At 37.7% G+C, this 72,089-nt stretch overlaps 1 protein-coding gene across 1 annotated transcript; it reads left to right on the forward strand.

Moving 5' to 3' along the window:
* Window positions 1–44,704: 44,704 nt before the first annotated feature.
* LOC145131879 (uncharacterized) lies at window positions 44,705–48,643 on the forward strand. The gene is made up of 2 exons (XM_079066521.1): window positions 44,705–45,951; window positions 46,125–48,643. Exons 1-2 carry the CDS (start codon window positions 45,867–45,869, stop codon window positions 48,530–48,532), a joined length of 2,493 nt encoding a protein of 830 aa, XP_078922647.1. The 5' UTR covers window positions 44,705–45,866; the 3' UTR covers window positions 48,533–48,643.
* Window positions 48,644–72,089: the final 23,446 nt, after the last annotated feature.

Here is a 72,089-nt window from a genome sequence, read left to right on the forward strand (position 1 = left end):
TTCTCACCTGCAGACCCCTCCCTCTCTTCAGTACCCCTTTTCAGTACCTCCTCCCTCTCTGGTACCTCCTCACAATTCAGCCCTTTCCTCTTCTTTCCTCCTCCTCCTTCCTCCTCCCCTCTCATAGCAGCCACCGCCCCTTTACTTCACCCGTTTTGTCTTATTTTTTTTAACACCAATGTTTTTTAAACCAATTTTTTTCAGCCAATTTTTTTTATTAGCCAATTTTTTAACACCATTTTTTTATTAAAACCAATTTTTTTATTAATACCAAAAAAAAATTTAAAAGCAATTTTTTTAATACCAATTTTTGCCACAACCCAACCTTTGATAGTCACATTGGTTTCCTTCATACTGATTATATTCGAAGAATTTTATTCTTTCCATGAGGATTACACCATACCGCAGCTGGACAACATATTTTTTCTTCGCGAGAATTGTACCGCAGTTGCGTCTGATCAACAAAATTGTTTCGCAACCTTCACTTTACGGGATTTTTATGACTTGTCGCTCTTGATCTTCGGTTTACGAACTATATATCTTGAGCATGTGGACTTTATTTATTGAAGACCACTTCAGGAGTTTCGGCATTGCAGTTTGGGTATATCAGTATTATTTTTCAGCACAACAGAGATTCTTTTATGCAGAGTTATTATTGTTACTTTGGTATTTGATCAAGCAGTTTTCAGCAACTGAATCAGCCAACTACATATGACCGCAGAGTATTTATTTTACTCTCATTCTCGTGTTTTATCGAGACCCTTTATACATCTAGGGAGAGCTTGCAATACTCTTGGTATCAGACACTCTCCATCCCAATGATTTGTTGATTTTAGATATCCGGTCATTGGTTATCAAAAATAAGGAGAGAATATTATGTTATCATCCGGATATGTTTTATGATTGTTTGAGTTTTGATTTTTGAAGACTTTTAAAAACGATGATTTATTTAGTGATGCGATGTGGCACTGATTTTTGGTCATCTTGATCAAATTTTTGGCTTCACTAGATGTTTCCCGGATCCAGATTATTTATTATTCAGACTCTACCATAGGATGATTCATTTGTGTTTGCATCCAGTTCAGATCTATGATTTCTCGAGTTTGGATTTTTGATAGTTTGAAGACGAAGATTATTTTGGCGATGTGACGTGACACTTATTTTTGATCTCCCGATCAAATTTTTTGCATTGCTAGAACATATCTTCGTATTCATATTATTTATTATTCAGACTTCACTTTTGGATGCTTCATGATTTTAGCAGGTTATTCTTTTAAAATTTTTTGGGTGTATTATGATTTGAGAACTAGAGATGTTTCAGACTTTTTGAAGCCGAAGTGTGACTTGATTACGGGACATATAGTTCAATAGTTATTGGTACACTTTTTGAAGTTGATCAGCTTGGTTCACTGATTTCATCTGTGGATTGGAATCTCACTCTTCAACGCCGGAGAAGCTTATGCATGGGTACTTAGAAGACTTTGATGACAGAGACTTCATTGCCCAGTTTCAAACATCACAGACGCTTCATAGTTTCAGAGACATTTCAGCTTTTGGTTCTCATCATGAATCATTTTATTACCACACTTGCTAGTCGGTTACTGTGTATTTTAGCCTTTTATCACTTATTTGTATCCCTCATCATTTGCGAGCATTTAGGGAGAGAATGTTGGAGCATGTGAATGGTCTACAAATTATGAGTGATAAGTTAGGTTATTTATTCCCTTTATTGTATTGTTTGGTTTCTTTCTCCTTATATATTGAGAGAGTTGGTCATGTAAAAAACAAGAGTGCACTAAAAATGTAGTTCCTAGAGAGAGAAAGTGTTGTGGGATTTCTCCCACCAAGACCAACAAATGATGATCTTGACAAAATGGAGAAAGATGCCATAGCCTTTTATGAAATATCATGCGGTGTAGCTCCATATATTTTCGACATCATCATCAACTGCAAGTCTGCCAAGGAGATCTGGGATGTGTTCAGGAATCCTTAGCAGGGGTCAGAACAAGCTCAAGACAAAAAACTCACCACTGCTCTCAATGATTTTAACAAATTTAAAGCTCTTCCCGGTGAAAGTCTTGACGATTCGTTCAAACGGTTCAATCTCATCATCACAAAGCTATCAAATGTTGGTACAGTTCGAAGTAAACATGAAACAAATCTGCAATTCCTGAATGGTTTGGGAAGACATTGGTCTATTGCAAAGATGATAGTGCAAGGGGATAGAAAGATTCATACACTATCTGTTTTCAAGCTATATGGGGAACTTCAAGAACAAGAATCAACCGTGCTAAAAGATTGTGCAGACCTGGGTGGACCACTTGCCCTGAGAGCTCAAACCCCACAGTTCAAAACTCCTTAGTACCCATATCCCACAGAATCATCATACCAACACTCATATGACAGCTCACCGTAGTTGTATGAATCTGATGTTGAACTTGATGACGAAGAAGAGGTTCAGAATGGTATTTCCCTGGTCATTCAATAGTTTAAAAGTCTCCCACCACCATCCTTTCATAAAAACCAATAGTTTACCAAACCAGCCTTTAACCTCAACTTCAACCCACAAAGTAACCACTCAAGGTATCCCAGAAACGCTCACCTTCTATCTCAGCCTCAGAATGCACATCACATTAAAGAGACACCACAAACAACAAACCTTTAGACTCTGGTACCACTACTGAAGACAAAGATGGAGTCATTGTCTATCATAAGTGTCATATGGAAAACCACTTTGCCAAAGACTGCAAAGAAAACGTGGTAAAGGACAAGGCATTCTACCTTAGAATGGCCCAGGAAATGGAGGAAAAGGAAAAGGCAAGAGCTTATGTTGCTCAAGTGAGGAGGGATCATCAAGTATGGTCCTCGGGAGATGAAGATGAAGAGATTGACAACAACAAGAAGAAAGGGAAATTTTGCATGGTGGCAACCATTGAAGAGGACGGATCGATGAATTTGCAGAGGAATTACTATTTCATCGCTAAAGATGGCACCCTCAGCATTGTTGAACAGGTAAAAATTATGATTCAGTCTAATAATTACAGCATGCATGATTATGAGCTGTACTTAGAAAGACTTAATGACACTTGTCATGCCGTCCTTTCAGAATACAACAAAGCCCATGACAAAAAGAACATAGTGTCCCAAGAGATGTACCATGTGAGAGGAAGACTAGAAGATAAAAGACCTAAGGTCGACATGTTAGAGAAGGACGTATTGTTAGAAAAGGATGCTAGGATGTTAAGTGAAAATCAATTATATATTGCTTTGAATCAACAGGATCTTGCCTGAAAAGTGATTGTACGTTTAAATCCTTTAATTGAAAAACTCTTTAATGAAAGTGAAGGAATTGAGAATCTTTTTAACAATGGGACCGTAGACAACACTTTTAATTGGGGGCGGTCCAATGGGTTTTCAACCAATGAGATCTCTTCTCCCCGATTCAATATTGATCGTCCATATGTCCCACCGGATAGACCTTTTCAATATCCAGTCAACAACAAGACATATCACGAAGACATCCAGTGTAACTGTGGTAGACTTCGTGAACTTAGCAACAACTGTGTTATAGGGGAAATTCTTCCTGAATCCTCGGGAAATTCAGATGAATCCTTACCCATTATTGGCACAATTAGTCATGGCTCTCAATCAAGTTCAGTTGTGGAAGAAGAAATTGTCTTGGAAGGACCTGAATTAGTTATAGACTGTCCATCCTTGTCTTCCAAGATATGTCCCATTGAAAAGTAATCTCTGAATTACTTTGCGGTACTCCAGTCTTCTCTACCCCAGACTCAAGTCAAGTCCACAACCACTCTCCAACCTGTTTTGCATGAATTACCAATTAATAATTTTGAATTTGGCAAATGTTCACAAAATCATGATTTTTCTAGTTCTGATGACTCAAGTCCTCGACCTTTATCTCGAACAAAGAATTTCAAAAAACCACAGTTAAATGTTTCGGATGTGGTATCACCAAAAACTCAAACAAAATTGGCTTTAAAAGGGGAAATCAGACCCCGAAGTGAAAAGCGGGAAACTAATTTCAAGACCAAAAATCTCAAAAATCAAGTCAAAATGCCAAACAAAAGGAATTTCGAAAAACCCATTACCGTGAAAAAATTTCAAAAACACACTGCAGTCAATGGATCTTACAAAAAAGAATGTACAATGACAAAATCTTTTCAAAATGCTTCTGCAAAACATCAAAAAGAGGTCAAGTCATTTTCACACAATACCTTAACAAATCTAAATTTCAAGGGTATTTTGCCAATTCCAAATCTTTCAAAATCACATCAGTCCGTCACAAAGTCAAAACCTAAGTCTAGGTCACATGACACCTATTTTTCAAATCCCAAGGATACTCCAGCAAAACACCATTCAAGCACTGGACGTAAGAAACAAGCGACACCCTCCAGACCTTTGATCAAATATGGTTTCTGGATAAATGAAAGAACCTTGCTTTTGGCTTCTATCCATTGGAAGAGTCATGTCCAATCCCAATATGCGACGTTCCAAAAGTAATAAAACGTCTTGGACTTGGACTGAAATAAGAAAAGAAACTTACTCATAAGTCCCATGAGCATGCATTTGTTAATAGAGTGTCACACGTTACCCAGGGCTCCAAACTTGTTTAGGTGCCTAAACTAACCCTCTGGTTTTATAGGCAATTTGCAAGGAGGAACAGGAAGAAGAATGGTTAATCGATAATGCCTGCTCCTTGCACATGACTGGAAAGTTGGAATACCTTCGCGATTTCAGGCCAATCTGTAATGGTGGACAGGTCACATTTGGAAACAACGCAAATGGAATCATCAGGTGTTATGGAGTATTGACTAAGAGAAGCTTCTCAATTCAAAGATTTGCTTATGTAGAGGGTTTTGAGCATAACTTGATCAGTGTGGGTCAATTATGCAAAGATGTTCATCGTGTGGAATTTGATAGTGAATACTGATACATAATGACAATTAACAGGAACACTTGCCTGATCAAACTTAAAGATGAAGGGACAATGTATCCATTGGATGTCTCTTTGATCATTGGCAAACCGCAGTTGTGTTTTCTGTCTAAGGTAGTGTCTGAAGTTAGTTGGTTATGGCACCGAAACCTTGCTCACCTCAACTTCGGATACTTCAACAACCTGGTAACAGAAGAGTTAGTCTGTGGACTACCAATCTTGAAGTACAACAATGATACGCTATGCCCAGCCTGTAAGTGTGGAGAACAATCAAAGGGTAGTCATTCGTTCATTGTTGACTCTTTAAACGTCGACCCTTTAGAGCTACTTCACATTGATCTCTACGTTCCATCTACCATATCCAGTCTTCACCACAAGAAATATATTTTGGTTATAGTTGATGACTTTACTCGCTTATCTTGGGTCTTCTTTTTGAGACTCAAATTAGACACACCGTAGATCATGATCAACTTCGTAAAGGAAATAGAGCTCCAAATCAAGCTACCAGTCAGAAGGATAAGAAATGATAAAGGGACTGAATTCACTAATCAGCTCTTAAATAGCTTTTTAGTCTCCAAGGGAATCATTCACAACTTCTCGAAACCCTACACACCACAACAAAATGGAGTAGTAGAGCGATGAAATAGAACTCTATTTGAAGCAGCTAGATCGATGTTGAATTTTCCTAATCGCCTTAACAAGACTCCCTATGAAGGTCTCAACAACCGCAAACCCAATGTCCGATTCTTTCATATTTTTGGATGCAGGTGTTTTGTGATCAACGACAAGGATCATCTTGACAAGTTTGCACCGAAGTCAGATGAAATCATTTTTCTGGGACAATCAACCAACAAAGTGGCTTACAGGGTTCTCATATGGCGTACAAGACTAATAGTCTAAAGCTTTGATGTCAAATTTGATGACTACTATGTCCGTAGCACTGCTCCTTCAACTGAAACAAAATTTATCCTGAAAAGTGATATCCCAGCCTCTACGGGTCTGTAGAACATAGTTAAAGTCAACTATGATGATCTCTTTGATCCCGCAGAGATAGCTCATATCTCAGAAATTTTGGTGTCTTCGGTAGCACAACAACAACATGCAGTAGTATCTGGACCTATCTTGTCTGAAGGAACATCATTCAATACTTCCACCTTGTCGGTTGAGGGGGAAAGACCAGTTCCTATGGAAACAACAACCGTAGATGTTCCAGTACTTGAAGATAATGCTCCAATGCCGACCCGCAGACTAACCAATCAATCAACCATTCCTAAAGATTCTGATGAAGAAGTTGAGAACATTGATACTAGAAGTGATCCAAGGATTGTTCATCACTCATCAGCCCAGGGGGAACCAACACCATCAGTTCAGGGGGAACCTTCATCTGTTCAGGAGGAACTTCCATTACCTACCACAGACCCCATTCCAACAAACCAAGACTCATTTGCCGGTTGTTCTCAAATCAAGTGGGAACTAACTTCTCCAACCGCAGAGTCCTCAGACTTAGAAGATATTCCATTAACTGCAGCCACAGACCATCAACGGTCACGACTACACATTTGGACAAGAGACCAACCACTAGGTCAAATCATCAGCAACCCATCCTCAGATATTAAAACTCGTTCCTCTATTGATTTAAATAACCATTGTCATTATGCAGCATTCATGTCATCCATCCAGCCCTGAACAATCAAAGAAGCCCTTATAGAACCTGATTGGATTATTGCAATACAAGAGGAACTTGCTGATTTGAATGAAACAAAGTTTGCAAATTGGTACCGAAGCCAGAAGGCCACAAAATTGTCGTTACAAGATGGGTGTTCAAGAACAAGCTAGATGAATCAGGTGCAGTGGTAAGAAACAAAGCTCGATTAGTTTCCAAGGGGTATAGTCAACTCGAGGGAGTTGACTACGATGAAACATATGCCCCTGTAGACAGAATGGAAGACATACGTATCTTTTTAGCGTATGCTACTCACAAAAACATGAAGGTTCATCAAATCGATGTAAAAAGTACTTTTCTGAACGGAGAACTGAAAGTGGAAGTATACTTGCAACAACCTCTAGGTTTAGAGAGCTTAGAATTCCAAAATTACTGTTACAAGCTGGAGAAAGCAGTATACGGTCTAAAGCAGGCACCTAGAGCGTGGTATGAGACTCTCTCTAAGTTTCGTGTCATCTCAAGATACAAAAGAGGTGTGATTGATCCCATTTTATTTAGATGAGCAAAAGACAATCACTTAATGCTTGTTCAAATATATGTGGATGATATCATATTTGGATCAACGGATCAGGGTATGGTGGATGAATTTGCAAGACTCATGATAAGCAAGTTTCAAATGACTATGAATAGAGAGATCAATTTCTTTCTAGGACTTCAGGTTAAACAAGTCCCTCAAGGGATATTCATTCATCAAGAAAAGTATACCACTGAGCTGTTGAAGAAATTCTCGATGGACAATTGCTCCTCAGCTAAGGTCCCGATCGCCTTTGGGTATAAAATCTCAGCTGACCCTACTGGAGAGTCAGTTGATCACAAAACATACCGAGGAATGATTGGATCATTGATGTACCTCACTGCTAGCCGAACGGATATTATATTTGCAACGAGTTTATGTCCTCGGTACCAAGCTGACCCTAAAGTTTCTCACTTGACCACAGTCAAGCAAATCCTCAGATATCTAAAGGTAAGTAAAGCAATGGGCCTCTGTTACCCTGCGGGTAATGATTTCAGGCTTCAAGCTTTCACAGATGCAGATCATTCCGGGTCCAGACTCAATTGTAAGAGCACCACAGGTGGATGTCAGTTCTTAGGAGGAAGAATGGTTAGCTGGTCTTCAAGGAAACAAAACTGTGTTTCTTTGTCTCCCGCAGAGGCAGAATATGTGGCCGCAACCCGCTGTTGTCCCAAGTCCTTTGGATGAAGTCTCAACTTATGGACTACGGTTATAGGATGTTGTGGGTGCCCATCTACTATGATTCTGAGAGTGCAATAGCGATTTCCCGTAATCCTATTCATCACTCGAAGACGAAACACATAGAACTTCGGTAGCATTTCATCAAAGACCACAGCCTCAAAGGTAATGTCAAACGTTTTTTCGTCCCTACTCACAAAGAAATAGCTGACATTTTACTAAAACACTCGACTCCACAAAGTTAAATGGTTTTTTGGAAATGCCAGGAATGATGAATCCAGACCCACAATTCTTCCTGAAATGATAAGTACCGCCGATCATTTTTGGTCTCCGGGGGTGGATAAACTGCTTCTTTTCTTTTCAAAACAAAAACTCTTGAAGCAATTTACTCACTACAGTTCATTTCTAGAACAACTGATTAGTTTATCTTCATATCTGCTTTTCAGTACACCGTGTATACTGGAAAACACATATGAGTTATATACTCTTCGGTTCCAAATTATTTCTTTTATTTCTAACCTTCATGATCAATGTTGTTCTCAGCTTTCGCTACCGCAGACGCATTCACTAAACCCGCAGACATTAAATTTCAAGTGACTGAAATAATATTGTGTGCTACTTAATGGACTTTAACAAAAACATTCTTGAAAACGTTCGTTTTGTCGCACATGATATTTAATTCCTTTTCAAATGACTTTCATCAGTCAGGTCCATTTTTGGATAAGAAACCAAATAAATCAATTTTCCATAAATGCGAAATTATGAAGAAATATTTTTTCTCATCCAGTCATGTCACAAGGCCGTTTGGGATCTAATCTGTTCCACTTCTCCATTTTTACAACGGTTAAAACCACGTCACACCCACGTTTAACCGGCGGGTCATGATGGACCAGCAATGCATTAAATACCCCTACTTTTCCGAAAAAAACTTCTCTTTTTGATTTATTTAAATGTAGCTGATAAGGGTAAAAACCCAAGGGTTTTTAACTTTAACAGTTGTAATTAAAGTAATTACAACTCTTTTTAAAATCCGGAGGTATAAAAACCCCTAATTCTTCTCAAGTAGCTTTTATGCTATCTGAACTCTTTCGACGAACTCTCTCATCTTCTTCACCTTCATGCTAAAAAGCTTTCTGCAAGTTCTTCAAACCTTTTTCTCTGCAATAATGGTGACGTCAGGAATTTCCAAGAAGCAATCAAATGCTTCATGCTCTACTCGTCCAACAAGATCTGAATCCACAATCAAAGACATCTCTCCTTTTATTGTTCCCAGCAACTACAAATGAATATTTGAATATCATCCTTCATACAACGAAGCCATTGAACTGATGGTCAAGTTCGTTCCCACTCATCTCTTGTTTGGCGCATTCGATTCCTTTACCGAAGCGGTTCCAATGGCGGTTCTTTTCAAATGTGCCTTCTCAGCATTGCGACCTAGCAACAAACTTCAACAAGTTCATCTGAACCTCATTGATGATTCTTTGGTGGTTCTCACTAAGGAAAAATTCCTTTCTGCAATCAATCTCAGGATGCTGTCTTCAATGAAATTTTACTCTCCAAGCACAATCGATGTGTTTTCTGGTGTCTATCAAATGGGGTACCAGACGAAATGAAAAGGTGTAGGAAAATTCAAGAAAAAACAAGTTACCAGCTATTTGGCAATTTGTTTGCCACTTCGTGATCAGATGTCTCCCAGGCAGAACAGGAGGTACAAAGAACATGGGGATCAAGCTACTGGAAATCATTTGGAGCATCTTCACTGGAAATGCAGTCAATTATGTTCAAATCATCTGGGATGATTACTTTCAATACATCTCCAAGGACGTACCAAAAGAAGGAATTACAGACCTTACATTTGCAAGGTTCTGGTCATTGTGCATATATGATCTACACAAGGATACTCAACTCAGCATGGGCAATGACACCAATCTATTCTCAGCCCGCGATCTCAAAAGGTATACTGCTTCCAAGGATCAAACTATATTTGGTCCCATTCGTAGACTGACCATGTAAATCTTAGAATTCGTTGGACTCACTAATGTAGAGGTGGCTGACCATATAATGGATACGAGTGATATTGCCCCATATCACTCTTCCCCGCCGAGACACAATTAGCTCACCGCAGTACATGACCCACAAACTATCGCATACCAAGATCCTCAGCTAAAACCCAAAAGAGTCAAATCTCTTGTTGTCAAAAGTAAAACTCCCAAGAACATAGTGAAAAAGGGAGTTGTTCCTTCACAGAATAGAAAATCTAAGACCGCAGAGTCTAGTCATGTAGCTCAACCTTCAATTTCTAAGGCTCATGATTCACCTGTCAATGCGGTCCATGAAGACCAGAATGAGCCTTCAGAATCCCTAGATGTTTTTAGAAGGAAGAAGTTAAAGTCCACCCCAAGTCACAGCCATATGCGATCCAAGGCAGATACTGGAGTCTCTTAAAAGACTCCTGTAGCCGTTCGAGTCACCGCAGACTCACCCTCAAAAATATAAACTCACTACTCAGATAAAGAAAGTGTATATGTTTCATCACATGATGGAGACAGACCCCCAATTGGAACCCAAGTGGATTCAATTGTTACGTGTCGCCCTAATGTCTCCAAGGCATCACGGTTGCACGTATTTAAACCCGAGGAGTTGCGCTCCATTTTCCTTCAAGCCACACATACACTTGATACACAAGTTTCACCGCAGGGTACTTCTTTCTTAGCCCTTTCCAGAACAGAGCAGAGGCAACACTTGATTCTAGATCAAGGAGACCAAGGAAGGTCTGGGAATCCTATACCACCATCATTACTTACAAGTGGTTTAGGCATGGGGAACACAAATATGCTAGGAACCATCAGCCCGAGGGACACCTCGGTGAACAAAGGATTTGACGGCTATGCATCTGATGACTCTTGGAGTCAATACCGTCCAACTTCAGAGTCTGGGATATGAAAATTTGAAGTATTCAAGAGGGAAGTGCAAGAAAGAAAGACACAACAGGTGCAACAACAACAACAGAAGGACGAATCCATTCAAACTGTGGCAAAATATTGGGTTTTTATGATCAATAATGCCAAAACTGTTCACGACATCATGGAAATTCAACAATGGATGACCACAATGGAAGATAATGTTCAGCAAGCTCAAAACATGGAGGATTATGTTGGTCCTTCAAAGCCCCCTCCAACTGAAGAAGCTCATGATTTAAACGAAGATGGTACCGCAATCGAAATAAGCTCATCTCCTATGTTTGGTCTTGATAATGAAAACATTGAAGATATTCAATAGCCCTTCCCTCAGACGATTTCATAATGGTGATTGATGATGAAAAAGCGAGTGGATCTCAACACTCCACCTCAAAGACAAAACAAAAGAAGAAGAAAAAGATAACAGTCTCCAGGAAAGAATTACTCAGCCTCAAAGCCAAAGTTGATCAAATCTTGGCTGCGGTGACCACTCAAGCACCATAGAACACTGAAACTCCTACACCACAGTCACTTATTGATCATGTTGAAGTTCTCGAGACAAGAGAACAAATTAATGCTCAAAGACTCATTCTCATAATTGAAATGGGAATCAGGGATTTTGATAATCGAATAATCGCAGATCACAAGGAGTTCTTGTCAACAGCTGAAAATCTCATCAAAGAGGTAACTTAACTGAAAAATGATTTCAAGCAAACTCTTTAACAACAAGCAAGTAACTCCAAGCATCTTGTTGACGAAACACACACCGCATACGAATCAGGGCTTGCGGTCCACCAAAACACAATCAATGGGTTAAGAAGATCGCTCACGGCTAATCAGAGTATTGATGAAATCATCCCTTTAACAAAGTAGATTTATCAACTTCTATTCAACAAGGAGATCCCAAATAATCAACAAGTCTGTGAACAAATAAAGACCCAATTCAATGAGACATTTCAGAAAATTGAGGGACTAAAACAATGGTTTGAGGAGCAGCTGAAGCCTGCTTCCTCAAAACGGGGAAGTGAAAGCAATCCAAGTAGTGAACAAGAACCTTCACAATCCAAGACTCCGTCTGTCTATCCGTCTCAAATTCCTCCACGGGATCAACTTCCTACCAAAGAGCACAATAAATAACCATCTCCCTTGTCTTCTCCTAAGAATCCAACTCCACGTTCTTCACTGTAAAAGTCTCCATAAAAATCAACTTCTCAAGGCTCTCCACAACAAACTCCTCCTCATTTCAAAAAATTTACACCAGAAATGTCCTTTGATCATTCTAACGACTCCATGACCATTCTTCAAAAGAAACGTGACTGGAGGGCCGCCAAGTTTGCAGAACAAATTTGGAGAGCTCACAGATTCGACACGAAGATGGATGAGTCGTTAATCAACTCCTGAGTAAATCCTACCCGCATATTACTGGATGATGACTATCGACCAATCCTCACCTATGCTGAACCACCAACAGATGGTTACTGGGACATACCAACCTCCCCAAACTCCAAGTTTTTCCCAGTATTCGAACCATTTGATCTCAGTCTTCCGGATGAATCAAGACTCCCAATAGAGTTTGAACGCTTGAGTCTCTTTCATGCCAAACATGGCTCTGAGTTTGAGAAAATCTGGTCCAATGATAGACCAGAAGGGGTAAAGAACTACAAAGTGAGAAAATTCATGAAAACTCAATTTTATCAATATACCCTGACCAGAAGAGGAGATGAATACATCAGAACTTAGGCTGATTTTGTATGTATGAACCCTAAAGAGATATTTTTGATAGCCAGGGTGTTTCAGCTAGAGGCTGAAAAATATCCAAAGATGAAGATTGCTTGTGAAAGAGCTTGTGAGTTTCTTAAGGCTTTGGTATGCGACTTTGGAAAGATTGATGCTGAAATACATCCAGTCCTTGCTAAGAAGTTTAATTTTCCTGACTTCGAGCGTGTACCAACCTACAATGAAGGATTCCAAGACATGTCACTTGGTGCAACAAGCTACCCTGAGCTAGGAGTTGTATACAAAAGAGCTCAAGATGGTCCCAAGTACTTCATTCAGGTGACCGCAATCCATCGACAGACCAAGAAGCAAATGGATATCACTATGGCTTCGGTACAACGATCAAAGCACACAACAGATGAAGTCAAGTTTGAGATCACTAGAAGAATATAATGGCTATTTGAAGTTAGAAAATTTTGGTGGATTCTCATCAAGTTCCTTAAGTTGAACAAATAAATAAAATAGCTAAGAGGTCACTTTGGGGGAAATTGGTGAAACAAAAGTGACCCTATTTAGCTAAGGAACGGTAGACCTGGATTGCTGATGATACCGTAGAGAAGATGACTACCAGTGATTGTTCTTATCCTTTGTGAATCGAAGACCAGAAGACCCACCGTAGAGATGAACGATGCATGAAGACTTCTATGTTACTTTACTGACATAGCGCTTTTACTTTGGTTTGTCTAGTGAACCTTGCATTGTCACTGTAGTCAGTAGTTTAGTATTTGTTTATTTCTCAATGTAACTTGTCGGGACTCTATAAATAGAACATCCCTCTTCATGTACCAATTACCTACTTTCAGAACAATTATAGAAATACAAAGATCGTTCATCTCTATCTCTATCTTAACTGATAATCTGAGTTCCTCTTCACTTTAAGTTGATCACATTTACTAACTTGTGTTTGATTGCAAACCTTGTTATGAATCAACTTGGTGTCTACTTGATATAACTTGTTTTCATTTATATTTCCTTTATATTTCTGTAATCTAACACTTCTAACTTATTATTGTTGAGCTAACAAGATCCTCGAGATTAACTTTTATTCCGCATCATATTATCTTGTGACTAACTCTTGTTCATGTTTTTATCTCAACATGATTTGTAAGAATTATTTACAAATATAACGTCACAAGATATTATGAAGGTTAATAAGATAAGTTTTTTATATCGCACATAATCAATTCACAAGATAACAAAATTGTTTCGTGAAATACAAATTTTCGTATATACATACATTTTGATTAAAGACACTGCTTTTTATATCGTGATTTCTAGAATCACACGAAAAATTGTGGTTAGGATAAGAAAAGTAAAGTATTTTACACCAAAAGAGAGAGCAAGTGTACTATAATCTTGCTTAGAACTTTTCAGTAACCCCTAACCCAAAAATACCGTTCTTAACAACCCCCGCTAGATCCATCTACCAGAACCCAAAATAAACAACCAAAAGTGCTATCAACTGTGCTCTCTGTTAATAAAGGAAATCAACCATCATGTAAGAGGCATATATCCTTACCTCGGACATCGCAACTCTCTTCTCCAATAACTCCATTCCGAGCTCCATCTCTTCTATCAAAATCAACTACATCTAGATCTGTGACTACGACTCCTCCAAGTGATCATATACATGTAGGATCCTCATCTCATCAATGCCCATAAACTTATCTACTTCTTGGACTCGACATGATAGATCCTCAATTTTGCTCCTCAACATCCTAAGATCCTCCTTTTTAGAACGTATCCTATCTGAATGTTGTGCCATACGTGGGAATAGCACTGATATCCCTGTCTCAATCAGAGTTTCAGAAATAGGATCACGTACCGGGGCTGTGGACGACTCGCCCACCTCATAGTGAAATCCAATGCAGTCCTTATCACTCCACTCCTTGACCTGGGGAGTCCACACGTAAATGGGGCATGACCTCTTAGGAGCCACGAGTAATGATGGAGGGGAAGCGGCTCTCTTCCAGGAAGGGATGGGGATAAATTTCTCATAATCTTCTTTGTTATAGGACCCATAGTATGTAGTCTAAAAGATTTATGGGAAGATGGTGGTGGTACCTTCAATGATGGTGGAGAAGGCTCGAGCTCGACCCTATCAGTAGCATCAGTCTCCTCCTTGGTATATGGCTCCGAGTAGTCAACATGATCAGTGGAGTCATCTCTGGAGGATGAGTCTGGATATGGTGAACTATCAACTATCTCCTCGTCATCTTTTCCCTCATTATTCTCCTCCTCTTCATAAGGCTCGTCCTCCTATGACAGAGGTGATGGTAGTAATGGAACCTTTGGGTGATGATCGTCCTCTGGTTCGGGAGAATGAGGCACCACCTGGTCCTCCTCGGGAAGTGGAACTATCGTATAAATCCCTATGTCAGCCATGATACATCAATGATCCTGCATAAGACATCAAGCAAGTTAGATGTTTATGACAGATCGCTTGAGAATCAATAGATACAAATAATTTCCAATTATAAGTATGTAGTAGATAGTACTAGTGTTTCCAATGATTCCCTACGTGGAATATGTAAAATATATGACTCTAGGTTGTTAATATAGGCATCCTGAATAATGCAACTCAAGCTAAGAGCCCAATCCAAGAATACTCAAGTAATCAAACTAAGGCAGCAATCCAACAATCCTTAAGTAAATAAACTAAGGCACAAAATCCTTAAGTAATCAAACTGGGTCACTAATCTAAGAAACCTCAAGTAATCGAACTAAGGCACCAATCCAAGAATCCTAAAGTAATTGAACTAAGGCACCAATCCAATAATCTTCAAGTAATCAAACAAAGGCACCAATCCAAGAATCCTCAAGTAATCAAACTAAGGCACCAATCCAAAATTCCTCAAGTAATCGAACTAGTTTGCCAACTACTGTATCCGAGTTTAGTGGTGCGTCGGTCGGACCATAATAAAACTTAGTTGTGAATTCTAGGTCTATTTGTGGTACAACCGCTATACTATACCAACTCTAGATACTTTATTTGGCCAAAAATTTTGAGTTTATGATCACATGGATTTTTTTTGTTTATGATAAATAGATAGATTTATAAGAGTTTATGTATATAACTCTATATCTAAATTTTGTTTTATTTGGTATATTTAATAAATTTTTTGTTTTCGACTTCAAGACTATCTAATAAGGTTTAGTCAGGAAAAGTCGGAGGGTAGAACCATTTTGGCGTATAGCCGTTCTGAAATCCAGCAACCCAAGGTGATAATTTTCATTCTTCACACCTTTCCTATAAGCAGTCTATCGGTAGGGTCATTAAAAATAATACTCTTGTTTGTTAGGCCTAAGGGTTAAATATAATTAGAGTGTAAGCCCTAGGTTATAGTTGTAGTTCCTAAGGAAATACTAGTTCACTATAACCAATATCTCTCATACCAGTCTGCCATATCTCGGGTCGGCGGCAGAAATGTCGGGCGTGCGATGTTTGATGTGGTACACATTTATTAAATACGTTGAAAAATACACAAACATATAACACATGCATTTATTTTATTCATTAGATAATAGGTCACATCATTGTTTGTAGTACAAGCACACGACACTTCGTAACATAAACTAAACAATAAGAGAACAAATAGTACTTCCAAACAATCCCTTGATGACTCCTTCTTTGACATCGCTACTTCCATTGCTCTTTTTCCTAAGATTACATGTGCTTTGAAAACATCAACATAATATTGATGAGTTCACAGATTTGTATACCTTTGAAAATAGCCTTTAGATAGTTTTTAGTATAAAATCTTCGTTTACGAATATGAATTTGATAAGATACTAGAATAATATAATTTTTTATATTCTTAGTATTTTAATGTTATAACTTCTCTTTTGTATTCACCCCTTTCACATGCTTCTCCTATATGGTTTTCACCCATTTCGCTTATTAATGTATACTATTATTACTTCAAGGCCTTCCCTTTAGGTAATTTAATTAATTTAAGGCAAACGAACAATGCTACATTGAGTTCCCATAATCGAGCTTTCGACTTGACATTTGCCCCGCACGACTCTTCATCAAATGTTGTAAAATAGTTTAGAAAGTTATTCATGTTGTAATTCGACCATCAAGGTTATAGTTAGCAACCTCAGGTGAGGGTATCAACCCCGCATAGATCTATACAAATATTTCTCGTTCACTTAAGATTTAACAATTATAGTCCGGGGTTACATGAATATTAATCGGCTAAGGGATGAATAGTATCATTCTCATTGGGGATTTGTTTTATTTAGCCTTTATCATATACTTCTTGTTTTCTCGATCTTATGGTTTTAGTTTCCTTTATTTTAGATTCTTTTCGTGTGTATATATATATATATATATATATATATATATATATATATATATATATATATATATTAGGTTCATACGTTTTCAATAAGTATTGTGTGCCTTTAACAACCAATCATAATTCAACAAAAATAAATTCAATAATAAATCCTAAAAGAGTATAATAGTAACTTGGCTACAGTAAATATTTAAAACATTTACTATCTTTTAAATTAGTGGAATCAGTTTGTTAACCGTACAAAAACACGGACCCTTCATCACCATCAATACTCGTCGTATTCCTTGTTTCCACTCCACAGTTGACAATTATTCTATCCCATTCCAAACCTCCGACGATCGAAAAAGAGAGGAGGGTCGAAGCCGGCACCTTTTGCCATCGATTATGAGGCACAACCTAGGAGGAAACCCTACCCCTTTCTTTTGTGTACGGTTCAGAAATTAAAACACAGCTGAGGATGCAGATGCTAAGAGCAACAAACAGCCACGGTCGATCTCTCCACCACCATCAACATAATCGTTTACCATATTTCAGCCTTAAATTAAAGGCAAGCATTTAACTATCCCTCTTCATTCAAATGGTTTTCATATCTTAAAGCCCATTAAGCGATCTTTTCTCAATGAAGATTATTGTGAAAAAAATGGCAGTTCTTGAATGAGCAAGGATATCATCGTATGAATTCAATCTGAAATCCTTGGTATCATTCAAAGTGATTCCTGGATCGAATATTCTCGCAGGTATGTTAAAAGTATCTAATCATTAACACATGATCATTTATTTTACCATTGTTTTTATTTGATTAGTAGGGTTATAGGTGAATATTTACTATCGTCTTTTTCTAGGTTTTTGTTTCTATGAATTTCTAATAGTTGCTAACATTTAGTCATTTAATTACTGGTCGTTGGACTGAACGAGTTCTTCAATCAATTTTATTTTAATATTATTCTTGATTCTTGGTATTTAAGTAAATGATTTCTTTCCAAGAAAATATATGACTTTTTTTAGAATTTTAATCATACCATTTCCCATGTAATATGAAGATTTGTAGTAATTTTGATGGATTGGCTTCACTGATGATCTTTTTATATGTTTGACATATTATATAAGTAAAGATAACAAGTTTTTGGAGAAGATTTTACTTTTTTCAAAGTATTTTTGTTTATTTTTATCATGATATATGGGGTATTATTAACTGGGATTTGATCATTGATCGGTGTTTTTTCATATGATGGTGATTTATCTTACATGTTTGACCAATTACTTAAGTTAGAAAATATATACAAAATATTTTGATTTACTACAGGTTTTAACATGTTTATTTTGAATGTTACTTAAAGTTTTATTAGAGGCTATTGAATTTCGCTAAATTTTTACCATGTGTTTTGTTTTTCATGTTTTTTCAGATGTGTCAAGTTTACCTATGGATTTATTGCCACCATTGAGTTCATCTCCTTCTACAACTCCCCCATATAAAGTTATTCAGACCGAATGTCATTCTCACAGAATCTCAACGTGCTTTGAAATGGTTTTAGGGGTCAAACATATACAAGACATCTAGGAATGAACCAAGAAGGCGAAGGAGATTCTTTCAAGAACGACAATATTTTTTGCAACAGGTTTCAAGAATGATAGAATACACTCGGTTAGAATTTAAAATGATAATTGCACTTTAGGTTTAATGATTCTTGAAGAATAGTTGTTAAAAATTTTATAATATGAATTTTGGTTACAGAATAGTAATGGGTAATTGATGATGCTATTTGGTTTACTAAAATAGTTATGCTTAACTAGTAATTATGATAGGATTTTTAAGAATATTATTGTTGTATTCTGACAAAATTTTAGTTTATTATTTGTATGTTTAATGTGCAGTTGTTACACATGTATCACCACAAAGTATTTGACAATGCATTTGTGATAGGAATGACTTGAAGACCTGATAGGAATAACTTGAAGAATGAATCAAAGATTGATCACACTCACAGTTTAAGAATGTTGTTATTTTTTAAGAATTACACTGTTTATTCTTTCAGAATGTTGTTATTATTCAAGATTGTTTTTTTTTATCAAAATCATACAATGTAGTTTATTTTATATATTATTAGTTCAAGAATTGATTTCGTGTATTATTTCATAATGTACTTAATCATGTTTCTTCTTATTTATGTCTTCTTAAAGGATGTCATAAACTATCATTGTAACAGAATTTCGTTCTAACAGAATGACATTCTTACAGAATAAAATAGGTTATAATCGGTTATGAATACAAATTAATTTAGAATAATTGAGCTAATTTAAAAAAAAATAGAATTGTCCCTTTAAAATTTGAAAATTTCCTTTTTTAAATATAGCTAAGTGTCTACAAAACACAAATAATTAAATTTGAGTGATAATATGGTACATGATATTTCTTTGTAGTATCATAGACCCTAAAAATCATATTCATTCATTATTTTCATTTATTGGTCCAAAATTGTCCTTACGCACACAAAATAGTTACCTAGAACACAAATACCTAACCCAATATATATATATATATATATATATATATATATATATATATATATATATATATATATATATATATACACTTCACTTAAATATACATATAGTTATAATAGTTTAGTTATTTTCATAGGATATCTGGGCAGAGTAATAACTAGGTACAATGTTATCCTTCAGATTTGGCCAGAATAACGACTAGGTACTATGTTACCCCAGAGAATTGGCCAGAGTAACGACGATGTATAATATTATAGTAAGGATTTGGACAGAGTATCTACCATACATAATATTATCTTAAGGTTTTGTGCAACATAATGGCTAGGCGTGATATTATTCCTAAGTTATTGGCAGGGTAACTACCGGGTATAATATCATCGTAACGCTCCATGCATTCTATAATTTACTGATATAATGTAAATAATAATATTTTACAAAATTAATAGCATTTTATTATAAAATGTATTCCTCCCGTAAAAAAAATTTGAAAACCGTAAAAGTGGGGCAGTGAACTCACCCTCAAAGGGTGAACCGCAAATGTAAGGCAACGTCGGGACTCGGAAGCTCGGGGATTGCTCGGAAGGTCGATAAGGGCTCTAAGATCGAGATAAGATGTTTAAAATGGAGTGCGGAATGGCTCTACCGAACCCATCTATTTATACCAAAATTTTTGGGCACTCGCCATGCAATCTTACGGTGCGTGCCGCGTAATGTGTGTGTTAGCACCACCCGAGTGGTACCACGTGCTACTCTTTTGTTGGGCCATGTCATCCGTATCTTCTAGCATCAGACTTCAGAACGCGCGTTGCGCTTGTCGTGGAAAGCCGCACATACAACTTTAAATCGTTTTCTAAATTATGTATCTTCCCCGTATGAGCTCTGTTTTCCACGTTGTTTATACCCATGCGTAGGTCTAGACGAGCACAACAATTTTCATTTTCGTTATTCTTTCAGTAAAATTGTTCTTTTATTCTATTCCTTTAGTCACATGTACGAATAAAGTAATGTCAAAAAAAATTACAAACCTATGCATGTAAGATACTCGAATCTGTCAAAAAAATAAAGGCATTTGAAGGATTTTTAACAAACTTATGCATGCAACACATGATTATAAAATCTTTTTAGCTTTCTCTCGAATCTGTTTATCTTTTATTTGTTCACTTTAGCATCCTACTTTTATTTTTTTCAATTACAGCAATTTAGTTTGCAATGTCATCCAAATACATCATAAACCACAAACTTTGTTTTTCAATAAAAGAGTAACATGAACCATTCTTGTCGATTATAGCAATGTACTTCAAAGTACATTACTATTTAATGCTCAACTTAAAAGCTGTAATAGAAAATAAAATATGAAAAAAATGTTAAAACATCTTAATAGTGAACTTTTCTAAATAAATTTCAAATTTTTTTCCATGTTCTTTTATATGGAACTTTTCTTAAAAAATGCTAAAACTTCATATTATAACATTCTACTTGAAAAGTAAAATGCAATTACCAAATTTGTTACATGTTTTGATTTTATAAAAAAAAAACAACCGTCTACAAAAATGTAATTGTTTGACAGGGGCAAGAACCATTCCTGTCGATTATAGGAATGCACTTTCAATATTGCATTGTTATTTGACGCTCAAATTAAAAGTTGTAACAGAAAATAAAATATAAAAATGTTAAAACCACTTAATAGTGAACTTTCTAAACAAATTCAGAAAAGTTTTTTCAAGCTTCTTTTATGTTGAAATTTTCTAAAAAAAAGGTTAAAAATTATATTATGGCCTTCTACTTTAAAAGTAGAATGCTATTAACATATTTTTTCCACGTTTTGATGTCATCAAAAGCCAACTGTGACATCCCCAATTTATGGCCATTTTAAAACTTTTTATTTATGCTTATTTAAAAGAAAGTTTATTTATAACTGTCGAATTTGTCCCATCAAGGTATTTCCGAAGAAATGTTTTTCATTAGTTTACGAAAAACTTGAGATATCATAACTGATACAAAACATAAACATAAACAGGCTTTATAGTATCTTATACTAATGGTCTACAACTCATTGAATCTCTAATCGTGTATGTAAGTTTATATTGCTACCTATGATACAATGAAGCCGAGTGGGTCAGGTTGGAAAACCTGGTGAGTACATAGGGATATCAATCCCACAACGTTATTATATACATACATACATACATACATATATATATATATATATATATATATATATATATATATATATATATATATATATATATATATATATATATATATATATATATATATATATCTTAAAACATGCAAGATACAAATTCACATCATATACGCAATTTACCCCACCCCATCGATCCTCACCTTTTAATCCTATACAACGACATAATTCATACTTTCGGATTCAGAATTGAATGGATTTACCTAATCAATATTCTCCAATCAGGAATAAATATCGATGTCTAATCCATGCACTTAGATTATTGACAAATGACTATGTCCAATCCATACTCTCGGACCAGGAACGTCAGAATTCTACTCTCCTTTCATGTCTCGCATGAACTCTTAAGGATATGCTACCCCTTATCTAACTTAATTAAACTTAAGTCTCTTTTACAAGTCTTATATTATGTCTTGGTAAGACTACAACGCTTAACTCTTAATATCAGATCTGTTTAAACAACATTATCCTACTTCGGTATGTACAGAGTATTTAGGTATTAATAAACCTCTATCCTTCTCTCTATTGATACTTTTAATATTGTATCATGAAGTAATAACTTAACTCATATAGAACCATACTTGGTTCGCATATCATATATTATTAGATATGTTCTTAACACGTATTCCAGGAAAAAGCAAATGTCTCACACATAAACTCTTTAACATATATATGTAATACTTTAATTAATAATTGTATTAGAATCATGTTCACGGAAGGGATTATTCACTTACTTGATGAAAATGGGCCACAGACGATTTCGGCAACGCTTCGCTTCGTACTTTGAAAAGACCAAGACGCATAAAGTACTAAGACTTAGTCTAGTTTCGTAATCGTGGTTACTATAATAATAATAGTCTAGATTCCTCACTAATCCCAATGTCTACATCAAGATCTATCAAGTAAGGATCAGACAGCCAGGACAGTTGGGAGGCATGACCATTTCGGCATATAGCCTTTCTGAAATCCAACAACGAAGCCTATGTGACCATTCTAGTTCCATCTTCCGTAAGTAGATCAATCTGTATTTTGACTCCGAATTACTGAAAAATCTTATTTAGAGGTTCATAGTAACGACTTATGACTACAAATATAAGTTACACTGAAAACAGAAGTGTGTATCTTATCTTATAGAGCTTCTAATCGAAAACCAGGAAAATGCATGGATAGAATCCCGACTTGAAAGCTTCTATTTGTCGAGCTCCTAGAGCTTTAAAGTTTCTACTAAAATGCCTTAAAAGTTGAGAAAGAAAGCCTAATTCGAAAGCTAGAGAGACTAGAGAGATATGTGACGGAATTGTGAGTAAATAAGAAAATTTCGGCAGGTATTTATAGGGAAAAATCAGGGGTGCGCCACATACAGACTAGCGGGTCGCCGCCCATTCTTGCCTTGCTGGCTCCTCTGCTCCTTTGCCAGGTGTCGCCTCCAGAGAGTGCCACGTCATCACATGCGTTGAACTCTTTGCGCACGATTTTATAGATTTTCAAAATGACGTAACATCTTCATACGAGCTCTGGTTTTGACGTTCGTTATATCCCTGTAAAGCTCTCGACGATATCTACAACATTCATTTAGACTCCGTCGGCTAATTTTGACTTTATTTTTATAGCTATATTAATAGACTGTTACAGTCCATTAAAAATTCATATTCATTCGGTGTCCGTTTTCGACTGTATTTAGATTGACGGACTCTTATTAATGAGATATTTGATTCTCATTTAGATGTTTTTTTCCTAACAATCGACCAATTTTAATTTCGGTTTCAGTGCTCGAACTACTGCGCTGAAACTTTGAAAAATCATAACTTTCTCTTACGAAGTCAGATTTGGACGTTCTCTAGATGCGCGCACTTGGTTTAGTGACTACTATGCCTTTTGTTTATATCACTTAGGCTAAAAATTTATTTATCAAAAAATAACTTCTTACGATACGTAGAGTTTTGCCGGTTGAATCACGAAAGTTCGAAGAAGCAGAACTTCTTCATACAAAGTCGGATTTCAGTGTTCTTTATATGTACGGAAACCTTTTTACACACACTATAACTTTTGTTAAGTTTATTTATGATAAATAACCCTCTATCAAAAAGTCATTTTTAACGCTTATTATCTCTAAATTGACAAGGCCGAATCTTTGGGCGCTACAATTATCTCCCCTTAGGATGATTCGTCCCAAAATAATCAACAAAACAAGGCTTGTATAGTGACTCTGCACGTTACCTTTCCATCCTAGGTAATAACCATAACCCTTGTTGTAGTGATTATAGAACATGGTTTGGCATGCGGAATTAAAGATTGCACAATGAACATGGTGATTTGGGTGTTCAAGAGATGTATTGATTATGTATTGTGTTACAAAAAGGGATCTAGATCTAGTTTACATAAATAACACACACTTACACACTCAACTTTTACACCTCTCAAGCACACCTCTACAAATGGTATGAACCCACCTTATATAGAGGTGTTTACATGTCTCTCTCTCACTCTCTATCTCATGAGTCAAAAGGCTAATGCACCACATGCAAGTGGGTCTACAAAAGTCAAACATTTACAAAGTCAATCATGAATAACTTTGTACCCCAACATTCTCCCCCTCAAAGTTAGGAATGAATGACCCGCTTCAAATCTTCCAAAATCGAGCAACTACGCGATCCGAGCCTCAAGGGTGACACATGTCGAAACGAACTTCAATCTTCAATTCTTCCATGATTCTTCAATTTGGGCTCTAGGATGTGAGACCATACAAACCGAACATCAACGAATGTGTCACACCCTCAAAACCAAATGAACGGCGGAAACGTTCTGGGGTGGAGGACGTCGTGTACAGTATCACAACAATGCAAGTAGTAAACAAGCAACAACATCATCCATTGCATTAATAATATAATTTCATACAAGTGTGTTCCGTTAAGTTTTAAAGACACCAAAACAATATACATCAAAAATATAAGATGAGTCTTGAACGAGCTCCATCTTCTCAAAACCTGGCTCCGGTACCTGTCTACTGGTGACCTGAGAATACAAGTTATTTTGAAAGAGTTTATCAGCTTTAGAGTTGGTGAGTTCATAAGTATATTAGTGTCTGTGTTTGTATGAAAGCATTTGTAAGATGTTTTGTAAGATGTACTGTGTGTTTGTAAAAGTTTTGTATTTGTTTGAACTATCCTAGAAAACCCTATGTTTCCTACTAAAAGTAGCATTCTACCAAGGCATCTAGTGTCTGTGTGTGTATCTTTTGTAAAAGTGAGTATTTTCCCAAATCCGACTATCATTAACTAAAAATATAGTTTTTACATTATTGTTTATTGTGTGAAATCACAAAGTAAAATGTAAAGGGAAAATGTTATAGTACTTTAATGTAGCATTATGAAACTACTGTTGTACTAACTACCTTAAGCCAATGGTATATTTTAAGGTAACATGTGATCGGCCTGTATCTTGCTACCGACTCAATAGTAAAGTGACAATGTAAGATGCCACAAAAATGACGTTTGGCACCCGTAGACTTGCAAGTCCCACTGTAGCGAGCAGCAAGGTGTAGGATAGTCAATCCAGTATAGATCTATACACAAACTCATACGCTCCCCAATTAAGGAGATTCTGATACAAAAACAGTCATGGCAGGTAGTGCCATGCCCTGTTTAATGGCTCACATAAATGTATTAATGTAAATGTTATGTGAATTGTGTGCTAGCTGTATTGTGTGTTCTTTCTCTGTCTAGCCTGTATGTTTTTTTCTCATCATTCTGTTTCATGTTTGTTTCTCATTATAGTATGTATTGACTCATGTATGAACTGACTCATTGTATGTTTCATCGTTCTAGTAATAGTATCTTCCTAAACAACCCCTATGGTAGCTTACTAGCAATGTATGAACATGTTTGTATACCCTTGCTAGCCAAGGGTATGGACTTGAATGAAGGAAACCTTTTATATCTATATACATATACATAATATATAACTAGGATTCAAACGACCCTCGGACAACTAACCTTGATACCCTAAGACCACAATCAAACAAGAACAGGAAGTAGGGTAGACTAGCAGTCCTAAGTCCTTCCAATCCTACTTATATAACTATATTTATATAGATACACATACTATAAGTTAGAAGAGGTTGATAACAAACCTTTTATATCTATATACATATACATAATATATAACTAGGATTCAAACGACCCTCGGACAACTAACCTTGATACCCTAAGACCACAATCAAACAAGAACAGGAAGTAGGGTAGACTAGCAGTCCTAAGTGCTTCTTAATCCTACTTATATAACTATATCTATATAGGTACACATAATATAAGTTAAAAGAGTTTGATAAATGTATTTGACAATAAAAGAGTTTGTAAAACAGTTTGAGGTAAAACAGTTTGATAAACAGTTTGAAAAGTAAGAAAACCATTTGCTTAGTAGTTATTAATCACATGTGATTGATATAATAACTACAATTGTTCAACTTGTATCCCCCCCCCAATAAAAGCATTTAAAAACATTTAAAAGGTTAATTAAGGGGTATGAACTCACCTGTAGTTGGTGGTTTGGATGAACTGAAGAAATAGGATTGCTAGGTGTCAAGTGAAGACTTGTACACACACAATGATCCTATTTAACATATAAATACAACATATATGTATCTAATTAGACTTTAAACAACTAATTAGCAAAGTTAATACATCCTAAGACAAGTTAAATACCTTATATAAGTGTTATAAGTCTCAAGGAATGCATCTATGTGTTGTAGAACAATGCTATAGGGTTTAGGGTTCAAAAGAAACCCTAACTTGAGTTTACGGTTTTGTGACCTCAACCCAATGGGTTTACGGTCGTAAACCCTAGAGTTTACGACCGTAAACTCCCCCTCTTTAGACCATTTGTTGATTTGAAGGTTTCTAAGTCCATTGAAGTGTTTCCACTTGAAGTATAAGCCTAAGGAAGAAGCTAGGGCACCATTTCACTCCTATTTGGAGTTTACGGCCCAAAGACCACATCCCTTTGGGTTTACGGTCGTAAACCCTTATGGATGTTGGTATTTTGATGATTTCAAGTCCTTAACACATCAAGGTAAGGATCCAAGTTAGTTACCTAGGCTTAGGAAGGGACTAGGGACATTTTGGTCCCTTAAAATGGGTTTACGGTTCAAGAATGTTCTTGGACCGTAAACACCATTTTCTTGGTGTTTCTTGGATGATTTCATGTTATAATGAAGTATATCAAGCTTAAACACACTCTAGGATAGAAGTACTTACTATATGGAAGCTTGAAATGAGCCAAAATGCCAAGAACACTTAGTGTGTGTTCTTGGTGTTCTTGGTGAAAATGGAAGAATCAACCTTTTGGAATGATTTCACGGTTAGAAAGGTGTTAAAACACTAGATTAAGTGATCTACTAAATTGAAATGGTTGAAAACACTTACTAGATCGAGATCTGGAATAAATCCCGGGATGATACTTGAGAGGATTTGATATTTGTTCTTGAGAAATTTGGAAAAATGACATAAAATGACAAGTGTCATATATATACTCCAAATTTCTGGGTTTTTGGCTGAAACTATTTTATTCCGGCAGTAAACTCCAATTTCTTGAAGTTTAGGAATAACAGTGTTGCACTATAACCCTAGGGCATCCTCTCTCCTGGTATCTCCTAAAGTGTAAATCCTAAAATAATCAAACTTAATCCAAAAAGTCTGAAAATTTAACTGTAACTGATTTGACTTCTATTGAATTGACATGTTGTACAGAATAGAAATTTCGGGTTGTCACATCATCCCCTCCTTAGAAGGAATTTCTTCCCGAAATTAGAATTTAAGCAAATAAGTAGTTACAAGGAACTAAGTAAAAAGACGAGGATATTTCAGTTTCATCTGATCCTCTCGCTCCCAACTGAATTCAGGTCCTCGCTTGGCGTTCCAGCGAACCTTCACTATCGGGATGCGGCTTTGTTTCATTTGCTTGACCTCCCGGGCCATAATCTCTACTGGTTCTTCCACGAAGTTGAGGCTCTCGTTGATCTCGATCTCGTCGAGTGGGATTACAAGAGTCTCGTCGGACAGACACTTTTTCAAGTTCGAGACGTGGAAGGTAGAATGTACGTTACTGAGTTCGCTCGGTAAGTTAAGTTTGTAAGCTACAGGGCCGATTCTGGCAAGAATTTCGAAAGGCCCAATGTACCTTGGATTTAGCTTTCCACGCTTTCCGAAGCGTATCAAGCCCTTCCAGGGTGAGACCTTCAATAGAACATGGTCGCCCACCTGGAATTCCAACGGTTTCCTTCATTTATCAGCGTAGCTTTTCTGTCGGTCTCTGGAGGCTTTCAGTCGTTCACGGATCTGAACGATCTTCTCCGTCGTTTCCCGTATGATTTCCGGACCTGTGAGAGTGCTTTCAGGAACTCGTCCCTTAGCTAACTGGGTATCACCCACCTCAGCCCAGCATAGAGGGGATCTGCACTTTCGGCCGTAGAGGGCCTCGAATGGGGCAGCCTTTATGCTTGTGTGATAACTGTTGTTGTAGGAGAATTCTACAAGGGGTAAATGAGTATCCCATGTTTTCCCAAAGTCAATCACACAGGCTCGCAACATGTCCTCTAAGGTTTGGATAGTCCTCTCACTTTGCCCGTCTGTCTGCGGATGGTAGGCTGTACTCATGTCCAGCCTAGTTCCTAAGGAACCTTGTAGCGATTGCCAGAACCTAGAAGTGAACCTACTATCTCTGTCCGAGATAATGGATATAGGAACACCATGCAGACGTACAATCTCTCTAATGTAAGTTCTTGTAAGCTTCTCCATCTTGTCTGTCTCTTTGATAGGCAGGAAGTGCGCGGACTTGGTCAATCTGTCGACGATGACCCATATGGTATCAAGTCCACCCGTTGTCTTGGGCAACTTGGTTATGAAATCCATAGTGATCCGCTCCCACTTCCATTCTGGGATCTCAGGCTGTTGAAGAAGACCTGAGGGTTTCTGGTACTCGACCTTGACCTTTGCGCAAGTAAGGCATTTACTTACGAAGGTAACAATCTCTGCTTTCATGTTAGGCCACCAGTATAACTTTTTAAGATCCAGATACATCTTACCTGAACCTGGGTGAACGGAATAACGAGTATTGTACGCCTCATTCATGACCAAGTCTCTGAAACCACCTAGTTTCGGGGTCCAGATCCGATCTATGAGATAAAAAGCTCCGCCACCCTTAACTTCCAAGTTCTTATCCATCCCTCGTAGGGATTCACTGGTCACATTTTCAGGCTTCAAAGCGTCGAGCTGAGCTGCCTGTATTTGTGTGGATAAGTGTGAATGGATAGTCATAGTCAATGACTTGACTTTACGACCAGAATATTCTATCCGACTTAGGGCGTCAGCTACTACGTTGGCCTTGCCGGGATGATAACGAATTTCGCATTCGTAGTCACTGAGTAGCTCGACCCACCGTCGTTGTCTCATGTTGAGCTCCTTCTGATCGAATATGTGTTGTAAGCTCTTGTGGTCTGTAAAGATTGTGCTCTTCGTACCGTACAGGTAGTGTCTCCAGATCTTCAAAGCAAAAACTATTGCTCCTAGTTCAAGATCGTGCGTCGTATAGTTGACCTCATGTGTTTTCAGCTGCCTCGAGGCATAGGCGATGACCTTACCTCGCTGCATCAGAACACATCCGAGACCTTGGTTCGATGCATCGCAATAAACAACGAAGTCTTCTATCCCTTCGGGGAGGGATAGTATTGGTGCAGTGCACAAGGCTCGTTTGAGCGTTTGGAACGCTCTCTCCTGCTTTTCTTCCCAGTCAAAGGATACGCCCTTCTGGGTAAGTGTTGTAAGAGGCTTCGCAATGCGGGAGAAGTTCTGAATGAACCGGCGATAGTAGCCAGCGAGGCCTAGAAATTGACGAATTTCTGTAGGCGTCTTCGGTGCTGACCAGCTCTCAATGGCTTTGATTTTGGATGGGTCTACGTGGATTCCCTCTTCGCTAACCACGTGCCCTAAGAATTCGACTCGTCGGATCCAAAATTCGCATTTCGCAAAAAGCTTCTCCGCGCGCAGGGTTTCTAAGACTTGTCGCAGATGTTGACTATGTTCTTCCTTACTACGAGAGTAGATAAGTATGTCATCGATGAAGACGATGACGAACTGATCCAAGTAAGGACGACACACCCTATTCATTAAGTCCATGAATACAGCGGGCGCGTTTGTTAATCCGAACGGCATCACTACGAATTCGTAGTGCCCATAACGAGTTCGGAAGGATGTCTTTGGAACATCCTCCCCTAGCACTCGTAACTGGTGATATCCGGATCTTAAGTCGATTTTAGAAAAGAAATTCGCCCCTTGAAGTTGATCGAATAAATCGTCTATCCGAGGCAAAGGATAACGATTTTTGACGGTCAGTTTGTTGAGCTCCCTGTAGTCGATGCACATACGAAACGATCCGTCTTTCTTTTTGACGAACAAGACTGGAGTTCCCCAGGGTGAGAAGCTTGGTCTTATAAAGCCCTTGCTGAGCATCTCTGCAGGTGCTAGACGATAAGGCGATTTGGCTACGGGGGTAGCCCCTGGAACTAAGTCGATTCTGAACTCGACTTGTCGTTGCGGGGGTAATCCTGGTAGCTCTTCTGGAAAGACGTCGGGAAAGTCGTGTACTACTGGAATGTTCTGAATAGATTTAGTTGTTTGGCTCACATCGAGAACATGAGCAAGGAATGCACGACATTCCTTTCGCAAGAATTTCTGAGCTTGAATGCTCGAGATGATACGAAGGTTTGTGCCGGGTTTGTCGCCATAAACTACTAGGGTTTCGCCAGACAAAAGATTAAGGCGGACTGCCTTTTCGTAACACTTGATGTCGGCACGCTGAAGACTCAACCAATCCATGCCAATGATGACGTCGAAACTTTTAATTGAGACTGGCATGAGATCGATCGAGAATGAATGGCTATCTAAAGTTAAGGTACACCCTATGTAAATACAGCTAGTGCTCTCTGTCTTCCCATTAGCAATTTCTACTGTGAACGGTTCTTTGAGTGCTCGTGATTTTTGCTTAAGTAAATGAGCAAATTTTTGATTCACGAAGCTCCTCTCCGCTCCACTATCAAATAGTATACAAGCATAAGAGTTGTCGAGGAGAAACGTACCAGTGACCACGGTGGGGTCGGCAACCGCCTCCTCATGACCTATAGCCAGAACTCTTCCTACTCCACCGGCATTCCCTGCCTTGGGGCAGTTCCTTTTGTAGTGGCCCACATCGCCGTAATTGTAGCAAGCTTGGCCCACTCCAGCGCCGGGGACTTGGGTGATTGGCCTTGCTGGGAGATTTACAGAAACGGGCTGTATGCCCCTTCCTATTGCAGTTTACACACTGCATGTCCCGACAGGCTCCCATATGATGGTAGTTGCACTTGTTGCATAAAGGCAAACTTCCAGAATACTGCTTTATTGGAATAGCAGCAGTGGCAGGTGCTGTCGCACTATGAACTACCACCGTCTGCTGTTTCTTCGCAGCCTTCTTCTTTTTCTTGTCATCCCAGAATTTCCGCTTGGACTCTGCAGTTCTGGCGGTTTCTGAGATGGCCAGGGTGGTTGTTGCAGCCGGGGTACGGGCCCCGTGGTCAACTAGCTGCTGTGCCAATCGCTTGGCACTATCAAATGTAGTGGGGCGTGATGACAATACATTTCCCTGGTATGGTGGCACCAGCCCCCATATATACCTCTCGATCTTCTTTCCCTCTGTATGAATCATGTTGGGACACAAGGCCACCAGTTCACAGAACCTGGCGGTATATGCTACGATGTCGGTGCCTTTCATGGTTAGGCGCCAAAGTTCTTCCTCCAGCTTTTGGATCTCGCCCCTCGGGCAGTACTCCTCAATCATGAGGTCTTTTAAAGTATCCCAGCCCATATCATTTGCCACTGAAAGAGATAGTGACTTAACATGGCTATTCCACCATGTTAGGGCTCTGGTTTCAAAGGTGCAAGCAGCGAACTTCACCTTGCTCCCTTCTGGACAGGAGCAGATTGCGAAAACCGATTCGGTTTTCTCAAACCATTGCGAGAGTACAATGACTCCGCCAGTTCCTCTGAAGGATAATGGCTTGTAGTTTGTAAAATCTTTGTAGGAGCACTCTCTCGAGCGCACAGGGGTTTCAACCTGTATTGTTGGAATAGGAGTCCCTCCTCCAGTGGAACTTGAAGAATGATATTCAGCCATGGCCGTTGCCACAGCCGCAGCTACAGCAGCATTGAGGGCTGCTGTATCAAATTTAGGAATAGGTGGTGGAGGATTACGTCTTGTTGACTTACGTGGAGGCATCTTTTAGCTGAAAGTTTAGAATGAATAAGATATTGATAAGAATTTGACATGAACATTGATGAGAATGACTCATGGACTATTTCTCCATAGCCCAACAGTATAATTAAATGGAATACTTGAATGAAGATGAAAGCATTTGGATAATAATTTCCATTAGATTTTCATATCTGTCAAAGATATTGGAATTACAGATGTAATGAGTTTGGGGAAAAATGACCTAGAAGTAGGTCTTACATCAACCAAGATGGGAAAATTTTTGACAGCATACTACCAAATCAAAACCTAGCAGGTCTAAGATTTATAAGGATAGGAAATTAGACTTAAGTTTTTACATAACTAAGTTATATCCAACAGAGAAGTCGGTATGATACTAACGACGACGAGAACTGCTTGAGTGAGCCCTTGAATCCGAAAGCAGACGTTCAATGTCTCTTACGCGCCTATCAGTCCTTGCTTGTTGAGCTCGAAGTTCCCTGACTTCGGCTCGGGTCTCAGCAAGTTCTCTTTGAAGCAGAGCAATACCGACCTGAGCCCTTTCATGAGCGGACTCCAGCTGGCGAATGCGGACAGTATTAACACCAGAATTTGCATCAACTTCTACTACTCGGTCGATAGCCGCTCGACCCTGCTCGGTGTTCCGAGCAATCCTACGAACCATGATAGGTAGGACCCTATCAGCTGAACCTCCCTCAGTGAGGTTGTAGAAGCTTCTGTCTCCATTATAAGGAAAAGGTTGACCTTGTTCCTGACTCCACCTATTCAAGTTTGTGGCCCACAAAGGTGTGGGTCCTTGAAATACGGGACGAGGGTTTGGGTTTTGAACAACTGGGGGTTGGTTGTTGACTTCTGGCTCCGAGTCGGAACCATCAGAAAAACCTTCAGCTTCATAATCATCTAAAGGAATTGGGTGATTATCTTCTGGTTCTTCTTCCAGCCATTCTGCGTTGTCGTGGTTGGGATAGTACGGGTCTCCGGGAAGATAAAATCCAGCCATTAAATCTACGCGAGAAAAGGGATATAAGAAATAACTAAATTAAACTAACTAACTAAATAAATAATTATAAGATGATCTTTATCAGTTGCCTCAATACTTGTTTAAAGCATACCAGTTATATGTCATGCAGACGGGATAGACCTTCGAATAAGTAACCCTAACCCTAAGCCCACAACCAAACAAGGAACAGGAAGTAAGGCAAAGATTACAGATTCTAAGTCTATGACATCCTAGTACATATAACTTTAGTGTATCCACTAAACAACCATTGATATACTAATAAAGACCTTTAGTTCTCGAATAAGTAATTATAGTAACACAAAATACTCCTATAGTATTTTAAGTTTAATGTTTTGTTCTACTGTTCTTGTTGTAGAAGTGTTGGTAAGTTTTTAGACTTGTTGCAACCTCACAACCACACTTAGGCACATGCTAATCACTCCTCGGATAATGTAGTTGATCAGGCTACATCTTCCCAGGGTTGACCATATATCTCTAAGTCTGCTTATGCTGTCCACCAATCGTAATACTTTTGTTCTGTCCTAGTGACACTGATTTTAGTATGAATGCAGGTATGTATACTTTATTAAATATTTTATTATTTAAAGTATAAACTCTTCATCAGAGTATTTTAAATCCCGCTTGTGTTTATAGTTCGTATATCTTTTATAGGTTGATACACTCGATTCACTATAAACAATGCTCTGATACCAATCTGTCACACCCTCAAAACCAAATGAACGGCGGAAACGTTCTGGGGTGGAGGACGTCATGTATAGTATCACAACAATGCAAGTAGTAAACAAGCAACAACATCATCCATTGCATTAATAATATAATTTCATACAAGTGTGTTCCGTAAAGTTTTAAAGACACCAAAACAATATACATCAAAAATATAAGATGAGTCTTGAACGAGCTCCATCTTCTCAAAACCTGGCTCCGGTACCTGTCTACTGGTGACCTGAGAATACAAGTTATTTTGAAAGAGTTTATCAGCTTTAGAGCTGGTGAGTTCATAAGTATATTAGTGTCTGTGTTTGTATGAAAGCATTTGTAAGATGTTTTGTAAGATGTACTGTGTGTTTGTAAAAGTTTTGTATTTGTTTGAACTATCCTAGAAAACCCTATGTTTCCTACTAAAAGTAGCCTTCTACCAAGGCATCTAGTGTCTGTGCGTGTATCTTTTGTAAAAGTGAGTATTTTCCCAAATCCGACTATCATTAACTAAAAATATAGTTTTTACATTATTGTTTATTGTGTGAAATCACAAAGTAAAATGTAAAGGGAAAATGTTATAGTACTTTAATGTAGCATTATGAAACTACTGTTGTACTAACTACCTTAAGCCAATGGTATATTTTAAGGTAACATGTGATCGGCCTGTATCTTGCTACCGACTCAATAGTAAAGTGACAATGTAAGATGCCACAAAAATGACGTTTGGCACCCGTATACTTGCAAGTCCCACTGTAGCGAGCAGCAAGGTGTACGATAGTCAATCCAGTACAGATCTATACACAAACTCATACGCTCCCCAATTAAGGAGATTCTGATACAAAAACAGTCATGGCAGGTAGTGCCATGCCCTGTTTAATGGCTCACATAAATGTATTAATGTAAATGTTATGTGAATTGTGTGCTAGCTGTATTGTGTGTTCTTTCTCTGTCTAGCCTGTATGTTTTTTTCTCATCATTCTGTTTCATGTTTGTTTCTCATTATAGTATGTATTGACTCATGAATGAACTGACTCATTGTATGTTTCATCGTTCTAGTAATAGTATCTTCCTAAACAACCCCTATGGTAGCTTACTAGCAATGTATGAACATGTTTGTATACCCTTGCTAGCCAAGGGTATGGACTTGAATGAAGGAAACCTTTTATATCTATATACATATACATAATATATAACTAGGATTCAAACGACCCTCGGACAACTAACCTTGATACCCTAAGACCACAATCAAACAAGAACAGGAAGTAGGGTAGACTAGCAGTCTTAAGTCCTTCCAATCCTACTTATATAACTATATTTATATAGATACACATACTATAAGTTAGAAGAGGTTGATAACAAACCTTTTATATCTATATACATATACATAATATATAACTAGGATTCAAACGACCCTCGGACAACTAACCTTGATACCCTAAGACCACAATCAAACAAGAACAGGAAGTAGGGTAGACTAGCAGTCCTAAGTGCTTCTTAATCCTACTTATATAACTATATCTATATAGGTACACATAATATAAGTTAAAAGAGTTTGATAAATGTATTTGACAATAAAAGAGTTTGTAAAACAGTTTGAGGTAAAACAGTTTGATAAACAGTTTGAAAAGTAAGAAAACCATTTGCTTAGTAGTTATTAATCACATGTGATTGATATAATAACTACAATTGTTCAACTTGTATCCCCCCCCCCATAAAAGCATTTAAAAACATTTAAAAGGTTAATTAAGGGGTATAAACTCACCTGTAGTTGGTGGTTTGGATGAACTGAAGAAATAGGATTGCTAGGTGTCAAGTGAAGACTTGTACACACACAATGATCCTATTTAACATATAAATACAACATATATGTATCTAATTAGACTTTAAACAACTAATTAGCAAAGTTAAGACATCCTAAGACAAGTTAAACACCTTATATAAGTGTTATAAGTCTCAAGGAATGCATCTAAGTGTTGTAGAACAATGCTATAGGGTTTAGGGTTCAAAAGAAACCCTAACTTGAGTTTACGGTTTTGTGACCTCAACCCAATGGGTTTACGGTCGTAAACCCTAGAGTTTACGGCCGTAAACTCCCCCTCTTTTGACCATTTGTTGATTTGAAGGTTTCTAAGTCCATTGAAGTGTTTCCACTTGAAGTATAAGCCTAAGGAAGAAGCTAGGGCACCATTTCACTCCTATTTGGAGTTTACGGCCCAAAGACCACATCCCTTTGGGTTTACGGTCGTAAACCCTTATGGATGTTGGTATTTTGATGATTTCAAGTCCTTAACACATCAAGATAAGGATCCAAGTTAGTTACCTAGGCTTAGGAAGGGACTAGGGACATTTTGGTCCCTTAAAATGGGTTTACGGTTCAAGAATGTTCTTGGACCGTAAACACCATTTTCTTGGTGTTTCTTGGATGATTTCATGTTATAATGAAGTATAGCAAGCTTAAACACACTCTAGGATAGAAGTACTTACTATATGGAAGCTTGAAATTAGCCAAAATGCCAAGAACACTTAGTGTGTGTTCTTGGTGTTCTTGGTGAAAATGGAAGAATCAACCTTTTGGAATGATTTCACGGTTAGAAAGGTGTTAAAACACTAGATTAAGTGATCTACTAAATTGAAATGGTTGAAAACACTTACTAGATCGAGATATGGAATAAATCCCGGGATGATACTTGTGAGGATTTGATATTTGTTCTTGAGAAATTTGGATAAATTACATAAAATGACAAGTGTCATATATATACTCCAAATTTCTGGGTTTTTGGCTGAAACTATTTTATTCCGGCAGTAAATCCAATTTCTTGAAGTTTAGGAATAACAGTGTTGCACTATAACCCTAGGGCATCCTCTCTCCTGGTATCTCCTAAAGTGTAAATCCTAAAATAATCAAACTTAATCCAAAAAGTCTGAAAATTTAACTGTAACTGATTTGACTTCTATTGAATTGACATGTTGTACAGAATAGAAATTTCGGGTTGTCACAAAATGATCACGAGCTTCTCAAACTCCAAATTGATCACCAAAATTTGAGCATAAAAACACACCCCAAAAATCTTCAATAAAACCAAACCCATTTCGAAAATAAATCACTTCCGAACTTCCAATTGCATCACTTCGTAAGCTTAAAAAATTCAAGGTCACTTCGGTCTTCAAATCCGCATAATATGAAAATTTTAAGTTCGAATTTCCATATAAATTTCTCCCCCTTTTTATAATCGAAATTTGATTATAAAACCTTCAAGGAAAGAGAACGTGCTCTATTCGGAATTTTTCATGACACAACTCCCCCTTAACATGTGGCATAAACTTTGTGCTTCAATCCGGAAAATCCAAAAAATCTTCAATTTTTAGCTACGTTCACGGATCGCCTTTGACAAAATTTCTCAAAAATGGGTAGAAATTGTTAATTTCAAAATTCTGCAGTGACCCGGTGCGCCCAAAACAACAAAATATGCAAAACTCTCCCCCTTTTCCAAAGCTGGGTAGAATGCGTCAATTTGCATAAACCGCAGGGGCCTGAAACGTATTTTCTTCAATTTTCAGCAAAAACAGTCCTTTTTCGAATTTGGGTACGAACTGCCAAACATTCGAAGCCTCAGGGACTATTTTCGAAAATTCTGCCCTTTGTGCTCCAAACATACGAAGAGTTGTCCCAAACATACGAAGCTTCAGACAATTTTCAAAGTTGGGTGAAAAGTATCAAAAGTTCGAAACTTCAGTCAATTGTCAAGGTTGCCAAATATTCGAGGGTTAAGGGACTGAATTTGAAAATTTGTCATTTCTTCAAATCATACGAAACTTTGATCATTCATACGAAGGTTGAACCTTTTATACCACTTCGTTAAAAGAGCAGGGGCCAAAATCGTAACTGTTTGATTTCTTCTTCCATTCATACGAAGCACTGTATCTCTTCGTACATTCAAAATCATAGACCCTTCGTACGAAATCCTCTCTACCCCTCCGTATGAAATTCAACTGCCCATTTTCTCTCTCCTCTTCGTATGAAACTTCATCTTCCCCAATCAAACGAAAAATTCTCAGCATACGAAGCCTATCCAGTGAACAGTAACATCATAATCATTCAACCTCTGAATCAACTGTAGAATCAACATACCAACATCAAACCAACATCAACAATTGAACCATCGTATCTTCAAAATCCAAACACAGGGACCCTTCGTACATTAACCCAGTTCTTTCCAAATCAAAATTATTGATCGTTAAGACAGTCGAACTTTGACTCCAAAATCTACATCACAGTCTATTTCGTCAACATCAATCCAAGAACAAAAAATTTCAAAATCAGATCCAACCAACCCTTCGTTACTTGCCATCGATCATTGAAATCATCCACATCAATTTAGCTTCCCAAAATTGAGCCTGTTCGTTCCCAGATCAATTGCTTCGTCCATTCATCAAACAATTTCAATAATGATCAAAAATCCAGACATCGAGCCTTCGTACAAAACACCAAAAACATGAATTTGACTTATCAACTTCAAATCGATCAAATAACGAAGCCCTAACAGCCAAACCAAATCATCGATCATCGTTCTTCAATCAATCATTCTTTGACTTTCGTTTTTCATCCATCCAAACCAAAACATCAATACCATCGATCATTCTTCGATTGTCAATACCAATTGCACATCAATTTCAAAATCATCGTTCTTGACTCCAACTTCGAACATCGACTGTCAATTCCAAATAAATCCAGCAATCGATTCCTACTACTTTCAAAATCAAAAATCAATGTTCTTCATCTGTTCGTTATCAATCATTGATCATCGTACTTGATTTCCATTCGAAATCAGTCGAATAATGAACCAAAATTGATTTCAATTTTGACTTTAACACAAACTCGGTTGACATTCAATTGAATCGATTATCGACATCTTGATCATAATCGATTTCTGTGAATGAATACAGTCTATTGAATCGATTCACAAGAACTGAGGAATAAGAAATTCTAATCGATTTTCAGAATCACTGAAACCGACGTATGAAAACACCAAAGATGCAAACAAAAAATCGATCGAAATTTGATAAATCTTTGGGCTCGCCGAATAGAATTTAAGATTAAAATAAGATTGGGCTCAGTTAAATGTGTATGACATCGAATAATGAGCAAATTGTAACCTGGGCTTGAGTTTGACTAGATGAACAATAATGATCGAAATCTATGGGTTCAAAAATTGATTGATGAACAGTAACCGACTCAAGATTTTGGGCTTACATGAATAGTAACAGAATTGATTTTTGATTTTGTTTGGGCTTGATCTAAACAAAAAATTTATTGGATCATCAATGGGGTTTTTCAAGAAAAATTTTGATCCAATGAGTCAAACGATCACAAATCAAAAACACAACGCACGAATTCAATGAAGTTAAGAGAGATCATAGAGAGAGACTCACCAAAAATTGATTCAATTGTGACAAATGTTGCCAAACCGAGAATCGTTCTTCAAAAATCACCTTGATCTTGAAGACCCGCTTTGATACCAATTGTAGTGATTATAGAACATGGTTTGGCATGCGGAATTAAAGATTGCACAATAAACATGGTGATTTGGGTGTTCAAGAGATGTATTGATTATGTATTGTGTTACAAAAAGGGATCTAGATGTAGTCTACATAAATAACACACACTTACACACTCAACTTTTACACCTCTCAAGCACACCTCTACAAGTGGTATGAACCCACCTTATATAGAGGTGTTTACATGTCTCTCTCTCACTCTCTATCTCATGAGTCAAAAGGCTAATGCACCACATGCAAGTGGGTCTACAAAAGTCAAACATTTACAAAGTCAATCATGAATAACTTTGTACCCCAACACTTATGTCCTTTCTATTGAGTTTCTAAATCTAAAACTTCTTTACTGTTGACGGTGCTAAAATCTGCACTTGCTCTTCCTTCTACATTTGATTTGCATTGGAGACTACTCTCTTTCTAGAATAGACTTAACCTTAATTAAGGTCCTTACTTCGACTACCCTAATAGACCGAAGGGTCATGTTGTAATAACCTCTCATCGTATGACGTAACAGTTAGACTCATGTCTCTTTGAGTCAGAATCTAGCATGAAAGATACATTGCTTCTTGTTCTAATGTGATGTAATCAGATTCTAGCATGTAGCAATTCTAGCTACATGCTGCTTAATTTTAATTGTGATCGTGATACTTCTGTTGATCGCTTTAATTATCTTTTCCTTTGATCTTTTAATTAAAGTCGGATGCTAAAGAAGCTTAACTCGCATATTAATTAGACTCGATTCGATATAACCACTAAGGTCAGAATAATATTTATCTTTGTAGTAATTACCGAAACAAAGGTAATGATCAAAATGAACAAAATAGCTCAACTATTTAGAGATTTAGTAACCTCATAACTTTCCTTGATCCAACTGTGAGTCATGTGCTTCCGGTAGTATATGCCTATACTACCTTTCACAACTACTCGTACTCGTCTCAAGTATTGTCTCATAATTCACTAAGTTATAAAAGAAAACCATACATAAAATCAACATATAATTTAGGAAATTATATTGCTTCTTAGAATGATTACAATATTCATTTGAGTTCATCATACTCAATGTCTTATACATTATGATACATAGGATAACACTACTTATTTACCCCTTTCGATAAAGTACTTCAGACTAGCAGCTCGAAATTCCCGTCCTCTTGTTTCCTCATCAAGAATCATATGGTATGCTTTGGCCTTTGGCTTTGGCGGCATGTTTTGCTTCGTAGCTCCTTCCCTATTTGGGCAGTCTTGCTTGAAGTGTCCTTCTTCACCACACTTAAGCAGACTTCTTTCTTGTCCAAGCATTCATTGGCATAGTGACCAATCTTCCCACATTTGAAGCAAGTCACCTCTTCAGAGCATTTCCAAAACTGCTTTATTCTGCACTTGTGACACCACTTTTGTTTATTGCTCGCCCCATACCTCTTTTCGTTCGGGTCAGACTTCGAGAACTAATTCTTCTTGTCGTATCTTGATGATACTTCAAGCTTCCTTTTATATCCTGTCTCCACTCTCTGCAGACCCTTTTCTCATATCTGGGTCTCCATATTCCTAGCTGTCTGGATAGTTGCCTTCACAGTAGTTCCCATCTTCACTGTTGGACTAAAGTCCATTGATAGTCTGTTATCAAACCTCTCTATCTTGGAGAGTTCAATGTGGACCAAGTAAGGTAATAACATCATCTTCTCGATTAAAGTAGTGACGGACTCAATGACATTCATCTATCCCTTCTTCATATTGTAAAACTCGTTGTTCATATTTATCAGATCTACTTCTGAGCAGTACTGCCACTTCAACTACTCTAAGAATTCTTCCCATGACATCTTAATGGCTTCTCCTTTGGGCATCGTATCACCCAATAGTTTCCACCAACTCAATACACCAGTCTTCATTTGCCTGGCATCGAAGATCATCTTCTGCCCGTCGATGCTGTCGCAACTCTCAAACACCATTTCCATCTCGGAGATCCAATCCATAATCACTAATGGTGTTGGGATACCTTAAAGATTCGGTGGCTTGGCACCCATGAAGTCCTTATACTTACACCCATCCATTTCGTCTCCTCCATCAGGTTGATTTCTCTTAACTACTTGGGGTTCAACACGACTAACATTCATACTGTAGATTCCTTCTTCCGCATGTTCCTCTACCAACCCATGTTGTATAACAGGTGTGGTAGGTTCTCTTCCATTCTCCTGGAATAGATGCATTGTCTCCTCTATCTGACGGTCTAACATCATCTGCATCATTGCCTGTACTCCTGCCAACGTGATTGGCTCGAGTACAGCTGCTACCTTTGTTGCACACTCAATCACTCGTGGCTCGGGCTGGTGGTTTCCATTAGCATTTCCTAATATTCTTTGTGTTCTAACCATGTCGTTCTATACACCAATGTATACGTTTAGTGTACAGTGATGAGAATTAAGATAAGGAAGAATCTACTTATGATAGACATATAAATCTCCTTATCACTCTGAAAAGTTATATGTCAGTTCTAATACCGTAATTAAACGTTTAGAAACCTGAACACATAGCATTTCTAACTTCGGTTGGCAATAGACCATAGATCCGATCAAATAATAGCATCCTAAAGGTAGATGTTAGATGTATAAATCTCCTTACCCTATCAAATAAAGCATTTCCATGTAGCTAACTTGGTGTAGATCCTACGCTTGTATGATGTATCATTTGCTTGAAACGACACTTCACACGATTTTTCAAGGTAGATGTTGTTGAATCTAGACGATTGGTCTAGAACATTGATGTCATTGTAGGAACCCATTACACCAAAAATGTATGCATATCACCTAGAACATAAGATGCCACTTCTTCTAAATTTATTGTTGCCTACTTTTGATCACCTTGCATAATTTGAGCGCACCACACATTAAGGCACATTAACCACCCCCAATGCATGAAATCAATACTACCAGGCATTCCATGGAAATGCTTGTTTTCATGTGCCAAATATAATTGGTGGATGTCTCTAATTGTATGCTTGTGTAAATACTGATCACAAAAGAGGATAATCAAAGCTTTAGCAAACTTGTATAAACTTTACCATGTTGTTCGTTCTGACATCATCAAATACCCATCCCATGAGTCCGGTCCCATGTCGAATGTTAGTTGACAAATTGCAACTATACATTTTTGAATTGTAAAGAAATCTTTTTGCACTGTTGCAACAATCTTCTATTGAAAATATGGAAATGAACTTTTCATATCATCAACAATGCATAGAAGTAATTATTTCTTTATCTAGAACCAGCTTCTGAATTTCTCAACATAGATTGCATCATCGTCAGAGTAGTTATTCACAAAGTGGTTGTGCCCGGCCTTACGTTTCTCCGTAAAGGAGGATTTCTAATTTTTTATGCAATCTTTTGGCTTCATTTTCTTTAGATAAGCGAGTGTTGTTCCCGTAACATTCCCGATAAATGTTGATTCCCGTAATGCCAACTTATTCGACGAAGTGGAGGACGATGAAGACATTTTCGAATTGTGAATATAAAGAGTATAAGTGTTTGATATGTGTTTTGTGGTTTGAAATGTGAAGTGTGAATATGTATTTATAATAGAGAAAAATTAAAAAATATATATATAAAATTCCTGTTGAATAACGGTTACAAGAAGCAACAAGAAACAACAAGAACTGGGACGAAATATATCTAGCGTGGTATACCCACCGCACCATCAAACTACTGGGCGGTGTCGAGTTCACTGCACCAATGCAGTGACGCATTACCCACAACAGTGTGCATTTTTCTTCCCCTCCGTTTGGTCTTAGGCTAAGGGTCAACCCTTTCATATTTTCTCTGCCAACTCATCACCATATCATTTTCCTTTAATCTTTTAACTAATAGGAAATTATCGCCTTTCATTTTCTCTCATTCCCTCAGTTTTTTTAGTATTCAAATATGTATAAATAATATATCAATATTATACTTTATTTACAAGGAATTAAAAACCTTAAAATTTAATATATTTTTATAAATTTTTAACACAAACACACACACACAGATATATATATATATATATATATATATATATATATATATATATATATATATATATATATATATATATATATATATATATATATAAATTAAGTAAATTAAAAACGAAAAGAAACATCTGTGGGGAAAAGCTGTCGAACTGAGGTCTTCACTCTTCATCACACACCGCACACCACAGGTTTGGCCATCTCACCGTAGGCTAAGGGGGTGACCTTTAGTGTAGTGAGAGATAAGTCAAACCTCGCTAGGTTGACGAAACATTATGCAAGGATATAACTCTGTAAGTATGATTCAGAAAAAATAATTTGTTAGATAATAGGATTGATTCATTCTCAAAGACAATTACATAAGAATATATAGAGAATATCTAAAGACTAATGGATAAATCCTAAAGGGCTTGGGCCTAAACCCTTATCATTACATCCCCCGTAGTTTGATCGGGTGGAGACAATTAAACTATAAAAATAAACAAAAGAAGAAAACATAAAAACTAGATGAAGATAGTGGCATCGGCGGTGGTAGAGCTCTTACAATGGCGGCTAACATTGACCGGTCGTCGGAGAAGAAGAGAAAAGAAGCGGCAGGTATAGGTGATTCCGTTGTAGAAAAAGAGAAAACTGGCGGAAACGACGATGATCATGCAACCAGCAGCAGATGAGTCTGGAGAATGGCAGCGAGAAAGAAAGAGGGCTCGAGTTGCGGCGGACGGAGACAATTTCGGCGAGATCAACAACATCAGAAGGGGCTGAATCGGAAAAGAGATCTGAAGAAGTTTCCAGCCGAGGAGGAAGCAGAAGGCTCAGGGGTCATCTGAGGAGGGGGTAGAAGTAGACGAGGCAGTGGAAGAAACCGATGAAAGATCTCTAGTTTGGTGCCGGTGGATGTTTTATTATTTAGGCGGAAAAGAGAAGAAAAAGAAAAATATGGAACATAATGAAGACACCCCCGACGACTATTAGAAGAGGTCGTAGGAGGTGGAAGGCGGTGACTGTGGGTTGTGCTCAGCATCTGTGTTTTAACCTAGAACTCTGATACCATGTTAGATAATAGGATTGATTGATTCTCAAAAGATAATTATATAAAAATATACAGAGAATACCTAAAGCCTAATGGCTAAACTGTAAAGGGTTTGAGCCTAAACCCTAATCACTGTAAATTAAATGATCCACCTTACGGGAAGAAATTAAAATTAAATGCAGCAAATCGGTCTCTACACTTTTAAGTGTAAAAGTGTAGACATAATTCATATGTTTGCACGTTTATAAGTACAAACTTATTTTTCTACCATTATATAATGTGAAGTTTTTTTATGACTTGTCATATTCTTTTTGCACTTTTAAATGTAAACATTTTACATGTTTCAGTTGTTTAAAAGGGCGAACAACTTCACAAAAATGAATTAGACATTTTACTTAGCCAGGAAGGAATGAAAATAATTAATCACACTATAATCTTAATTTGTTTTATAAATATGTACTCCTTCTATTGAATATCAATACCAAAAAATATTGTTTAAAGCAATAATTTAATTCATTCCGAATATAGTGATTTACTATGTTTGTAAACATTCAAACATGATTTTCAAATCATTATCGAATATGTTTATTAGCATGAATGTTTTTAAAAGTATATAACATTAGGGTCGGCCATGAGCATGTGTCGAGTGTGTGACCGTACAAGACCGACCCGTGTCATTTAGGGGGCCGGGATTTTTGTTTTTTGCGTACATCAGTATTTGCAACGGATCAGTGACAGATCAGTAACGGATCAGTGTAAGATTATCTTATATACTATCGTTCATTTGTTTTTATAATTTTTTTATAAAAATTATAAACTTATTGTAGTATTCATAATTTTTGCTTATATAAAAACGAATACTTATATAGAAGTCTATTTTTATTTTTCGTATAAGGCTTTCAAAAACTCGTCGTGTGTAAGACAAGGTAGCTAATATAATATAGAAAGGCTCAAATTGACTTTTTTATGTTCTCTCCGTCTCAAAATTATAGTCCATATTTCCTTTTTGTTTGTCACAAAATAATGGTCAAGTTCTAAAAATAAATAACATGTTTATCAAAATACACCCTCATTATTATTTAACCAATTAAGTATTTAATGGAATATTAAATGCAAAGTAAACACAAAACTGTCATTTATCTTATATATTATCGTTCATTTGTTCTTAATCTTTGTTTTTGTTTTTAGTATGTGGACAATAATTTTGGGACGGAGGGAGTATTATTTTTAGCAAGGTAAAAACTATGATAATTAAATGCTCACAACAAGAAATGGAACAATATGATGACAAAGTTTATAGACTTTTATTCATTTTGAATAAAGTGATTTATTAGAGTATATAAATTTTGATAAGAACTATTGACAACATTAATTGACACATTAAGAGTCAGGCAACTATCAAAACAAAAAAATCTTAGGTAAATTAATATCATAGGTTTTTTTTTTCTTTTTTTTCTCTGTCTACCGGATTCAATTCATTGACTCTGTTCGCTCTATTTTAGCATTAAAGAATTAACCAAATAGAATAAAATTAATATCAAAATACATGGAACTCTTATAAATTGCTATCTTCTCATCATCAACTTCATGTTCTCTCGCCATTCTTTCTGGTCTACGAAAGCTAAATACTAGTAAAATTTTCTGTAAACACAACCAATCATGCCTTCTGGTCCAAAGAAGAGGAGGGCATCAAAGAGGAAGAAGGGTGCCAACGGAAGATTTATAGATCCTGCAACAGGTGAAGGTGAGATGGTGTTTTCTTTAATTTGTAGAAAACTAGAAGCACTTAGAGGCATTAATGATATTCTATGGCTTCTTAGCTGGTTTCTCTTAATTTTTTTTACTTATGTGTACATGTTCAGCTATCCATGATGAACTTACTTAACTGACTCAACCTTTCTTTTGTTGTTTGTGTAGAAGAGAATCATGTTGAGGTGCATGAGAGCGTAAACAATGAAAGGGAAATGAGTTTTGGTGATGAGAAGGCTGGTCATGCTGTTGATGAAATGGGTTTAAAGGAATCTCAGTCTGTTGATATTCAAATGGGTCTTAAAGAGAATGTGAAAGAAAGTGAAGATGTTCAAGTTCTTAACAAATCTGAATATGTTGATAGAGCCCTTCAGCAAGCGCCTCTGAATGATACTATCTTAAAGAATCCAGAAGAAAATGGATGTGGTGAAGTTGTTGAAAGTGCATCTCAAGGGTCACCGGTGGTTATGAAGGAGGGTGAAGAGACTTCCATGCGAGGTGTTCGTGAAGAACGTTTAGAAGAGCCAATCGGACGTTCTTTAGATGAAGCACAAGAAATGGTGAAGACAGTTAACCAGTCGATTCTAGCTTCTGAAGAGGGTAAAGATTTGTCTGTTTGGTCTAAAACGAATGTTGAGAAATCCTTAAGAGATGATCAAGATTCTGTGGTTGATGTGCTTCCTGTTGAAGATGTTGTTGAAAGAAACAAATCTGCTGAAGTTGGTGAAAGTGAAGATTATGTTAATGAAGTTGTATCAGTTATGAAGGAGGGTGAAGAGATGTCTATAGAAGGTGTTCTCAAAGATTCTTTTAAAGAGCCAACTGAAAGTTCTTCACATGAATTAGCGATACCTACAAAAGAGATTCAAGATTCTTTAGATGAGTCAGTTATTGAAGTGGATGTAGAGACAATATCCTTTGAAGATGCTCCAGATTCTTTCGAGACACCACTTGGAAGCCCTTCAATGGCGGACTATATGTCTCCTATTGAAGGCGATGATCATTTGATCAATGGTTATTGGAACCAGCAAATTCAACATTCTTTACCTGCAAAGTCGATACCTTTGTGTAAAGTTCAAGATCCTTCTTTACCAGTTGAGTCAGTTAATGTAGTAAATGTGCAGATGTCCTTGGAAGATTCTCAACATTCCTTCAAAGAGTCAGCGGGAAGCTCTTCTCTTGTTGATGTGTCTTATGTTCAAGAAATTAAGGAATGTGCTGAAGTTGGTGAAAATGCATGTCATGATGACTCAGTTATGAAGGAGAATGGACATGTGTCTTCAGTGGATCACGATCTTCAAGAAATGGTTAATCATGTTGACTCAGTTATGATGGAGGATGAAGAGATGTCGATGAAAGATGTTCTTGAAGAACCTCAAGCGATGGTTAATCATGTTGACTCAGTTATTGAAATGAATGTAGACACCTCCCTAGATGAACATGATTCTTCTAACAAGCTACTAGTAAGTCCTCTCACTGAGTTGACTTTTGTTTCAGACAATGTTCATATAAATGGTTATGGGCTTGAGCGAATTGAATGTTTTCCACATGAGCCACAAGTAGTGTATAAGACAGCTGATCTGGTTGTTTTGAAGGAGATAGCAATACAAGTTCAAGACGATTTGATAGCATATGAGTCAGTTATATTAGCGCATATAGAGACATCCTTCAAAGATGCTCAAGATTCTTTGAAAAGGTCACTAGGAGACTCTTCTATAGATGATGTGTCTTCTATGTATCATGGTCAAACACAAATGGTTAATGATGTTGAGTCGACTATAAAAGAGGATGAAGGGATCCCAATAGAAGGCGCTCTTGAAGAAATTTTCAAAGAGCCAAATGTAGATACATCCTTCAAAGTTCCATTAGGATTAATCTCTTCTTTGGATGTTGTGTTTCCTGTTGAAGGAGTTGTTCAAGAAAACGAATGTACTGAAGTTGATGAAAGAGCATGTCATGATCCACCAGCAATGGTTAATCACGATGAGTCAGAAATAAAGGAGGAAGATGGGGTGTCCATGGAAGTTGTTCTTGAAGAGCCAACTGGGCGTTCTTTAAATGAACCAAAAGTTGTTCAAGATTCTTTCAATGACCCACTTGAAAGCTCTTCTCTTATTAAGTCAACTATGAAGGAGGATGAAGAGTTGTCCATTAAGACAGTTGATCACTCCATTCTTAATGTGATACCTTCAAGAGAGGCTCAAGATCCATCTGGACGAGATAATGAGTCAGTTATTGAACTGAATGTAGCCTCCACAGATGGTCAAGATTCTTATGAACCACAGTCAATGGTTAAAACAGTTGATCAGTCGGTTATTGAAGTGAATCTAGAGACATCATTCAGAGATTCTGATCAAGATCCTTTCAAAAAGCCAATGGGAAGCTCTTCACAGGTTAATGTGTCTCCTGTTGAAGGTAGTGGTCAAAGGAATGACATGGTTGGACTAGTAAGGACATTGTTGGAAGAGATACGTCGGATAAGAGCATTTTATGAAGAGGGCTTACGTCAAACTACCGAAATACATTTCCGTATTTGTCGAGTTTTGGAAAAGTTTGATTCAGGCGAGCTAATTTGAAAATGATACTCTAGTATTCTCAAGTTTTTGTTTTAACCTTTTCAATAGCTTTTATTCATATATTGCACGGATATTGATTAAACTAGCCATTGAGGATTTTATCATAAATAACCTTTTTTTTTTTTTTTTTTTTTTTTTTTTTTTTTTTTGTAAAATAACAATTTTCACTGGAAGATAGTATTCCTGAATAGATATTTCGGATTCCAGAGAAGCATTCGAGGTGACATTTAGCAATTTTTTATTGATGTGATGATTTAATTAAATGATGTGTATTGGGTTACTTTACTTAATAAATTAAAAATACCAAAGTACTTTATGATTGTTGGGGTTGGAAAACTCTTCTATTAAACACTAAAATAGAATTACAATAGGAGGAGCAACTCTCACACTCAATTATTACTAAAAACCAACTCACTCACTAACACTCTCACTCTAAGTGTTATACTATCTGTTTCTCTGTGTTTGGGATGCATCTTAACTGAAAATGAAGCCTCTATTTATACCCATGGCAGCCACCATTTGTGCAACCTTCATTAATTGTGTTCATCATAGGGTTGGAAGACTTTGCCACCCTAGGTTTCATTTTGTCAACAAAGATGGCTACTGTAGCTTTAGAGGCTGGAACACAACAAATCTCCCCCTCCAGTCTCCGTCCAGCAATCGTCATTCCAACTATGTCAGCACATAGTTTGTGTTTCTCTTGTGTCACCACCTTTGTGAACATGTCTGCAGGATTGTTGTTGGTGTTGATCTTTAACAACTTTAATTTTCGTCCCTCAATTGCTTCTCTAAGCCAGTGATAACGTATATCAATATGTTTTGTGCGGGAATGGTACATCGAGTTCTTACTCAGGTCCATAGCACTCTAACTATCGCAATGAATGATGTACTCTTCTTGTGGAAAGCCTAATTCTTAAAGAAACCGTTTCATCCATATAAACTCCTTCCCAGCTTCAACGGCAGCAATATACTCGGCTTCTGTTGTTGACAGTGCGACACACTTTTGTAACTTAGATTGCAACGAGATAGCTCACCCTGCCAAAGTGAAAATGTAACTTGATGTAGATTTCATGTTATCAAGATCTCCTGCCATATCGGCATCTGTATAACCTTCCACGATTGGCTTTGCTCCCACGTAGCATAAACATAGTTTCGAACTACCCTTCAGGTATCGAAGTATCCATTTTACTGCTTCCCAATGTTGTTTTCCCGGATTAGCTAGATATCTACTCACAACGCCGACAACATGAGCAATATCTGGTCTTGTACACACCATTACAAACATAAGACTTCCTACAGCTGAGGAATAGGGGACTGCCTTCATCTCTTCTTTTTCTTTCTCGGAAGAGGGACAATTTTTCTTACTCAACTTTAAGTGATTAGCCAAGGGCGTACCAACGGGCTTGGCATTTTCCATGTTGAACCTTTTGATCACACGTTCAACATACTCTTCCTGTGATAAGAACAATTTTCTTGATTTTCTATCATGGATAATTTTCATGCCCAATATCTGTTGTGATGGGCCTAAGTCTTTCATATCAAAAAACTTAGACAGATCCTTCTTCAAGTTTTCGATCATTGTTGCATCTTAACCCACTATCAACATATCATCCACATAGAGCAAAAGGATGGAAAATTTCCTATCTGGAAACTTCTTCAGATACACACAGTGGTCTGCAACGGTTCTCTTGTACTCATGATTCATCATAAATGAATCAAACTTCTTGTACCACTGCCTTGGGGCTTGTTTAAGACCATAAAGGCTCTTCTTTAGTTTGCAGACGAGATGCTTTTCTTTGGGAATTTAAATCCATCGGGCTGCTCCATGTATATTTCTTCATCAAAATCACCATGGAGAAAGGCTGTTTTCACATCCATCTGCTCAAGTTCAAAATGTAGACTGGCAACTAATCCGAGTACAACTTGAACAGACATCATCTTCACAACAGGCCAAAAGATTTCATCACTATCGATTCCTTCTTTTTGTTGGAAACCTTTGACAACGAGTCTCGCCTTATACTTTATAGTATTTCCTTTGCCGTATTTCTTTAACTTGAAAACCCACTTGTTTTTCAGGGCTTTCTTTCCTTTGGGGAGTTTCACCAACTCAAATGTTTGATTCTTCTGCAAAGAATTCATTTCTTCTTCCATGGCCTTCTGCCAATTTGTTTTGTCAATATGAGATTGAGCTTCTTGAAAGCTCTCTGGCTTCCCCTCGCTGGTAAGAAGAATGTAGTTTGAAGTCGGATATCTTCTTGATGGAGCACGGACTCGTTCAGATCGCCGGAATTGAGTTTTTTCATTTGCAACTTTTGGCAGTGGATCTAAATTATCCAGGGGTGGAAGCTCCCCCTGCTCAACGCCTTCTTGATCTGCATCATCGACTTCTTCATCCTCTTCTTCAGCGAAAACATCTTCTATATTTTCAGATGTTATTTCTGAAAATTTGGAGCCTGGTTGGTCGCTAATTGATGCCTTGAAATCGTAATATTGGTTTTTATAGAAAACCACATCTCTGCTTTGAATAACCTTCTTTAGTTCTGGGACCCATAGCCACTACCCGAACTCTTCATCTCCATATCCAATAAAGATGCATGGAGTGGATTTGAGGTCCAACTTTTTCTGCAATTCACTTGATACATGTGCAAACGCCTTGCACCCAAATACTCTCAAGTGAGAATATGATATGTCTTTACCCGTCCATATCTTCTCCGGAACTTCAAAATTCAGTGGAACGGAAGGTGACCTATTTATTAGATAGCAAGCTGTCAATACAGCTTCACCCCAAAATGGCTTTGGGAGTTTATTCATGCTGAGCGTGCATCAAACTTTCTCAACAATAGTGTGATTCATCAGTTCTGCTACACCATTGTGTTGTGGGGTTCGTGGGACAGTCTTTTCATGGCTGATACTGTCACACCCCCAAACCGGAACGGCAGAAACGTTCGGGGGTGGATGACGTCATGTGTAGTATGACAACAATTGTATCATAGCAATCATAGTAAACACAACCATTACATTGAATACATATATGAAAAGGGTTTACATCTGTTTAATTCTTCTTTTTATACATCAAGAGTATAATCAAAATAGAAAGACATGACTCTATACGCTCCGTCTTCTCAAAACTCCAGGAGGTACCTGTCTACTGATTTTCTGATAATATAAGAAGTTTTAAAAGAGTATCAGCATAAAGCTGGTGAGTTCAGAAGCGATGTTTTTGTAATGAAAACCTGTTGATGACTCTGTAAAAATGTTCACATGGTTCCAAGAAAATCCAATATTTTCTTTAGTAAGAGTGAGATAATATCAGTTCCATCTATAATCACTTAGTTCATGCTATCCACATATAAACCAATATTGAACAAACAGTTGACTATGTGAATCTGCCCTAAGTCCACAACCAAACAGGGAACATGAAATGAGGCGGAAATCACACATTCCACAGTCTATCAAATATGCTCCATACGTAACCCTGATGCCTAAACTAAGGAATTATAGGATTAACTATGAATGTTTGTTATTGTGTTCTGTTGTAGTATAGAAAAAAAACGTTAGTTTGTATGTCTAGTTACTATCAACCGTAGTGTGTGTGTATTCTTGTACAAAAACCTTTGTATTGTACGTTCTGTATGAAAACCCTGGATAATATCAGTATGTAAAAGTAGTTTCATTACTTAAAATAAAACCAATGAAGAATGAAATCCTGTAAACAAATGATTAGTTTATACTATTGTGAGTCGTATAACCATGCTTGATATGACCTAGTGACCTTTACGACGTTCTTCAAGTGTCAGTTAAATGACATTTGTCACCCTAGGCATGCCTGCCTAACTGTAGCTAGCAGTTCAGGTGTTGGATTGTTAGTCCCGAATAGATCTATTCACAAATCTCACGCTCTCCCTCCCGGAGACTCTAGTTATACTATGATAGTATTTAATTCAGTACACCTAAGGGTACAGTTTTGAAGTAGAGTCTCACAATTCTGTATAATCTAGTTTACGTGTAATTCTGTAGTGTTCTCTTGTATTTGATCCCGTTGTATAAGGTATATGGTAATAATTATATTTGAATAGTTATTAAATGATGTACTCTAGTAGTGATGTATATCATAAACTAAATCTTTCATAGTTTATATGTTTACCCATGTATGTAATCTGAATCGGTAAGAGCTATGTATTGAATTCCCCAGACTAAACCCATTTTAGTTTGCTTGAAATGTTATGTACTTGGTTTGTAAATTTTTCTGAAAATTATGCAATGGTGTTTCCAAAGTAAAAGTGTCCCTTATGCTCAACATAGTACAAAAGGGATAAAATATCTAAATATTTTATAAAACGTGGAAATCGTTTAACTGTATCAATTGCATAACTTTTAAACTTGTTAAAATCATTTATGTTTGGCTTGTATTCCCCCCCCCCCCTGAAAACATTAAAAATCATAAAAGCGTAGGGGTATGAACTCACTGTTAGTTGTGTACAAACTTCGAATCAACAGACTGAAATGGAGACCCTCGAGTTGTAGCGTGTGGCACTTAACGGAATCCTAATAACAATTAAATACATTTATGTATTTAAATTAGTGATTTCTCTAGATAAATTGTAGAAAAACACTTAAGTTCGGTCAAGGAATGTTACCGGGACTTGATCGAATCGAGTAAACTGGGTTTTCAGTCTAAATCACTGCTTAGGAAGTGTGTAGGGTTGTGAATGGGGTTTACGGCCGTGAACAAGGTGTACGGCCGTGAACAAGGTGTACGGCCGTAAACTGGTGTGCGGCCTTTGAAGGTGTACGGCCGTAAACTGGTGTGCGGTCAATGAACTTGAAGGTATACGGCCGTACACTCAAGAACAAGAGTGCTGGAATCGATGAAAAACGTGTTCTAGATGCTCTGAACTGAACTCCCAATGGTATTTTTTGATGTTTTCCGGAAGATTAAGGGTGTTTTTAGGGGTTTACGGTCGATAGTCTAGAGAGAGAAGGAGAGAGTGTCCGGCCAGAAAAGTGTAAATGAAGGGTAGGGTCTCATATTTATAGTGGTTGTCGTTGGTCGGTGGTAGGGTCCACCCAACGCTGGCCGTACACGGGTGTACGGCCGTGAACTCAAGTCAGGCCGTGAACTCGGTCTTGTTCGAAGGTATTCCCGAAATTTCGCGTGGTTTTGATTCCGACTCGAATATAGAACTCAAAAATATATAATTAAATGATTTTCCAAACCAAAGGAAGTTAACGGAACCCAATAAAATAAAATTTTATTAATGGAAATTAATTAACGGAAACTAGAAAAGGGTTCGGGTTGTCACATCATCCCCCCGTTAGAGGGAATTTCATCCCGAAATTCAGACACAGAATACAAATCATGGACTCGGAAATAGATGAGGGTACTTCTGTTTCATTGAATCTTTGCGCTCCCAAGTGAATTCAGGCCCCCGCTTGGCTTTCCAGCGAACCTTCACTATCCGGATACGGCTTTATTTTGTTCGCTTTACTTCCCTATCCATGATTTCTACGGGTTCCTCTACGAAGTGTAAGTTCTCATCTAGTTCGAACTCATCGAGGGGAATCACAAGTGTCTCATCGGACAGACACTTCTTCAGGTTTGAGACGTGAAAGACAGGATGAATGTTATGTTGGATTAGTGTCTAAGTCCATAACTATAATTGGTATATACTTGACCCGACCCGGCATGGTCCATTTGGGTTGCATGGCATCATGCATTTGGATAGACTAAAATGAGAGAAATAACACTTAAGGCTTATTAATATATTATAAGTTCTAATATATTAATAAAGATTATTTAATTAGTATTGATCAAGAATTAATCTAGAATTAATTAAGTGATCAAAAGAAGACTAATTAAATAGATGGGTTGATTGTGTAAATCATCCATACTTATATAGTGAGCTAATGCTCCATGGATCATCAAGTTGGGCTAAAACCCATTAGGATGCTCCATGGATGCTCCATGGTGTATTTGAACCCATGGATCCAAGGAAATGGAAAGCCATGACAATTAGGGTTTACCCTAATTGTAACAACTATATAAGCATCTTATTCTTGGAAAAATCGGCCACCATGTATGGATGAAGAGGGCAAACCGATTTCATGAAGTGTTCTACTTTCTCTCTAAGTTATTCCAAGTGCATATGATGTTGTGTGAACCATTTGAGGTGTCACATTTGGGGCACTAGGCTCTTGAGCTCCATGGAATCAAGCACCAACAAAGAGGTATGTATTTATACTAGTTTTTATATTACTTGTACTTCATAATATGCTAGTTAGGATAAATACCTTGGAAATTGATATTTGCATGTATAATAGAGAAAACATAGATCCGAGGTATTTAGGGTTGCATGTGCACCATAGGAGTGTTAGAATACTCAAAACCCAACAGTGGTATCAGAGCCTAGGCTTGTTTTCACTTATACTTGATGCAAACTGCTTAAAATCGAAGTTTTTTTTGCTGCTGGGACAGTGGACTCGCCGAGTTCACTGATGGACTCGACGAGTCCAAGACAAAATGCATCCAACTTGCCGAGTTAGTTCGTGCACTCGACGAGTTGGACCCCCAAACAGCATATCTTCGAGTTTTGGTGCTGGAATTGGTCTAGAATCATTACCTTTGACTGTTTTGGACTTATAAAACCTATTTTTGATGTGGTAATGATTGTGTTAAACCAATTTCAATGCTATAATCGAAGTTTCAAGTTTATATATTTTTATGTAATTCTTGAAAATTGTTGATCATGAATGTTCATGCTTATGAGTTTTGGTAGATCATAGGAATTATGTGCAAATTGTTTGTTAGTATAATTCTTGATCTCAATGAAATTGTATGGACTCCATAACTTGTCCTCAAATTATGGATTACCAAAAGTTTTTTATGTTTCCTTGATTTATGAGTTAGTTTAGATTAATGAAAAAAAATCGTATTTTAGTTGTTTTTGATCCAAATTAATCTAGAGTTAGTTCATAAAATATGTTTTTGTAACTTGTCTTCAAGTTATATGAAAAGTCATATTTATGAATCTTAAAACTCATAAAAGTGCCATAGGTTACATAAAAATGAAGAGTCTTTTTCATTTAATTATTTTATGACTCCATAACTTGTCCTCAAGTTGTGGATGTTAAAGAGTCACTTCTTTAAAAGATGTCATTAAAAGATAAGGAGTTACATAAAAATGAAGAGTCTTCATTTTAATGTACATAAAACTCATAAATTATGAAATGAAAAGTCTTGAATAGTTTCAAAACTTGCCCTCAAGTTTTGGAATTTGTAAAGTTACTCTTCATGTATACTTTAATTTCAAATTGAACCCTTAGAATTTTAAAAGATAAAATTCAAACTTTATGGACTTCATTAAATTGATTAAAGTGTTTGATTAAAAGAGTTAATAATTCCATAAAGACATGGTTTAAGTTTAATTAAATTAACAGTATAGTTTAATTAATAGATTAAACCACCAAGTATTTTAAATGTTTAAAATACACCCTTATACTATTATTATAATTTTAATTATATAGATATGTATAAGATAAACTCAATCTTACCATTAGTAGGCCTCATTCACGAAGCCGGTCTATAAGGCGGGTATAAGGTTACTGCCTATAAAATGGCAGTTTAATGGGTGTCCACTCTCACCCACCGCTTCCTTGACTGGTGGAGGGTCGTTAGCCGAACGGGTAGGAAAGGACTATAATTCTCCCTTCATTAAAAGTATAATGATAAATACTAAGTAACTAAGCACTTATAAATTCCCAATCTTAGTTACTTAGGAAAATGTGAAATAGGTGCTAACCCATGAAATTACACTTTGTACCTTACCAAGTCGTTAGTGGAGCGTGTATGGCTAACCGGCACACTAATAAGGACTAGTAAGAGTGGCAAAGGGTAACTTGACTTTATTATAGATCGGTGGAGCGTGTGTGGTTAACCGGCACATCAATTAGGTGATAAAGTTAAGGGTACCAAGTCAATTTGCATGGTTATTCACACCTTGTTTGTGATCCTCGGCATCCCAGTCACAAACTTGAGAGGGCACAATCGAGATTCAAACATGCCATTGAAAGTTCAATGTATCTCAAAAGATCTAGGAGTTTCAAATCCAATTAAAACTTAATAGTTTATTTCGTTTTTCATGGTGGAAATTGGTAAATCGTCATTTACCTACCTTCAACTATTTTATAACTCGGATTACGGCATCCCTCTTCCAGTTATAAATAGGTTGTTGGATCCTAGCCTTAATATTTCATATTGGATGTTATATTAAGGACTTTAAATCAACTAACTTGAATTTCTCCCTTATAGATGTCTAGTTTAGACAACTATGGTCTTCCCAAATCTTTAGGAACAAGCTTCCTAATGAAGATGATATCCCAAAAGGCAATCAAGGTGAAAGACTAATCCCTTTATTGAGCACTAATGGGACTGGAAATCATACTTCATTTCCTCCACCTCCTCCAATAAATCTCCCTATCCCACAAGTTTCAAGACTTGATAAGTTCTAATTCACTCAATCCCTATTGGCAAACAAAGTCTATATGTGCTTAGGACTTGGAGATTAAGTCACATATTGACAAGCCGGGAGAGTCGGGTGTCGAAGTCTCGAGGTAGATGGTTGTTGACTTGGTTCTTCAGTCACTCCCTGATGACAGATCACGACATGACCCTTTAATGATCTTACCTATTTGCTTGGTGATGCTGAATCATCAATGATTTGGAACACTGGTAAAGCAAATTTGATTAGAAGATCGACTTCTCAAAACTTCATGGAGATTGACAATGGTAACACTGGTAATCCAGAAAAACTTTCTCTTCCCAATGGAAAGGGATCGGCCATAGTCAACTCGGTTGACCAAATGGTAAAGAGAAAGGCTAAGTCTGAGATAGTCCCATGTACCATTCCCAAAGAGTCCATATGTGCCTATTGCCAAAGAAAAGGGGCATTGGTTGCGAAGCTGCCAAATTTACCTGAAACCTCATAAGGATGGTAAAGTCAAAAGTCTGACTCTACTTCAGGAAAAGTCCGTTATCTAACTCTATTAAGTCTCTTCTGGAGATTCTTAATACATGATGTAATGTAATTACAGAGTTATGAGATATTGCTTAGGAATAGATAACAACAAAGTTTTCATATGAATTTGCATTGTAAGGATAAGTTTTTCCGCAAGTTTTAAAATAAAAGAAAATTTTTGATTTTATTTATTTTAAGTATCCTTACAAAGGCATTTGTGAAAAATTGTTGTCTATATGTTTCCATTGATAAGCAATATTGGAAAATGAATTTGATTCTTTCGTTTGTGGTAGTGTCATAATTTATCAAATAAGGAAAGATTCTCATCACCCAAGTTTCAGTTGGATAGAAACTTGGAATCATGCAAGTTGCATTGTGTGATGAATGAGATTTTTTATCTTTGGTAAATTAAGACTAATTCCTTGTTCACATTCGCATGTGAGTCAAGCGAAGGACTAAAGGATCGGGTACATTAGGTTGTGTACTAGTCAGGTCCACCACAAAGGTTGAATAAGAAGAATCAAATAAGGAAGAAAGATAAAAGTTTCTCCAATCTGAAGAGATGGGTGAGTACTTGTGTATCTTGTTTTATGATTATCTTAGTGATTATGGAACCATATCACAATTGATCCTCTAAGGACACCTTAGTGCATTTGGTGGCTAAGGAGAGGAATCGTGAATTGTGGAAATGGTTAAATCAAAGGATAAATCATACTTCGTTCCAAAATAAAATCTTAGAGTCATACTCCAAGATTGAGCCTTGAGTGACATAATATTAAGAAAGGTTTAAAACACTTGTCAAATGTAGAGTAAAATGTTTTTTTTCTCTTGTACATTTGAAATTGGTAAGTTGTGATGTTTTGGATAAAACAAAGACCAACTAAGGCCAATTATGTGAAGTGTTTGTAAAAGAATCCGCACTATCTCTTGAATATTTGGCAAGAGAGTCTTATATGTCAAGAGGACAGTGGGAGTTTGAAAGATCCTGAAATAGTTTCAAGAACAAATCAAGAGTTTTGTTAATCACTAGCCCACGACTTGAGGTTTGTAACCTATCGTGTTGACATATTCTTATTTCTGTGTCCATTCCAGTTAAAAGTTGACTATGCTTGTGACTTGTATGAGTTCTCAATTGTTTGCATAACAACCTGGAAGCAATGGTAGGCCCTTGTGCTGCCGGGTGGCAAGAAATTAAGATTGAACAAGTTCAGTCCATATGTGTTTGGATTTACCACTAACCTTGTCTTGTGATTATGGTTATGACAGATTCACATGGATAGGAACACTTACACCATAAAATCTAAGTGTCATAAGGTTTCTCTCCGATTCATGAAAATGATGGCGAGGAAACTCTTTCACTAAGTAGATTTTAAGTAAATAGCAATTGTGAGAATAACAAAAGGTCTAAACATTATGATTACGGCATCCCTCTTCATAATTGTTTAGACACACAAGTGAGCTATCTAAGGAAAGGTGTATGATTTTGATAAAGTCTTATCAAAGCATCTTGTATCAGAAATCTGAACTTTGGTAAGAAAGTCAATAGAGTATTGTTTTTTCCTAGAAGTCCAGCTGATTTCTGAGTACATGTCAAAGCTAGTGGGAGCATAACTGTTATGATAGTAAGATAATAATAATTATGCTAGTGGGAGCATGGTGATTATGTTGCAAGTTAGCAATATTAATTATAGAAAACAAAAGTTTCAATTCGTTTTGAAAAGTTGTTTCCCTATAATTAAGGGAGAGGATTTTATACTTCATTCCAATTCTATAAGCTTAGATTGAGATTTTAATCTACTTTAGTCAAGGATATATAAGAATGTTATGTTGGAATGGTTCAACATAAGGAAATTCTATATATGTTGCGTTCTCAAAATTCGATTATGATTACGGCATACCTCTTCATAGTTCAAATTATGAGAACATGGCAACTAAAAATATTTATAGCATGAATCGTGTCCCATATGCTTCAGATATAGGATCGATTGCATGTGCTATAATATTCATCCATTCTAAATTTTCCTAATGCTTAGGGCATTAAGAGGGGAAAAGGAATAGAACTGGAAATGACTAAAATGATTAAGCAAATTGTCGAGGACAATCTGAGGTTTACCAAAGATTGGTTGCTCATGGACAATTAGAAGGACCATGTTGACATATTTTGAAAAGAGGCAACTCTTTCTCAGAAGTGATGGTCAAAATGGTAGTATGGAATTGTTTCCATCGGTGGAAGTTATTCTTTGAATCTATGTAAGATTAGAGAACTTAATGCAAGAAGGATGTTCAAAGGAATGTACTTTGAATTTGAGACTTCATGGAATTGCTTTCCATTGAAATGTTTTGTAATATCTATTGCCAAGTCTTTGTGACTTGTGTGCATATTCATTACAAGAGGATCATTGCATATAAGTTTAGAATCTAACAAGATTACGGTAAATGAAAAGAATTTGGTGTTCTTACATTTATTGTAAAGAATTTGGGATTGTGAAATGAGCATCATTGAAATGTTTTCAATCGATATGTTTCACAAAGAGAGAACCACATGTAAAAATAGTGTGCATACTTGGAGTATGGCATAGCTATTGTTTGGACGAACATAGTGTGCATGCTTGGAGCATGGCATGACTATTGTTTCAATTCAAGTATTAAGTTGATTAATCGAAACATGAATAATGAGTAATCAATATGGTGCTTAGATAAAAGGGTTTTTATGTACACTCAAAGTGTTGGGGCCATATATGATTATTATTATTCTTGTGTTTCACTTTGCATGTTTTGACTTCCAGAATAACTAGGTCATTCTTCCCGAATGACTAAGTTATTTAAACCATCCACAGTCATTCATATGTTGGAAGTAGATATGAATCAAGACTGTCATGAATTTGGCTTGTATGATTTGTCTAATGTGCATTAGACATAGCAGTGGTTGCTACAACATTCATGAATGCTCATAAGTTCTGCGTATTGGATTCAACCCACAATCATTTGAATCACTTCATGGATTTTATCACGAGTCATCATGAGACGATAATATCTTATATTCTTCAAACCTAGAGATATGAGTTGTTAACTATGGGTTGATTATACATTGATTGCACGTAAACGCATTGGTAACTCGATGTTATAAAACGTGCCTTTGTGTATGATTCAACAAGTAGTCAGTACAAGCATATGAGTCGAAGTTTATCCATTCCTTTTACCTTCGGGATAAAAGCGATATCTGTGGGCCCCTCGATGATTTAGTGATGACAAAACGTAAGTGCTCGGCCGGGCCTGGACTGATTTGATTTGTTCAATTAGTCAGTCGTCATAAATCGGAAATCGGGAAACAACAAATGGACAGAGAGAATATTTATAATCCATGTCTCAGTCCATATGATATCTAGAATGGAGGAATATATGATCACTTATCTAATGGACGCGTCATTGATTTGTTCAGAGTTCGACAACGGCTTTTGAGAGCTACGATTGCTAGTCGGGTTATAAAGTAATACTTGCAATAATATTTTTAGACTTATCCAAGTGGGAGACTGTTGGATTAGTGTCTAAGTCCATAACTATAATTGGTATATACTTGACCCGACCCGGCATGGTCCATTTGGGTTGCATGGCATCATGCATTTGGATAGACTAAAATGAGAGAAATAACACTTAAGGCTTATTAATATATTATAAGTTCTAATATATTAATAAAGATTATTTAATTAGTATTGATCAAGAATTAATCTAGAATTAATTAAGTGATCAAAAGAAGACTAATTAAATAGATGGGTTGATTGTGTAAATCATCCATACTTATATAGTGGGCTAATGCTCCATGGATCATCAAGTTGGGCTAAAACCCATTAGGATGCTCCATGGATGCTCCATGGTGTATTTGAACTCATGGATCTAAGGAAATGGAAAGCCATGACAATTAGGGTTTACCCTAATTGTAACAACTATATAAGCATCTTATTCTTGGAAAAATCGGCCCCATGTATGGATGAAGAGGGCAAACCGATTTCATGAAGTGTTCTACTTTCTCTCTAAGTTATTCCAAGTGCATATGATGTTGTGTGAACCATTTGAGGTGTCACATTTGGGGCACTAGGCTCTTGAGCTCCATGGAATCAAGCACCAACAAAGAGGTATGTATTTCTACTAATTTTTATATTACTTGTACTTCATAATATGCTAGTTAGGATAAATACCTTGGAAATTGATATTTGCATGCATAATAGAGAAAACATAGATCCGAGGTATTTAGGGTTGCATGTACACCATAGGAGTGTTAGAATGCTCAAAACCCAACATGTTACTAAGTTATCGGGGTAAACGAAGTTTGTATGCTACGGGACCGATCCTAGCGAGGATCTCGAATGGTCGAATGTATCTCGGATTCAGCTTTCCACGCTTTCTGAAGCGTATCATGCCCTTCCAGGGTGAGACCTTCAAAAGAACACAGTCACCAACCTGGAACTCCAAGGGTTTTCGTCTCTTATCGGCGTAGCTCTTTTGTCTATCTCTTGAAGCTTTTAATCGTTCCCGGATTTGTACGATCTTTTCGGTAGTCTCTCGGATGATTTCTGGGCCTGTGGAGTACTAACGGGGACTTGACCCTTGACTAGCTACGTGTCGCCCACCTCAGCCCAGCACAGAGGGGATCTGCACTTACGGCCATAGAGGGCTTCGAACGGCGCATCCTTGATGCTGGTATGGTAGCTGTTGTTGTAGGAAAATTTGACTAAGGGCAAATGAATGTCCCACGATGTGCCAAAGTCAATGACGCAGGCTCTCAACATATCTTCCAATGTTTGAATGGTTCTCTCACTTTGCCCATCTGTCTGTGGATGATAAGTTGTGCTCATATCCAGCTTAGTTCCAAGTGCCTTCTGCAGTGACTGCCAAAATCTCGAGGTAAACCTGCTATCTTGATCGGAGATAATGGACACAGGCACACCATGCAGACAAACTATCTCTTGGATGTAGATTCGTGGGAGTTTCTCCATTTTGAAGCTTTCCTTGATTGGCAGGAAGTGAGCGGATTTAGTCAGTCGGTCGATAATTACCCAGACGGCGTCGTGCCCACTAGGAGACTTGGGCAACTTTATGATGAAATCCATTGTAATCCTTTCCCACTTCCACTCAGGTATTTCTGGTTGCTGGAGTAGACCTGAGGGCTTTTGATATTCTACCTATACCTTGGCGCAAGTCAGGCACTTGCCCACGAAGGTAGCGATCTCTGCTTTCATGTTCAGCCACCAATAGAGTTGTTTGAGATCCAGATACATCTTATCTGAACCTGGGTGAACGGAGTATCTAGTCTTGTGAGCTTTGTTCATGACAACATCCCTGTAACCGCCGTACTTCGGGGTCCAGATCCGGTTCATGAAATAGTAAACTCCGTCTCCTTTGACCTCTAAATTCTTTTCCATTCCTCTCAAGGATTCGTCTGTCATGTTCTCTGGTTTTAAGGATTCCAGCTGAGCCTCTTTGATTTGAGCGGATAAATGGGAATGGATGGTCATTGTCAGTGCCTTTACTCTACGACCTGAATACTCTTTTCGGCTGAGGGCATCGACTACTACATTGGCCTTCCCGGGATGATAGCGTATTTCACACTCGTAATCACTGATTAGCTCTACCCATCGCCGCTGTCTCATGTTCAACTCCTTCTGATCAAAGATGTGTTGTAGGCTTTTATGGTCGGTGAAGACAGTGCACTTAGTTCCGTAGAGATAATTTCTCCATATCTTTAATGAAAAGACCACTGCTCCCAACTCTAGATCGTGAGTTGTATAATTGACTTCGTGTGTTTTCAGCTGTCTCGAGGCATAGGCAATAACCTTTCCTCGCTGCATGAGCACACAGCCTCGGCCCTGATTGGATGCATCACAGTAGACAACGAAGTCCTCCGTCCCTTCAGGCAGAGACAAGATAGGTGTGCTGCATAGGGCCTGCTTTAATGTTTGAAATGCAGTGTATTGTTTTCCCCCCAACTAAAGGTTACACCTTTCTGTGTTAGGGTGGTTAAAGGCTTAGCAATTTTGGAGAAATTCTGGATAAATCTGCGATAAAAGCCAGTATATCGTCAATGAACACGATTACAAACTTGTCGAGGAAAGGGTGGCACACCCGATTCATCAGGTCCATGAATACCGCCGGTGCGTTGGTTAGACCAAAGGGCATTACTACAAACTCGTAGTGTCCATAACGAGTTCAAAATGCTGTCTTGGGAACATCATTCTCATGAACTCGCAACTGATGGTAGCCTGATCTTAGGTCTATCTTTGAGAAATAACTGGCTCCCTGAAGTTGATAGAATAGGTCGTCGATTTTGGGCAAGGGATAACGGTTCTTGATGGTAAGCTTGTTCAGTTCTCGATAATTAATGCACATCCGAAAGGATCCATCTTTCTTTTTCACGAATAAGATCGGGGCTCCCCAGGGTGAGGAACTTGGTCTGATGAATCCTTTGTTGAGCAGCTCATTAAGTTGGCTGGATAACTCTTGCATTTCTGTCAGCGCTAGGCGGTAGGGGGATATAGCTACAGGAGTAGCTCTAGGAATTAAGTCGATACGGAACTCGACTTGGCGCTCGGGAGGGATTCCTGGAAGATCTTCGGGGAAGACATTAGGAAAGTTGCAGACTTTTGGGATGTTCTTAAGGTCCTTAACTTCCTGCTTTTCGTTAACGACATGGGCTAGGAATGCATGACATTCTTTTCGCAGATATTTCTGGGCTTGAATGCAGGAAATGATACGAAGGTTTGAGCTGAGTTTATCACCGTAAACTACGAGAGCTTCGCCCGAGGGTAGATTGAGACGGATGGCTTTTTCGTAACAAAGGATATCGGCACGATTGGGGCTCAACCAATCCATACCAATGATAACACGAATGCTTTTTTATAGAAATTGGCATAAGATCGATGGGGAAGAAATGATCGTTTAGGGTAAGGGTACAGCCTATGAATATGTCGTTAGTGCTCTCTTTCTTTCCGTTAGCCATTTCGACGGTAAATATTTCGGTTAAAGGTTAGGATTTACATCTGAGTAGGTGTTTGAATGCATGACTAACAAAACTCCTCTCCGCACCAGAATCGAAAAGAATACATGCATAAGAGTTGTCAAGGAGGAACGTACCCGTAACGATGGTGGGATCAGCAACTGCTTCCTCCTGGCCCATCGCTTGCACTCTCCCTGTGTTTCCAGCTGTTATTGACTTGGGGAAATTTCTCTTGAAGTGCCCAACCTCTCCACAACCATAACAAGCTTGATCGGCACCCGCTCCAGGAGCCTGGTTGGTTGGTTGAACTGGTGCCTTGTAGAATCGAGCTGTGTGTCCCTGCTTACCACAGTTGTTGCACAATAACTCCCAGCACTGCCCATGATGATGGAAGTTGCACTTGTTGCACAAGGTTAGGTTTCCAGCATAGCGGCTCGGGGTTGTTGGAGTAGTGGGAACTGCAGCAGGACTAGTAGCAGCGTGGACTGCCACTGTTTGTTGCTTCTTGGAGGGCTTCTGTGAAGACTAGCCCTTACGCTTGTTCCAGAATTTCTTCTTCTTCCCACCACTCTCCTTTGGTGGTTCGGGAACAGTCATGGCTGCATCAAGATCAACCGCGTGATCTATTAGGGTCTGCGCCAGACACTTGGTGCTGGCGAAAGTGGTAGGCTTAGCGGCCAAGACATTTCCTTGAGTTGGGGGTGTCAATCCCCAAATGTACCTTTCTATCTTTTTGCTTTCCGGGGTGACCATTCCCGGACAGAGAAGAGCCAGATCGCAGAATCTAGCTGTGTAAGTGGCAATGTCGGAACCCTTCATCTTCAGGTTCCAGAGCTCATGCTCCAACTTCTGCATCTCGCCCCTTAGGCAGTACTCGACGAGCATGAGTTCCTTTAAACTCTCCCAACCCATTGCATTCGCTACCGGCAGGGTTAGGGATTTGACTCGACCATTCCACCAGGTCAATGCTCTATCTGTGAAGGTGCAGGCAGCGAACTTCACCTTGTTGGCCTCAGAACAAGCATAAATCTCGAAGATGGATTCGATCTTCTTGAACCATCGGGTTAAGGCAATGACTCCTCCATTGCCGTCGAAGGGTTTGGGTTTTGCGTTCATGAAGTCCTTATAGGAACACTCATTTTTATGTCCCTGATCGCCGAGATTCTGGGGATGAGTACCACCTCCGGATCTGCTAGCCCCACCAGGGTTTATTTGCGCCATTACTGCAGTCACGGTGGCTGTAACTGCTGCCTGGAACATGGCAGGATCGAACTGAGGAGGTGGTGGCGGCGGAGGGTCGTTGTTCTTCTTGCTGGGTCTCTTTCTGGGAGGCATCTTTTTCTAGGAAAATAATTAGGAAGAAGAGGATGGTAAGTCCCCTAGATCTTAAATTAAGATATATGAAACAAGATATATCTCATCCTGATAGATAAAGTGTTCTACTAAGCGATAAAAAAAGAATGGTTACTAACGCAAGTAAACTATCGCTAGGAAGAAATAAGTAGCAACACTTGGAATGAATCTCTATACTGTATTCGGCTCTAGCTAAAATACTCCTATAGTATTTTAAGTTGTATGTTCTGTTCTATTGATATCTTGATGAGTATAGCTTGGTAAGTTTTAGACTTGTTACAACACCACGATCACTCCCAGACACATGTTGGTCATGTCTCAAATAAATATAGTTGATCAGGCTATATTGATCCCAGACATGATTACATAAGTACCCAGGTTTAACCGTAGTGCCCAACATCCAAATACTTTTGTTTTCTTCTACTTATGATACTGTTTCTGGTACTTATGGATACTTGTATACTCTTTATAAAATACTTATATTTTAAAAGTATACTTTTAGTTTAGAGCACTTCGGCCCCTTAGTGTTTATAGTTGTATACCATGTAAGGTTTGGTATACTTAGTTCACTATAAACAATAGCTCTGATACCAATCTGTCACACCCCCAAACCGGAACAGCGGAAATGTTTGGGGGTAGATGACGTCATGTGTAGTATCACAACAATTGTATCATAGCAATCATAGTAAACATAACCATTACATTGAATACATATATGAAAAGGGTTTACATCTGTTTAATTCTTGTTTTTATACAACAAAAGTATAATCAAAATAGAAATACGTGACCCTATACGCTTCGTCTTCTCAAAACTCCAGGAGGTACCTGTCTACTGATTTCCTGAGAATACAAGCAGTTTTGAAAGAGTATCAGCATAAAGCTGGTGAGTTCATAAGCTATGTTTTTGTAATGAAAACCTGTTGATGACACTGTAAAAATGTTCACATGGTTCCAAGAAAATCCAATATTTTCTTTACTAAGAGTGAGATAATATCAGTTCCATCTATAACCACTTAGTTCATGCTAGCCACGTATAAACTAATATTGAACAAACAGTTGACTATGTAAATCTACCCTAAGTCCACAACCAAACAAGAAACAGGAAATGAGGCGGAAACCATACATTCCACAGTCTATCGAATATGCTCCATATGTAACCCTGATGCCTAAACTAAGGAATTATAGGATTAACTTGAATGTTTGTTAATGTGTTCTGTTGTAGTATAGAAAAAAACATTAGTTTGTATGTCTAGTTACTATCAACCGTAGTGTGTGTGTATTCTTGTACAAAAACCTTTGTATAGTACGTTCTGTATGAAAACTCTGGCTAATATCAGTATGTAAAAGTAGTTTCATTACTTAAAATAAAACCAATGAAGAATGAAATCCTGTAAACAAATGATTAGTCTATACTATAGTGAGTCGTATAACCATGTTTGATATGACCTAGTGACCTTTACGACGTTCTTCAGGTGTCGGTTAAATGACATTTGTCACCCCAGGCATGCCTGCCTAACTGTAGCTAGCATTTCTGGTGTGGGATTGTCAGTCCCGAATAGATCTATTCACAAATCTCACGCTCTCCCTCCAGGAGACTCTGGTTATACTATGATAGGATTTAATTCAGTACACCTAAGGGTACAGTTTTGAAGTAGAGTCTCACAATTCTGTTTAATCTAGTTTACGTGTAATTCTGTAGTGTTCTCTTGTATTTGATCCCGTTGTATAAGGTATATGGTAATAATTATATTTAAATAATTATTAAATGATGTACTCTAGTAGTCATGTATATCATAAACTAAATCTTTCATAGTTTATATGTTTACCCACGTATGTAATCTGAATCGGTAAGAGCTATGTATGAATTTCCCAAACTAAACCCATTTTAGTTTGCTTGAAATGTTATGTATTCGGTTTGTAAATTGTTCTGAAAATTATGCAATTGTGTTTCCAAAGTAAAAGTGTCCCTTATGCTCAACATAGTACAAAAGGGATAAAATATCTAAATATTTTATAAAACGTGGAAATCGTTTGACTGTATCAATTGCATAACTTTTAAACTTGTTAAAATCATTTATGTTTGGCTTGTATTCCCCCCTTGAAAACATTAAAAATAATAAAAGCGTAAGGGAATGAACTCACTGTTAGTTGTGTACAAGCGTCAAATCAACAGACTGAAATGGAGACCCTCGAGTTGTAGCGTGTGGCACTTAACAGAATCCTAATAACAATTAAATACATTTATGTATTTAAATTAGTGATTTCGCTAGATAAAGTGTAGAAAAACACTTGAGTTCGGTTAAGGAATGTTACCGGGACTTGATCGAATCGAGTAAAGTGGGTTTTCAGTCTAAATCACTGCTTAGGAAGTGTGTACGGCCGTGAATGGGGTGTACGGCCATGAACAAGGTGTACGGCCATGAACAGGGTGTACGGTCGTAAACTGGTGTGCGGCCTTTGAAGGTGTACGGCTGTAAACTGGTGTGTGGTCAATGAACTTGAAGGTATACGGCCGTACACTCAAGAACAAGAGTGTTGGAATCGATGAAAAACGTGTTCTAGATGCTCCGAACTGAACTCCCAATGGTGTTTTTTGATGTTTTCTGGAAGATTAAGGGTGTTTTTAGGGGTGTACGGTCGATAGTCTAGAGAGAGAAGGAGAGAGTGTCTGGCCAGAAAAGTGTAAATGAAGGGTAGGGTGTCATATTTATAGGGGTTGTCGTTGGTCGGTGGTAGGGTCCACCCAATGCTGGCCGTAAACGAGTGTACGGCCGTACACGGGTGTCCGACCGTGAACTCAAGTCAGGCCGTGAACTCGGTCTTGTTCGAAGGAATTCCCAAAATTTCGCATGGTTTTGGTTCCGACTCGAATATAGAACTCAAAAATATATAATTAAATGATTTTCCAAACCGAAGGAAATTGACGGAACCCAATAACATAAAATTTTATTAACGGAAATTAATTAACGGAAAATAGAAAAGGGTTCGGGTTGTCACAGATACCATGTTCCGTGCAGAATTTAGAGAACTCACGGGAATAGTACTCGCGTCTATTATCTGATCGGAGACATTTCAACTTCTTGCGTGTTTGTCTTTCCACCATTGCAGAAAAGCTTTGAAGCGGTCCAATACTTGGTCTTTCGTCCTTAAACAGTATGCCCATAGCTTTCGTGGTGCATCGTCAATGAATGTCACAAAATACCGACTTCCACCAAGAGATTCTACTTCAATGGGTCCACATACATCGGAGTGGACAAGGCTCACCAACTCAGAATGGTTCTTTCATGTGGAGCTAAAGGAAACTCTGTGTTGTTTCCCAAATAGGCAGTATTCACAGGGATCCAGGGCAACACATTTTTCTATTGAAGTGGACTCCTTCTTTGCAAGAGTCAGCAATCTCTTCTCGCTCATGTTGCCTAGTCTTCTATGCCACAAGTTTGGTGATGTCTCTTCTTCAACAGCGTTGAGACTTGGATAAAGCAACTTTGCATGGCTTTTATACAGAGTACCATCAAGTTGTCCCCTTGAAACAACCATACCACCTTTTAACAACTTCCAGGTGCCACTTTTGAATTGATTATCATATCCATGGACGTCAAGAGCTCCAACTGAGATAAGATTCATTCTCAGGTCTGAAACATGTCGAACATCTTTCAGCACCAATATACATCCAACATTGGTCTTTAAATGCACATCACTAATACCAGCAATGTTTGAGAAACTAGTGTTTCCCATCTTCACGGTAGCATGGTCTCCGGGATTTTAAGTAGTGAATAAATCCCTATTTGGAGTCGAATGATATGATGCAACGCTATCAATCACCCACTCATCATCATGAGTTCCAACATATAGGCATGACTCCTCGTCGTATGTAACAAGGGCAACGTCTTGTGTTATGGTGACCATGGTTTCACAATTCTCCCTGCTTGAATTCTGTCTTGTCTCGGGCTGCTCTCGTAAGAGCCTTCGATAATCACTCCTTTTGTGGCCATAATAATTACAATGATTGCAATACCCTTTAAACCAAGTATTTGAAGATTTACCTCGCTCTCGCGATTTCCCTCGATCCCGTGATTTCCATCGATCTTGGGATCTTCCTCTACTTTGACCATGTCTTCATCTACCTCGACCTCGACCTCTACCTCTAGTTCTGCCTCCGCCTCTTTCTTTGTTTTCTAACACGAGGGCAAAAGACTGGTATGTACCAGCTTCTTTCCTTCTGGCTTCCTCGTTCATTAGGGCGTCTGTGACCATCTCCATTGTCACTTTGCCACTAGGGGCAGAATTGTTGAGAGTCACAACAAGCGTCTCCCAATTATCTGGTAGAGAACTCAAGAGCAATATGGCTTGTTCCTTGTCTTTGAGAACCCAATCAGCAGCACCGAGTTGGTTTACGAGATCCTGGAACTGACTCGTATGCTCGGTTATGGACATACCACTTCATAACTTGTGGTTTACAAGGCGCCTCATCTGCAAGGTCTTGTTGCGTGCCGTCTTTGCCTGATACATATTCTGGAGCTTCTCCCACTGTCGAATTTGCGCCACCATTTTCTTATTTATTCTTGTCCAAACTTCGTCTATCTTGGTGTCGGGTTTCACGCCTTGCTTTTCTATAGGCTCTGCTAAATCTTTCAGGTTAAGCAAATCTTCCATCCTTGGCTTCCATATGTTGTAATTTGTGGGCGTAAGTCGTACCACAGTAATCGTACTTGTAGATTCCATCGAAAATAATTACAAATTTATTTTACAAATATTTCGAGGAAAAATTAGATAAAACTGAGCTCTTCGTTGGATTTAGGAGCGTCAAAAATGGTTGGGTAGAATTTTTCGTGGTAAAAATATACTTTCTTGAAAAGTTATGTGCTAATTTGTAACTTTTCAGAACTATAGGGGCTAAACTGTAATTTTTGGAACTTACAGGGGCCAATCTAAAATATTTCTGTCAACCAGGGACCTTTCTGAAACTTTTTAGAAGTCCAAGGACAAAACAAGTAAATTTTTGAACAACAGGGACCGAAATGAAGATTTTCAGAAATAGAGGGACATGTTTGCAGTTTTCTGGAACTTCAAGGGGTCAAACTGCAAGTTTCCAGAACTGTGGTCAAATGCTGACGTCAGCGATGATGTCACTCGTCTTCTCCGGCGACTGGTTTTTCCGGCGATTTTTTCGGCATCCTTGATCAAACTTTGACCGGCGATTTGAGGGCCTTCTGGTGGTCAAAAAATTACGAAAATATATTTTTGGAATCCTTGAAACAAGCCCTTTCCAACGGTGTACTCAAAAATGGATTTTGAGACAAAAAAATTTTGATGAAAAAAACAGAGAAATTTGTAAAGAATTCCGTGGACACTAAACGGGTACCAGTTGTTGGGGTTGGAAAAATCTTCTATTAAACACTAAAATAGAATTACAATAGGAGGAGCAACTCTCACACTCAACTATTACAAAAAACCAACCATCTCACTAACACTCTCACTCTAAGTGTTATATTATCTGTTTCTCTGTGTTTAGGATGCATCTTAACTGAAGATGAAGCCTCTATTTATACCCATGGCAGCCACCATTTGTGCAACCTTCATTAATTGTGCTCATCATAGGGTTGGAAGGCTTTGCCACCCTAGGTTTCATTTTGTTAACAAAGATGGATACTGTAGCTTTGCTGGCTAGAACACAACAATGATTTCTTCCTAACTATTTATGATTTTCCACCGAACACTCTAACTTATTACATTTCTGGCATACCCCCATATTTATAATCTATTTCAACTAGTTTATATTCGAATACCAAAAACCTTTCAAAGTGTATTTCACACCAAAAGTCAGTAAGCCATTCTCTAAAATGTCTTCCGACCGGTCAAAATTATTTTCCGATGCTAGTCTTCCTTCAATCTTCAACAGTCAACTAAGGTATTAAGGCATATCTGAGTCTATGATGGATATGTAAGAAGCTAAAGAAGCAGAGTGTGAAAAACTGAATCAAGAGTCTAAGGTACTAAGGAAACAAGTATAGAAGAAGTTATGGTCCACTAAAGAGAAGAAATATGGATATTAGAAACAAATGAATAAATCCAAGCCAATAGGTGTTAGATAAAGAAATTTGAATGTGACCGTGAGATTATATATGACGAATTTTGGCAAATTCGTGTGAAAATGTATGGAATAAAAGCATGGGTTGATTAACAGAAGGAGAAATTATCACAT

This window comes from Lactuca virosa, chromosome 8, assembly GCF_052849685.1.
Source record: "Lactuca virosa cultivar CGN04683 chromosome 8, Lactuca_virosa_CGN04683_v6, whole genome shotgun sequence".
In the NCBI taxonomy this organism is placed as follows: Eukaryota; Viridiplantae; Streptophyta; class Magnoliopsida; order Asterales; family Asteraceae; genus Lactuca; species Lactuca virosa.

Bases quoted from the DNA above. Each gene is read 5' to 3' on its own strand.
- LOC145131879 (XM_079066521.1), top strand. From the start codon at position 45,867: ATGCCTTCTGGTCCAAAGAAGAGGAGGGCATCAAAGAGGAAGAAGGGT. The intron at 45,952-46,124 runs GTGAGATGGTGT...TTGTTTGTGTAG, and splicing joins AGATCCTGCAACAGGTGAAG to AAGAGAATCATGTTGAGGTG.